The sequence below is a fragment of the Parasteatoda tepidariorum genome, chromosome 12, assembly GCF_982258835.1.
Source record: "Parasteatoda tepidariorum strain Cologne lab strain chromosome 12, Ptep-v5.0, whole genome shotgun sequence".
Taxonomy (NCBI): domain Eukaryota; kingdom Metazoa; phylum Arthropoda; class Arachnida; order Araneae; family Theridiidae; genus Parasteatoda; species Parasteatoda tepidariorum.
The window spans coordinates 9,463,859-9,535,947 of record NC_141766.1 but is presented as its reverse complement, the minus strand read 5'-3'; the positions used below and the strand labels follow the sequence as shown (position 1 = coordinate 9,535,947).

At 30.5% G+C, this 72,089-nt stretch overlaps 3 protein-coding genes across 3 annotated transcripts; all 3 read left to right on the top strand.

Annotated features, from left to right (window-relative positions):
* The first annotated feature begins 683 nt into the window (after positions 1–683).
* Gnmt (Glycine N-methyltransferase) lies at positions 684–22,228 on the top strand. The gene is made up of 5 exons (XM_016069289.4): positions 684–973; positions 9,505–9,632; positions 12,693–12,946; positions 18,125–18,288; positions 21,661–22,228. Exons 1-5 carry the CDS (start codon positions 759–761, stop codon positions 21,827–21,829), a joined length of 930 nt encoding a protein of 309 aa, XP_015924775.1. The 5' UTR covers positions 684–758; the 3' UTR covers positions 21,830–22,228.
* Positions 22,229–39,885: 17,657 nt separating this feature from the next.
* Positions 39,886–46,906, top strand: LOC107452727 (uncharacterized). The gene is made up of 3 exons (XM_071188103.2): positions 39,886–40,271; positions 41,276–41,424; positions 44,963–46,906. Exons 1-3 carry the CDS (start codon positions 40,233–40,235, stop codon positions 46,503–46,505), a joined length of 1,731 nt encoding a protein of 576 aa, XP_071044204.2. The 5' UTR covers positions 39,886–40,232; the 3' UTR covers positions 46,506–46,906.
* Positions 46,907–54,003: 7,097 nt separating this feature from the next.
* On the top strand, positions 54,004–59,871 carry LOC107452735 (uncharacterized). The gene is made up of 3 exons (XM_016069310.4): positions 54,004–54,279; positions 56,020–56,168; positions 58,513–59,871. The coding sequence occupies exons 1-3, from the start codon at positions 54,202–54,204 to the stop codon at positions 59,813–59,815; spliced, it is 1,530 nt and encodes a 509-aa protein (XP_015924796.3). The 5' UTR covers positions 54,004–54,201; the 3' UTR covers positions 59,816–59,871.
* Positions 59,872–72,089: the final 12,218 nt, after the last annotated feature.

The window sequence follows — 72,089 nt, the reverse complement described above, 5'->3', positions numbered from 1 at the left end:
GAAGGTAGAAATATATTTTCTAAAAATTTATTTTATTGAACTTCGTTTGAAACTCGTAATTGCACTATAAGGGTGATAATGATCTATCGGTCAAACAATCTGCTATAAAATTATATTTTATAGTAAGTTCTTGTCAGTATCTAATCATTGGTGATACCAATAATATACTGAGTTAAAAGCAACTAATAACATTTATTTACGTAAAATACTTTATGATATCTATTTCGAGAATATCTATGGTTAGATAAAAATTTAAAAAAATGTAAAATTGGTCATTTAAATGTATAATAAATATCGATGATACGAATGTTATTATTTTTGAACTTTGGTGTATATCTGTTGCTAAGCACGAATTTTAGAAACGGAATTTAACATCTTCAAAATAAATGTCAAATGTGACCCCTAACGTAAACTGAGATTATCTTAGCCTGATAACATTATATCTAAAATATTTTGCAATAATTCAAACAAATACTAAGACGAAAAATTCAGCAAAAATGTTTTCCCCCCCGATCTGTGACCCATCCATACTTACTGATGATTGCACAATTTCGGGAAAAGCTACTTCATTTAGTGCTTTGTCCTGGTTATCAATGTACTGATAATCAACACCCCTCAATCTTGTAAACACTATATGACGTAAATTAACCTTATAAATATGAAAACGAAAGACAAAAATCTTTAAACGTTGGAAAATAAATTTTCTCCCTTAAAAAAAAGTTATTTATCGAATTTAAAATTTTAGATTTTGGAAGTTAATGCCCAAAATGGCAGACACAGTTCTTCGTCCTCGCTCTTTAGGAGTTGGTACAGAAGGTTTACCGGATCAATATGCTGATGGAAAAGCTGCGAAGGTTTGGGAAGTTTATATAGGCGAAAAAAATGATCGTACAAAGCATTATCGAGAATTTTTAGTTCAACTTTTACGAAAGCATAACTGTCATCAGATTTTAGATGTTGCTTGTGGCACTGGGTAAGAATTATTAATATTTATCAGTTGGTTTCATCAGTATTTTAATTAGTATCATCAATTCAAAAAATATGCATTTTCTATGAAATCAGTTAATTTGTCCAGCATGCAAAAAATTAAAACGTCGAATATGCAGTAGCCTAAGTTTATCGTACTTTTCTTTTTTGCTAGTTCATTGCAATTATTTATCTTTATTTATTTACAATTTAAATGACAAATTGCTTAGTAATTCTCCATAGAAATGAAAATAGATATTTTTAAATTAAAATAATTGTTTACTAAAATTTTTTAAAATTAAAACATGAATGCAAAGCACTGCTCTAAAAATATATTTTTTTTATATGTTTATTTCATGTTAATGTTAACTATAGCTATTATTAATTTGATATATCGATAATTTATATTAGAATTGCATTGGTATTATACATTCAGTAAACTGAAGCACAGAATACTTAATATACAAGGCTATTAGTCAATTCAATAAGCATATTTGGTTATTTCTTATTCTTCACTTCGATGTTTTTTTACTGTTAAAAATAATTTAGAGAATTATTTCTACTTAATTAGTCCAAACAAAATTAATTTTAAAGCTGACAACTTTTAACTGCTTTAAAAGTCTTGAAAATAATGGTATATTTTTAATCCATTACAGATTTTTAAATTTTTAAATAAGTGATACAAAAAAGAAATTGCTCAATGCTATATAGGTTTTCCCGTCTTTTGTCTTTCATTTAATGTCCATTATTGCTGACTATTTAACTTTCTTAAGCTCGGTTTATTTCTGACCAACGAAAAAGCACGACCAGCAGGCCTTTTTACAGTGACGTGAATTGTTTATTATTAAACTTTTTAAAAATAATCTGGGATAAAAAGGAGTGTAACTTACGTAGTCTACTATAGAAACCATAATTTTTAAAATCTTCAAATATTATATTTCATTAAACTGGGGAAATTTGCAGTCATGTACATGGAAAAATTGCAAAAAATGAATGATTTAAGTACCCTACATTTTAGTTTTATTAACCAGAATGATGGGTCTTTTTTCCAGAAATATCATTATCATGCAATAAGGTAATTTTATCTGAATTTTTTTCTCTGTGCAGTGTGAAATCTGGCGCTGCCTTGCTTTTTAAATTAAAATTACAATAAATAAAAAAAGCAAGAATTGAAAAGATTACATTCATACTTTTTACTGTCGAAATTGTAAATGAAATTTTCAGTCAAAATTTTGTTAAGTAGCATTTGTGCATTTAAAATATGTTGATAAATAATTTAAATTTTTTAAAAGCTAACGTAAACTTAGAAAAAAATATATTTTCTTCTTGTTTTACACGTATTCAATTCCTAATGTTTTAGGATTGCATACGTGTTATATATCCTTTCCTAAAATTTTAGATATCCTAGATATTGCTATTATTATTAATATCTAGATCAATTCTCTGTTGCATTAAATTTTCAAATAAATCTCATCCAAGCAATGTTTTACTAGACTTAACTAGGTATAGCAGTATGCCCTAAATACTTAATTATCATTTCAGATTAAATCTGCTAATTGAAAAAAAATCCTTTTTAATACATATTTATCCGTAAGATAATTTTGTATTCAACTGCATTTCCTTAAGAAAAGTATTTATTACATTTCAATACATTGAAATTCATTATATTTCATATGTTATTCTGCTTCAGATTTCACTATAGTTAAAAACAATAATATTTAAATAATTCAGTTTTTCATACAAAAATACTTTTCTTTAAAAATTGACTACATATAGAGACGTATAAAGCGATGCTGAACTAGATCAATTGACATTCATTAATCAAGCAATTACTTATCATTTGCCTTTTAAAGTTTGCAAAGAGATATTACAGAGATATAAGAGTTTTAGGAAAAATATTAACTATTAGTCATGATAACTTATTTTGATTATATAGCTGAGGTTAGAATGCAATGTTTTTATAGGTTATATTGGTACAGACGAAAATTAACAATACTAATTTAAGGCTAATTCAGTGATAATTCTAAGCCCCGCCGAAACACTCTGTTTAGGGATAGCGAACTCATTGCACGAGTGCCACTAAATGGCACATAACATGATTTTGGTGGCACGGAAAAAGTTTAGATTAACTTACTTTTATTTAATTACATTTACTGAGTAGAACATTTCAAAATAAAAAAAATATTCCAATGCTAGTGGTTTTCTAGGTTTTGAAACAATTACGATTTTGAGAGCCATTATGACATTTTCTGAAACGCAAGGTTTACTATTGTATCAGTTATGTCTCCTCAACTATGCAAGTCTATGTCAACAATGTAAAAAATTCAAATCAAATTACGGTAAAAAGTATCGGCACTCAGTATGCCAGTATTTTTAACCGTAAAATTCACTTTTAAAAAAACATGCCACGGAGCAAAAGATCTGATAAACCGTAATTTCACAGTAATAATTACCGTAATATCACTAAATTACTCTAATTATTTAAATATTTCTGTAAAATTAATGGTATAATATCTTACTGTAAAAATAGATTTTACGAAGTGCCGATACTTTATACCTTAATTTGATCCGGAATTTTCTACAATGCATTATAAATATTTACAGTTTTTTTAATCGTGCAAAATATTCATTTTTGAGAGAGTGGCCACATGTTTCAAAAAGTGACTGCCATTAAAAGCATTACAACTGGCCTCTGGCCAGTAACAAACTTTCCTAATTTTGCCCTATATTTACCAGGTAACCGATTTACCTGTTTTTCCGTAAAAATGGATTTTAAGGTAAAAATTGATTTTACGGTAAAATGGATTTCACGGATGATTCATTCAAATTGCCGGTACTTTGAACCGTAATTTGATCCAGGGTTTTTTACAGTGTTGAGAAGACAGGCTTTTTTTTGGGGGGGGGGGGAATACGTGCTTGCGGTGTGTTGTGAAAAGGGAACCCAAATTAAATTATAAATTACGGAGGAAAAAAAAACTTGCAATGAGAACAGGAGCAATGAAAACTTGCAAAACAGCCTGAGGAAAAATAGCACATTTGTAAGAAGTTGAGAGAATAAATTCTATACAATCGATTGTAAGAAAAAAACCTTGTTCCAGAATTAAAGTTATTTAATAAATAACTGAAATGGAGTTACACAACGTAATTCAATGGTCCGAAATCAAAGCAGTATCTTACAGATTAAATTTTTTATATGTATAACTAGGGAAGGAATCGATGCCTAAAAATAATAAACCTTAATGTAACTAACACTCTAATCGGAAAAGGCTCACCATCTTTGGCCAATAATATAAGTATTAATCCATTTCCCTTAATAACTGTTTTCTAAAAATTAATATCACTTTTCCTTAAATTATCGAAAAATAACCATTTTATGTAATCATTTCTCTAAATAAAGATATCGTTTCCAATTAGGATTTTATTTTTCGAAACGGAATCTTAAGAGGTATGTGACCTTATTTAGACAAATCATCTTGTCCAATTTCGGATTTTCAATAACATAAATTCAACTACGATAAACAAGCAATTAAATAATAGAGAAGCATCTCCTCTTTCTATTATTATGTCATAAGTGTTAGGACAGACCGACGCAAGATAAGAGGTTATCAATCTCGGATCATGACATTTATTCTCAAGAGATTTGTTATCAATTCGATTTACGCATTTATTTACCATCCTATTTTTTTTGTCAATATAGACAATAATCGTGAGCTCACTTACGATTTTTTTAATGATTTTTTATCTATTGAAGCTAAGGACTCGTGAACGCAATGTATAACGTGCATCCACGAGTTCTTAACTCATCATCACTTATGATAATTCCTAAATCATGAAAAAAAATGTGCGTATCGTATCTCTTCTCTCGTGACTTTAAGTACACGAGAACTTTTTTTAGATTGATTAGATAGATTTTTCTAACTGTCAATGCACTTATGCATATTTTGCAAGATTTAATTACAATAAAGTACTTAGTTAACAACAATATTTACTCCTATCAACAACGAGATGATCAAGAAATTTATTTCTTTATTATCCTGTTCGTATAAAGTTTAAATATTCATATAAACTTTTCAGTATATAATGAAATAATAGTATACCTGATATTAAGCTTTATACAGTTTAAATGATGTACATCATCTTATTTATAATTTTTTTTTTAAATAAAAAGTTAAACTTAATAATTTTATCGATATTATGAAAGAAACTTTCACACAGTTTGGAAAATATGTGCGTTATGCCATTATAGGCATTACATATTTACTCGCAAATTCTTGAAAATACTTGCGTTATGCCATTACAGGCATTACATATTTACTCGCAAATTCTTGAAAATACTTGCGTTATGCCATTACAGGCATTACATATTTACTCGCAAATTCTTGAAAATACTTGCGTTATGCCATTACAGGCATTACATATTTACTCGCAAATTTTTGAAAATACGTACTTTATGTCATTATGGGCATTACATATTTCCTATTAAACTCATAAAAGTCTATTTAATTCTCTGATAACATTCTTAATGTAGGGTAAACCTAGGAAAAATGACCATATTTTATTTAAATCGAAACAGAAATACTATACGAATAGAGAGATACAAGAAATGTTTCATCACATTTTAAATTCTCCTGCACGCACTCAACACATTTTGAACAAAATTGAAAACAAAGAAATATTGAGAACAAAGTATGAAAGAAAAAATGTTTGAAAAAAAAAACTTACAGTTGGTTATCTCTCCTTAACGTTGAAGTGAATTGGCCGCTCAATAGAGTAAAGGAAAAGTAAACATGAAAAGTAGTACATTTCATTCAGTTAACCATAAATATCTTTCAATAAGTTGTTAAGAATGGATTTTGTCATGGAAAACAAGTAAAAAGAAATTAATAAGAAAAATCGAATATATAGATTTGATGTATAGATTTAATAACATTTTTGACAAAGGGTTTCAAAGTTTGTACATGTTTCATGGAGCCACTGCATGCTTCTTACACATCTTTTCCAGTCGTCATTTTTACTTACAGTATTGTATTCCTCCCCACAGCTAACACAACTGATATTCACCAAATTCTGAGTCTGTAGAATTAGATAATATGTAAGTTCTATCGAGGATAGGATTAGGGACAATATGTTATGTCTGTAGAATCGGAGTGAGATATATAAGGCTTGCCCGGACCTTAAAAAATTCTAAAAAGCTATTTTAAAACTGTAATGAGAAAGCTAAGGATTTATTTTTATTTGCTCATCATGAAATTACGAAATCAAATGAAATGAAACCATACAAAAACCATTAAGGAAACCAAAGATTCCGAGATTTATTTATTTGAGAAAATTAATCGTGGTGATGAATACGAATTTATTAAAATACATCATAATTTTTTTCACCTCTTTTTAAATTTTTAAAATTTCTACGATCCTTGACATGTCTATACGCATTAATGAGAAGTGGCCATCACTTCTCTCTTGTACTAGGCCATCTCACCTAAAATTGAATATTCCTTTACATTTTTCTCAGAAACAAAGATTGGAATATATAAGAGCCTTTAATGTCCAGCTAGTTTGAAAAAATATAACCAACATATTGAAAAACAACAAATACTTAATTCAGAAAAATATTTCAATACCTAAATAAAAAAAAATCAAATATTGTTTTAGTTCAAATTAATAAGCAAGTTAAAATGCTTTCTGAAGAACTGCATCTGCCGCAACATGAGAAATATTGAAGATATTTAAATTGGCAAACTCTCCTCTAAGGACATTTATCCTAGATTTACCCTAAATATAACGACTAACTAATGTTTAAATATAGGCACGAACATCAAGCATATTCTACTTTTAGACTTGTTTTCTAGTACTGATTAGACATAATCATAAAAATTAATTCCGTTACATGTTTGCTTTAATTTTCTTACATCTTTTCGGGGTTATTCTTCTTTAAGCCAAATTATTTTAAATAAGCGATTTGTGTCATTAGGTTAGCTAGATTAACCTGATTTTTAGCAAAACACCCTTTGATAAATCATTAACCCTATTGCATCAGACAGTAAAGAAGAGATTTGCTCTTCCCTTAGCCTGTCTGTTAAAATTTTAAATATTTATATTTAATGTTTAATCTCTTGTAAAAAAGAGTAATATCACAACATTGCTAAAGAAGCTGTCAAGATGCATGATTTAGTAAATTACCTTACTTTTTTGGTACTTCCTTAACAGTTAATAAAGATCAGTGAAATAAGAAATGCTACAATTCTCTTATTTCTTTTGTACGAATATTATAAATAGTTAATATATATTTCAAGACGAATACAAAACAACTTCATAACAAGAAATAAATGAGAACGAATTTAACACCAAATCGGAAGCATTTATCAAACATTAATATTTTCGAAAAATCTACTTCCATCAAAACCTAACAGTTAAAATAGTCCATTTTCAAAATAATTCCCTTCCACGTGCATCTAAGATATTCCGAACACACTGTTAGAATTTTAATTCTAAAATTACAGTAAAATAACCGGTTGCAGTCTAACCATCCAATTAACAGTAAAGCTTAAGGTAAAGGATATTTTTTACCTTTGCGGTTTTGAAATCGTTTATAATGAATATGGTCAAAAAAATATGAATACAAAACCATATGGTTTTCGAACCATTTACAACTAGCATGGTTAGAAACCCATAAAAAATAAATTTGACTGGTCAGTGGAGCTAGGCGCTTCGTTAGGTTATGGGCATTAAAGTCAGGTAGTGGTTGAGTCGTTTTATATCAAATGAAACATGGAATGTGGTTTGATTAGTTTATCTGGTCGTTTATCCTTTCGTAAGAGACGAAAAATACTAGACTTATTTGTGTTAAGCAGCTTTATGATGCTGCCATCGATGTGTGAATGAAATAATCATATTCAAATAGTTCAGAGTTACAAATTGAGGATAGCAGTTGGAACTCGAACCCGGTTCTGTCGGTCATGAGATTGACAGATCAGCCCTCTCGGCTATAAAATTCACCCAGCTGCAAGGAACTAAGTGGCTTCGTTAGATGGGCTTAATTAGTGCGATAAAATTCTGGTTATTTATCCTTATTAAGTGAAAGCAGTTAATAAATTGTTTTTCTTCTCACAGTTAATAGTATAAATACCATCTTATTTATGGTTATTTGCCTGTTTTGTTTGAATATGTCAAAATTGCAATTAAGCAAATTGATATTCAACTTTTTTTCTGAGGAATTTTTTACAGTGCATAATAATAATGAAAAAATCCATCTCAGAGTTGTTTGAGTTTTTTTTTTCAATTTAGACAAAATAGATAGTCAAATTCAAATTAGGAAAGAAATTTTTGATAAATGCGAAAACACATAGAATAAATGTGATAAAAAAAACATATAAACTTAAAAGTTATTTTGGGCAAATTGCGAGACAACCTTGAAACCCTGCTCCCATTACTAATGAATAGTATTATCGACTTGATCTGAGTAATGCCACACAACGCCCGTTTTTCTTATCTTATCAAATGACTATTCTCTTCGATAAATTGACGGAGTAATCGCGTTATTTTACACCAGATAATTTCTTGAACTCTATAATTTGCGAAATATTTGAATTTTTTTTTTTTAAGTGAATTTTTTTATTCCTACAAGCATAATATTTTTCAGCACATTACTACCCAGGAAAAAGTTGTGATGCTACTATTATCTAATTTAAAACTTCCTTCACTTTAGAAATAAACAAATATGAAATAACAGTCGACATGTTTCAAGTGCTTCAAAAATAGGCATCAATTTTCAAGATTTGCCAGACGTGAATGAAAACACTGATTTAAAATAAAAAACGTAAAGTTGCCAAAGGAAAATGTAAAAATGAAGGTGGAACTGGAAAAACCACAGAAGCCGAGAGAAAAGAAAGATGAAAAACAGAACAAGAGAAATCACAGTGGCCGAGATGCAAATCAGGGTAAAATGCGTTATGGCGAGAAGAGGAGGAACTAATGTCGTTAACAAAGAAATCAGCATTCAAATGAATAAAACAAGATTCCAGGACATCAAGATGAGCTGATGTAACTGGGGTGGAAATTATTTTTAGCATTGTCGAAATTTAATTTATACCCAAGATTCCAACATGGAATGTGGTAAATGCCCCAGCGATTATCAAAGCTAATAGGATCTTTAAGATACTTAAATTTGATTTTGTTAAGGTCTGAAAATGACTTTAAAACCAAAAAGGAGAGGATATTAGCAATTTTATCACAAACGGAAGAATAAAAAAAGAAGCGTTCGAAACATGTCGACCGTTATTTCATATTTGTTTATTTCTGAATCGAATGAAGTTTTCAAGCAAGTAATATCTTACAGCTTCAGTTTCTTGGGATTATTTATTTAATATGACGTTACTAGCTTAAAAACAATAAAATTATATGTTTAATATGACGTTACTAGTTTAAAAACAATGAAACAAGTTCTAAATCTTTTTAAGTCTTTTAAATCTCTTTTTTACAGCATTTGTATTTTGTTTGTTATTCAAATTTTATATTTTATTATGTAATTTACATTTACAGTATTGACTCTATAATGCTTGTAGAAGAAGGCTTTAAAATGATGAGTGTAGATGCTAGTGATAAAATGCTTAAGTATGCTATTAGAGAACGTTGGAATCGACGTAATGAAACAGGATTTGACAAATGGGGTGAGACAATAGAGCATTAATTATTATTTTAAAATATTTCAGATGAAATATACGCCCGAATAGTAACATTCGGATATGTTTAAAATTCGGGTACGTTTTTTGTTCTGAAGCAAATTTATGTTTTGCATTAAGAGATAATTTGCATTAAGAACTAAATTTGCTAATACTCATATCTTTCTTCACTTTTCACTTCAAAGTTTACGTAAAAGACTACACTTTAAATAATTAATTATTAACAATTAGTTATTTTTTCAATTTTTCAGTTTAAATATACTCTCAAGTAGTATTCGGGTATGTTTAAAAAACACCCCGAATGAACTGCCTGAGTTTTTGTTCTGAAGCAAATTGATCTTTTGAAGTAAATATATCTTTGCATAAAGATATAAATTTGCTAATACTCATAATATCTTTCTTCACTTTTCACTTCAAAGTTTACGTAAAGGACTACACTTTAAATAATTAATTATTAAGAATTAGTTATTGTTTCGATTTTTCAGCTTAAATTTAAATTTACTTTCGAGTAGTATTCGGGTGTGTTTAAAAAACCCACCCCGAATGAAATGCCTGAGTTTTTGTTCCGAAGCAAATTTATCCTTTGAAGTACAGATATATTTGCATTAACAGATATATTTGCTAATACTGAGAATATCTTTCTTCATTTTTCACTTCAAAGTTTTCGTAAAAGACTACACTTCTAATGATTAATTATTAACAACACTTCTGAAAATCAATTGTTGACAATTATTTTTTCAAGTATACAGATTTAATTTACTCCCGAGTAGTAACATTCGGGAATGTTTAAAAAAATACACCCCGAATGAAATGCCTGAATTTTTATTCCGAAGCAAATTTTTCTTTTGAAGTACAGATATATTTGCATTAAGAGATAAATTTGCTAGCACTAAGAATATCTTTCTTCATTTTAAAGTGTAAGTAAAAGATAATACTTCTAATAATAGATATTATTTTAAATGTCATTACTCTATCCATTACCGTATCTGAATGATTTTATCACTCACCAAATGTCTAAGTAGACAATAGCAATTACGGAAAAAAAAGTTGCATTCAAGAGTAATTTCGATTGAATACTTATTTTCAAGCTTTCTATCATAAACTTTGTCCTTGCATTTCAAAAGTCAATAAAGTTTTTGTTTGTAAGTTCTGATATTTATGTAAAAATAATTTTGGTCTACATAAGCATTTTTAAAAAGTAAACATTAAATTAATTTTTGAAAATATTCCTTTTACTGGTCAGGTTTAACCCATAACAAATCGCTAGGCAACTTCAAGGTTTTTTTCAGAAAATATAACATACAACACAAAAATAATATTACACGTGAAATAAGACATGATGGTTTAGGGGATAGACAGCTCGCCTCCTAATGAGGTGATCCGGGTTCGAATCACAGCAATGGCTGGTTGTTATGAATTCACACGGCTCTCATCGACTACAGTGCTGACGTAAAATAGCCTCAGTAGTCCCCTTGCCATCAAGCTAATCGTGGGCTGTTTTTGTGGTTTTGCTCTCCATGTAGCGTAAGTGCGGGTTAGTTTCCTCAACGAAATCTTCCACGAAGGCAAATTTCTCTCAATACTTGATCCAGGAGTTGCCTTGCCTTCTAAATTGATTCAAAATTACAAGGTTACGGTGTTGAAAATTGGCAGTCGTAAGCTGAAAATTGGGTAGATTGTTCAACGACGGTTATAAAATATGATTTACGTCAAATACTTATCAAAAATGTGAATTAAAGAAATTCATATACTGAAAAAAATTCAGTAATAAAATTCCTACTTTTTCTTAGAATGACCGATACATTTTTGCAAGCTCCAAATAACTATTTTTTTATGTTTGAAATTCAGAATAAAAATTTATAAATAAAAGTAATACTTACGCATTTTATGGATATCAGACATAAAAGATCAATTATCTGGAAAATCAAAAAGTGAAAAAGAACAACTCTTTAAGTTTGAAGCACTCAGTTCTGTAAAAAGTGATGATTTACTGAAGAAATTGACAAGAGTGTGATTTTTTACAACGAGACCATTTTTGATTGGTAGTTAGGTTTAAACTAATTGTAAATATAAACAGACGTAAAATCTAAGTAGAGGAATTTCTAGGAATTATTTAAAAATGTGAAACAACCTCTATTGTTTCGGTATTCAAATGTTTATTTGACCTTCTTTTTAATATTATTTGGGAAAGTCAAAGTTCTCTTTTATTCCATTTTTAAAATTTTTTAAATATTCATTCGCAAGGATAGCACTAAATTCACCTCCTTCTATCATATAGACTTGTTTTAAATCTATAGCGAACCCTTTCCTTTACCGAGTATTCTGTTTCGTAACAATACCGAATCTTCGGCGGAAAATGTGAAAAACATAGCTATTATCCCTCCCTTGTTTGTTTCAAAAATATATAAACTTCTAATAATATTCAAGATACAATTGAAACATCATCACGTACTTTAAATCCAGTTTTTCCAAAATTTTTGGTTCATAGATTAAAAGTGGGCTACATAAAAAATACCTTCACCAGACATACTAGGTGTTTTGTAAACACTAACCTTAATATACATATTTTTTTGGAATCATTGTCAAAAATAAAGCTAAGAAACAAGGCATGACAATAGAGATAAAAATTTAATATTTAAGGAAGTAAGAAGCAAAATCTTCATCGAAATATGTGTCAATATTTTGGGGGAAAGCAATATCAATTACACACGTAACAATTGAGAACAATAGCATTGAAAATGTTTAAGATTTATTTGGAAATTCTTAATATTTTTTAGAATTCTACAAGATTATCTTTATTTTCAACCTTATTATTTGCTTATCTTTTAATTTCTTCTTTTTTTTCACAAGGCGACACATTTACCATGTTTTAGAAAAAATAGAAAAAAATAGATAAACTGAAATATCGAATCCAGTATGATTACCGAAGAATATCTTGAAAGAAAATGGTTCTAATAAAGGCTTTTTAACTGTTATGAGCTTCTTCTTATAATCAATCAGGTTTTGATATTTTTAACGATAATAATTGATTGCATTTTCTCTTTCCAGTAATTGAAGAGGCTAATTGGTTAACTCTACCAGAAGACATCCATAAACCAAATGGAGGTTTTGATGCCGTTATTTGTTTGGGAAACTCATTTGCCCATTTGTTTGATTTGAAAGGGGATATGTCTGATATTAAGCTAGCGATAGAAAACTTCCACGAGATGATAAAGCCCAATGGATATCTTCTAATTGATCACAGAAACTACGATTATACACTCAACCACGGCAGAACTCCAGCACATAGCATTTACTACAATGTAAGTATTTAAACATAAAAAAGTTTATCGTAGTTTTAAAGCATTTAGAGACAAATTTTTTCATACTGAGTGCTTGCTCTATATAGATAAATTCTTCTTTAATATACGTAGAGGGATCAAATATATATGAGACATTTTTAATAGTACCAGACGAATTTTATTCTCATTGTCATGGCAACAGTAGAACTTTATCTATAGTGTAAAAATAGTTTGGCGATGTTTAGTTCGTTGTAAGTCCTTTTTTTAATAACATAAGTGAGCCTAGTGTTCCTAATGCAGTTGCACAACTCATAGTAATAAAATTTTTACCAAGAGAAGACATCAAACCTGTTAAAATTCACACACACTTCGGCAATGATATCCAGCCAAAGACTCAAGAATACAAATGGCACAATCTCAGTAGTAAAGTAACTTGGGCCCTTATTAGACAAATAGCTTAATAAGGGTTCAAAAGGTCATTGTTTTCCTGACATTTTCTCTATATAGAATTGTCAGATTTAACTTATATTTTAGATTCATTATTCAGTTATTATAGGTTCTATGTAGGCCATTCGAGGGCCAATATTGACAAAAATATAGACATTCTAATGTCGGTCGCTCGGTGCATATTCTCATAGGACCTATATTGAACCAATTTTGAGCCCAAACTGGGGCCAAGATAAAAATTTTTGCTGGACAAGTTATTTAAACAAAGCCGAGAAGAAGTTGAAAACTTTTCTCATGATCCTTAACTAATAACGAGTCTTAAGGCAGAGAAAATTGGCCAAGTTCGTGACCTTATTCATAATGACCAGCGAAGGAAAGTTCGAGAAATTAGAGCTATAACAGAGTTGAGTTATGAAAGTATGCAAAACATAATTCGTAATGATTAGGAATATCGAAAAATCTCATCAAGCTGGATGCCCAGAATTTTTTAAGCAAATCAAAAACCTGAATAAAAAACTTTTGTCAAAATTGCAATGGAAAACAGTTGAACATCGTCCATATAGCCTGGACTTAGCCCCTTCGGACTATCATTTATTTGAACCCTTTAAAGAACTCTTGGGAGGGGGGCGAGAAATTTTTATCCAATGATGAGGTAGAAGATTTTGTGTGCAATTGGTTCACTGCACAACCTACTTCTCTCAATACCACTGGGTTTAAAAAACTTTCAAAACATTGGAAAAAGTGTGTTAGAGTTCACGGAAAGTGAGTAGAAAAATAAAGTTTTTGTATTTTTTTAAAGTAAAATTTCAATAATTAGCAATTAAAAAAGTTAAACTTATATTTGATCTACTCTCGTATATATAATAAAAAATGAAGTAAAAAAGTGTACTTTATTGGGTCACAAATTAACATTCAAGCACAGAAAAGACAATAGCGCAACAACCGAAATCGGTCGAAACACTATTGAATAGGACAAGATGAAAAACATTAAAATCAGCTTGATTTAGAGGTGTTTCGAATAATCGGAACAATCTGTCTATAAACAAAACCATGATACAAGGGACCATTTGTCCCTATCACAATATTAAAAATTGTTTATTTCTTTATTCAATTTCAATGCAAATTACTTTTAAACTTTTCTTTTAAATTCATAAAAATATTTTAATACAGTGCATTTATATATTCGCCAACTATTCAGGTTGTTGTTGCAAACAATTGCTATAGAACAACTAATTACCGAACACTTGCCATCATATGTCTTATTTTGCTAAAAAAGTAAATAAATAAATAAATTTTTAAATAGAAAATAATTGTAAAAGTTCTTTTTTTATTTGTATTTTTAAAGTGTATGCTTTAAAAGTATTTTGGAAAAGTATTTTATAAAAGTAGATGCAAAGTAATTTTTTCGAATAAAATAAAGTCTCCCATGACACCTTTAGTGTTAAAATATATTCTGCAACAATTTGTTGCCAGTTTCAAAAAATTTGAAAACTAGTCTTCAAATATTTACAAAAAAAAAATTAGAATTTTTTTTTTAAAGTATAAACATTAGTACACAACATTCTAGAGGTAAAAAATAAAAAATAGATTAAATATTTTTACGGATTTTGTCTTTTTGCTGTAAACATTCGAAAAAAAGACAGTTTGTATGAAAAAAAAGATTATTCAAATAAACAAAAATATTAAACCAAACATCCTAACAAGATAATTAATGTTTTGTAAAGAACAAGACTTATTTACTAACAAATTACGTAATAGACACGTATTTGTGTTTTGTGTGGCGACTACGTATTTGTGTGGCGATAAGACGAATTTAGTCAACTTAGAGGCGCATTGAAAAAAATTGTAATTTAAAATATGCTGAATTAACGAATTTATCAATCTAAATATGAAGGAATTCTTGTAATACTTCTTTTATATTGCAATTCTTAAAATGCTTATTTTCATCTCACTTCCTAAACGTTAAATTTATTTTTTTAACATTGTAATTCATAAAAAGTTTATTTTGATCGTATTTCATAAAAATCAAATTTACTTCTTCACTATTGCAATTCATAAAACGTTTATATTGATCTTATTTTATAAAAGTAGAATGTTACTTCAAATGTATAAGTATTTGTTTTTAAGGACATCTTAAAATATTATGCGTATCAGAATTTCTTTCGGTATGCTCATGCAAATTTCTACTGGATCAAAAATTTTGAAATTTTGCATTCTGGTATATACGCTTTATATGCTTTTATTAAACTAGTAGCAAACTACTTTTTATTTTAATTTTATTTTAATTTTATTTTGAATAGAAAGTGTGAGCAAAAAAAAATTTTTCTTTAAAATTTTTCAGATATGTCCAATTCATTTAACTTATATGTAAGGTAATATTCCCATATCATGAAGCAAACTGGTTATTTATATATATTCAAATAAATTTGAGTTAACTTTTTGTGATTTTTCATAAATAATAAAATTCACAAAAAAGTTTTCAAATAATAAAAAAATAAACATAATGACATTTGTAATAAAAGCTGGCTTTCAATGAATAATTCAACTCGTGCTTTTCACAAATGCAACATTTAAAATATTTGAATATTTTTTTAATGAGAGAAACAAAATTTTTTCATGAAAATTTTATTATTTGCTCGTGCTACTGAAGAAGGAAGAACTGGGGAAAAATGATTCAGTTAAACATTATCACAAATAAAGCGAAAAAGGTGGGATATAGGAAACAGAATAAAATTCATCGTCTCTAAAAATTATAATTATTTTAAGTTTAATTTAAAATGCATTAAAATTTAAAAAAATCTCGATTATGCTTGAACAGTTACGAAAATAAGATTATTTTCAATATTTTTTATATAAGTTTTGAAATTTATTATAAGAAGAAATGAAAAAACGATGAAAGAATGAAAAATTGCTTTCTACGTATGAAATATTTTATTATGCTATTGATAAGAACCCGAAGACATGCATATGAAAGAAAAGAAATCCAAAATTAAATATTACTCATAATACAATAAAGAATACCTCTGCTGTAAAATATACATTTATTAGTCAATAAAATATTTCTGGATTCAATATAATTTTTTTATTCTTTACTCGTAAAGCTTCAATCTAAACTCGCATAAATTTTACTTGTAAGAACAATATCAATTACACACGTAACAATTGAGAACAATAGCATTAAAAATGTTTAAGATTTATTTGGAAATTTTTAATATTTTTTAGAATTCTGCAAGATTATCTTTATTTTCAACCTTATTATTTGTTTATCTTCTTTTTCTTCTTTTTTTTTTACAAGGAGACACATTTACTATGTTTCAGAAAAAATAGATAAAAATAATTTACAGAAATATATGCCGTTTTTGCTGTTTTTCTAGATTTTTATTGCACATTTATAAAGTAAAAACAAATATGTAATAACCAGCTTAGTTTTTAAAGCCCTTTTTAAAAGTAAGCAAAACTGTACTTTTTAAAAGTAAACTGTATTTATTATAAATAATAACTTACACTATAAAACTAAATATTTGCAGTATGAGAAAAAACTGTGTTTAATAATAGATATTCGAATATAAAAGTAAAATGGTTGGTTCTATCTTGTTCAGTTTGTTTATAAGTAACTTAAATACCCATACTTAGGAATAAAAAACGAAACATGCAAAAGGTAAAAATTACAGTGGAGATCAAATTGTTTGTTGCATTTATTTAAAAACTTGATCTTGCCTGATTCCAGTGTGGGGATTTCAAATTAGCTTTGTTCCTAAAGCTACAAATTTTTTTGTTTTATTTTTTAAATGACATTTTAACCTCCTTTTTGTCGAAATACATAAGTTTAAAAATGCTATTTATAACAGGAGGTCACCTTGATGTTACGACAAAATACTGTGGGAGTTATTACACATCATTAAGATTAAAATTGCACAGGAACCCAAGCTCATAAATGTCGTCGTACTCAGTTAGGGGTGCCTCCCAATTATGACCTGTTCAGATGCATATGAAGAAATAGTTCATAATAGGGAAACGCCCCTAGTAGCGTATGATGGCAATTCCGAGCATGGGTCTGCATACAAATTTAATCCTGATTGTTTGCCTACTCACAAGAAGCTTGTCGCAACATTTACTCGATCCCCTGTTACAGACATTGTTTTTAAACTTTTACATTTCCCCACCAAAAAAGACTAAAAATGTCATTTAAAAAAAGAAACCTGTAACTTGGAGAGAGAAAGCGATTGCAGATTTGAAATCATTGATACGATCAAAATATATGGGGGACTGGTAAGTAAGGTCGCTTCGGCGCATTAATTACTCGTTAGTCTTAAAAACCAATTCATTTTTTTTTCTCGATCCATTTCGATTCATTTTCGATCCGGCATTGAAATGTTGTTGCTAACGAGTGTAAATACATTATTGATGAAAAACAAAATTTTGATAACAAATATCAAACACACCAAAACAACATTACTTTCCGGTCCCCCTAGTATTTAAGATCAGTTAAAAAAATTCCATGCAACAGGAAAAAAATAATTGTTCCCCATTGTTATTTAGCTTTCTGCATATTAAAATCAAAGAATGAAAAAAAAAATTAAATTGAAGTTATCGAAAAATTTAAGTATTTAATTAAACGTATTTGGTTATAAGGTCTGCGAATAAAAAGTAAATATTCGGCATAAAGATAAGTTTTATCGTCAAGAACTTTTGCCTACATTTTAAAAAAATAATTTCTGCTGCTGTTTTAAAACATTTATTACTCTTTTTTAGAGTAAGCATATTAAAGACATCCAGACATCCATTCTGTATTCTGGGGAAAATCCAAAAATGGTTATGCTGGACTATACCATGGACATTTCGGACATCCTTGGTAGTTTCGATCGAACTGATAGCGAATACACGAAAAAAGGAAGATATCATGGCAATCCAATTGAGTAAGTATTAAAAATAGCCTTGCTTGTAATTTTTTTGTGGAAATTTTTCTAAAAAATTTTATTTTAAACATTTGGCATCTTTGCAATATCTAACCATTTTTTTCCTTAATGTAAATTTATTGCAGAAGTTATTGCTGTTCGAATGTATAGGTTATTATGTATTTCTCATCGATATTTGAATTAGATTTATTAGATAATAGAATTAATTGTAAATTAGAATAGAACAGTAATTTGATTTTGAAATTATTTTAAATGTTTATGTTATTTGAAGTAGGTCTTGAATATTTTCATTTAATGAAATTATGGAATAAAAATTTCACTACAATAAAAATATCCGAACCAGGATTCTTCCCAAAGGGATATTTTCAGTTTTTAGAAAGAATGAGGCCAATCTTATTGTTAATTTTTTTTAAAGATCTGAATTACAGCATTCAAACGAATTTAAAAAAACAAACAAAAAAACATCGGAGAAAAAGTACCCACCAAAAAAAAATGAAACGGAAATAAAAGTAATTAATAGAAAAAAAATTATTACAAATTTAATCTTTTCCAATCACTATTTAAAACCAGATTTTCAAATATAATTTTTTTTCATAAGCTTATATCAATTATTTTAAAATAAATATTCAATTAAAGAGGTGCTTTTTTCATTACCATTTTTGTACTCCTAAACACTCTTTTTTTTGCTTAAGGTGCTTATAATCTAATTAAAATAAAACTTGGTTTTCGTTTGTATTCTACTTTTAATTTGCAAAATGATTTATATTATTCTGGTTTATTTCAAGTTTTGCATTTCTCTTTTAGTTACAGTTTTTTTTTTCAAGTTAGTTTAAGATAGATTTTTTCATATACTATAATCTATCGTTGATTCATCTAGCTCTTTCTAGCGAACAATTATAATTTTCATGATTTTTTTCTTTCTTCATATTGCTGTTGTCACAATTTTGAATATTCTGATTTATATTATTCTGGTTCATTTTAAGTTCTGCATTTCTTTCTTAATTACATTTTTTTCAAGTCAGTTTAATAACGATTTATTCATATACTGTCGTCCAACGTTGGCTCGTCTAGTTCTAGACTGCGGATTCAAGTGAAAAAAAAACTAGCGATTAATTTTTAAGGTGCAATAGTACATTTGAAAAGAAATAAAACAACGCAAGGAATTTGGCTACGTAATATTTCCAGAAATTCCAGACAGGAAATTTTAGAAATTCCAGACAAATAAAATAGGAAAATTAAAAAAATTCAAAGACTAATAATTTTTTACGGTAATAATATAAAGTAAGAAATATCTACGTAATAGATTGCAAAATAATATGCATCTGTCTGGTAAATATATAATAATAAATATTTACGTCACAAGCGTCATTTTATTTCTATGTCACACTTATCAAATAAGTTATCGTTTCCTGACACAGCAAATCCGCCAAGTGTTTGTATCATGATAACTTAGCTATGATTCAGCTTTATTATTCAGAATAAGTCATTAGAGATATTAAAATGAGAAATATGACAAGGCAATATTCTAAAATAAACATTCATGTAGGTCAAATAAATCAGCGCGAGATGTTTTTTCTTTCTTTGAACCAATGCTTAAAAATCACTGAAGTTGATACTAAAATGTCAGAAAAAAATCGATGATACAAGGGAAAAACATAGGTTTTCTTGAAATTAAATAATAAGCTTTGCAAGCAGCTATTTCAAGATAATTTTTAAAATTTTGATTTTTTATATAATTACTTAGAAAATTTGAGATTTCGAATGAGAATAAAAACTTAGAGTTTAAATCCGTTAGCAGTAAAATAAATCAATACCTTTCGTTATATGAAAAGTAAAAAAAAAAAATTGCTTTATTAGTTTTAAGGTTATAATTAATGGTTCAAGTTTTTTTTAAAATTTTTTTTTTTACTTTATCAAGTTCTTCACGTTGTTTTTGCATTAAAGCGATAGTTTAGTTATTTAAATGGCTTAAACTACCCCGTTTCTTCAATTTTTTAGTATTTTAAAGTTTTGAAATGTAAATAAAATACTTGTAACATTTTTGGAATAAATTATTTTGTGGAAAAATGTTGAAATATGGTTGAACTGAAGTTTTCATATAAAATCTTTGAAAACCAGTTTCCATCATCAAATACTTTGAATTCTTATTAAGATCACCCTTAATGTATATTTTTAAGATCCCTGTCAAAAATATAGTAAAAAATTACTTCATGGGTAGAAAATTAATATTGAAGCAAGGAAAGAACAAAAATACCATCAAAATTTAACAAATCACTACTGAAGAAAGTGGATCTAAAAATATCGAAAATTTTTTGATTGTCAGAAGAATCAGAAAGGGGATAAAAGGTGATTATTAGAGACACTTTTAGTTTACATCAGGCAATCAAACTGGTTCAGATGTTTTTCGTCTAGTCTTCCTGATTCGATGGGCTTCGATAATAGTTTTGTTTCTTACTTGCTTTTATATTGTTTGGCGATCCCTAATGGGAATAATTATTTTACTTTTTTCTTGAAAAGGATTCAAAATATATATTTAAGGGTAGTGACAAACTGTTCCTCTCTACATTTTTCCAAAGGAAAAAATTGGAAATACTAGAATTTCCTGCATTGCAACTGGACACTGAATGGAGATATGTTGCTTTATTCGATGAACCACGTTTTATGCTCCATCAGACAGATGGATGTTGGCGCATACTGCGTAAATCGTTTGAAAGCGTACACCCAGCAATATGTGCCCGAAGGGTCTAAGATAGAGAACAGAGAATTATGGTCTTTGGAATGTTTTCGTGTCGTCACAAATGAACTTATCATTGTGAAAGGTACGATAGAACAATGCAAGTACGCATCTGTCCTTGCAGACCATGTCCATCCTTACATGATGTTTGTTTTTCTTCCGGAAGATGGAATCTACCAGGCGGGCAATGCGACGTGTCATACAGTTAGTAGCAAACGTGCGTGGTTCAAAAAGTACCAGGATGGGTTTACTATACTCTTCTAGTCACAAAACCCATCGAATTTAAACTCAATAGAGGATTTGTGTGGCCACACCTGTTCGTGCCATAGATCATCAAAAGCGTAACCTAGTGCAGCTGGCCTTTGCACTGCAGTCGGCATGGCACAACTACTAGTGAACACTTTCAGATGCGCGTCTGCGTTTCTCAACTAATTCTCTTCCTGCGTATCTCGCAGCGTTTACACAGCGAGATGTGGATATTCTGGCTTTTGAAAGGTGGTCATATTAGGGAGACAGGACTGTGCAGTTTTACTAGCGGTGCCTTTCCTTTTCTTTAAAAAAATATTATTTTTTTCTATTGTTTATTAAATATTAAAATTGTTGTTTATGAATTCTTAAATTTTATTTTATTTTTACAGCCATTTTAGATTGTCATATTATCCACACAAATTGAAAGAGTTTTCAAAATTGTTGAAAGAAGTTTTTGGTGGCAATGCAGAACATACAATTTATGGAGATTTCAAGTCTCTAGATTCAGTGCAAGATCCAGCTTTTTACATTCATTTAATCAAAAAAGCAGATTATTAAAGCATAAGTGTCAAGCTTTGTTTCAGTTATATTAACTACTATATATTTAAGTTTATTTACATAAGTTGTTTATATAGTGTTATATTAACACTATTGCGTGTTTACTGTAGTTTGTTTAGCATAACAATGCTTGAAATATAAAAACTTCTAAAATACAAATTTAGTTGTATGTTAAAATGCTTTAAATAAAAAAAAATAGGAGTAAGTAAAAAAAGTATTAATTTTTTATACTGTTTGTATGAGCATATTTTTTTGTATCAAAAACTCTGTTCATGCATCATTTATATACTTTTCGTATTTGTTGTATTTTTGTATTTGTTGTATTTTTGCCTTTCTTTATACAAATGGTTTATACATTTTTTTCTTTTGAAATTTTAATAAATGGTCTTAATTGTAAAATGTGTGTCATCATTAATGCCTCTTTGCTAAAAATATGACTCGTGCACCTCACTTTTCATTTGAATGCACATTATAGTTTACTTTATACTGGGATTGAGAATATAATTCATATAGCAGAAGTGTGGTTCTCAATGTTCAACTCCATAGTTTTGTAAATTTGAATTGAATTTAGAAGACAAGGAATGTCCTGAGCTGCCAATTAAAACAACCTCAGTCTTAACTTCCCCAGACCCTGCGTTTAATATATTGGATAACATTTTATTTTATTTTATCACTCAAAAATAAATAAATAAATGAAAAATAATGTTTTAAGAATTCTTTTCGCTTTTTATGCCTTTACAAAGCGATTATCTGTGCAAAATTATAATTGTCCAACCTCGTCTTAAGTTTCTAAGATCCAGGGTAAAATATATTGTACAACATTTGGTACTGTTCTATCATTCAAATAAATGCATACATAAATAAATAAACAAGAACTTCCTAAAAAACTTCCTTAATTTTGTAAGACTCAGCGTTCAATGCATTGGATAACATTTGGTACTATTTTATGGCTAAAATAAATAAAAGCAAGAAAATAAATAAAAAATAATGTTTTAAGACTAGTATCGCTTTGTATGCTTTCGCAAAGCGATTGTCTGGGTAAATTTATAATTGTCTTACTTTTTCCTAACTTCCTAAGACCCAGCGTTTAATATATTGGATAACATTTGGTATGGTTTAACACTCAAAAGAAATAAAAAAAATTTTAGTATTTTTTTTTTTTTGCTTTGTATGCCTTCACAAAGCGATTGTCTGGGTAATTTTATAATTGTCTTACTTCTTCTTAACTTCCAAAGACCCAGCGTTTAATATATTGGATAACATTTGGTATGTTTTAACACTCAAAATAAATAAATAATTTTCTAGGATTTTTTTGCTTTGTATGCCTTCACAAAGCGATTGTATGTGTAAAGTTATTATTGGTTTTACACTCGTTGGATTGAAATGCATACAAAATAATAAATTCTACGGTAAGAAATTTTATTGAAGTACCCTTTTCTTACTATTTGATTCTAAAGGGTTTTATTTTATGATCAACATTTAAAGAAATATATTATTTAAAATATCGTACGATGCAGAAATTTTTTTTAAGAATTGAAATGCATAATTTTTCCTGTATTACACTGCAAAAAATTCAAGAACAAATTACGTACTTGCATTCAAGGTGCCAGTACTTTTATTCCGCTAAATTCATTTTACCTCAAAATTTTACGGAACAAAAAAACTGAAATACCTTAATTTTTATACAGTAAAATATTATACAAAACAACTCACTTTAAAGTCTGTGCATTTTCGAATGGAAATTTATTTTAATATCAAGACTTTTTTTTGACAATGAAAATACATAAATAGAAAAAAAAAGAGCATTTAATATTTTCAAAAGACTTCTACACCTTCATTTACAACAGATTTGCGCATCTTTCATGTTTATATTATGAAGAAAAAAATCAATGACAACATTTAAAAAACGGAACGTTTACAAACGCTATTTTTTTCAGCGAAAAATTATGAAGAAAACATGTACAGTTAACCTTCCATTCTCGCGCGCAAGGCATAAATCTTTAATGTCCACTTTCAATGCCGTTTGAAACAGACCGTTACGGAAATGATAGCGATAGATAACAAAAGGTGATAATGATACGACGTAACGTCGAAGTCACGTCATCTGAAAGACTAAAAATGGCCTATTACTGGCACCGTAAGATTCATGGAATATAAATTAAAAGCTTTTTCTGTATGGTGGCAACAGTATCGTTACTCAAGCAGAAATCACTGTTTCTGCTTTAGAGGTTACAAGCGGTACTGAAAGAAATATGGTGGCAGTAAACCTTTATTAAATTAGATGATAGATAACAGCAATGTCATTATTCAAATGTGTTTGGAATAAAAATTGTTGGAAATAACTGACATTAAGTAATTGTTTCTGATAAATGATTATGTTTTAATTTATAAAATAATTAGTAGTCTCTTTATTGTAATTATTTCTTTAATAAATATTATGTTGGTTTGTGTTCAGTATTGTTTCTTTTTTCGTTTGTATTTTTTTCACTACACAGTTTTAATGCTTTCTTCCTTTTTTATTTATTTATTTTCTTAATTGAACGATTTTTTTTAACCATGAGCGCTGAAAATATGACTCATATGTTTGCAGATACTGCAATTTCTTTCTTTTTTATTTAGTTATTTTTTGAGTTAAGCGATTTTATAAATTTGAACTTGATTTATACACGAAGTAGTTTATATGGAAGACTTCATAATACTAATTCATGGAGTGAATATCTTTTGTACTTTGCCCAAAAATAAAGGGCTCAAATTAAAACTGATATCAACTATCTGTCGTGGCATTATAATCGAAATTTATAGTAAAATTTGTTTCCTGTTTGCTAGTTTCGGGAAATTAAAACTTATAATAAAAAGTCTTTTTATTCATAGATTTCTGAGAAAAAACGTTTATAATTAAAATTTAGTATTAATCAATGCAATGAGTGCTTTAAATAAAGCAAGTTTTCAAATAAAGAATAAAAATAATATATTTCTTAAATTATGAAAAAAAAAAATTCAAATCTTTTCATTTCTTATCAGGGTACACGAAATATTCAATCATGACATTTTTGCTCTCTAGTGATTTCTGCATCGCATAGTTAATATTAGAAACTAAACCACATAATTAACAAATAAAATTCGCATGATCTCACTTCTGAAAACCGACATTAAGTGATTATTTCTGATAAATGATCATGTTTTCATTTTTTAAAAAATAATAGCCTCTTTATTATAATAGTTTATTAATAAATATTATGATATTTCTGTGTTCAGTGACATTATTTTTTTCGTTTGAATTTTCTTCTTTATACAGTTTTTATGCTTTATTTTTTTTATTATTTATTTTTTACTTTTTTATGTAAAATAATTTCTTTTTTCAACCAGGAGAGCTGAACATATGATTCATATATCTGCAATGCTACAACTCGTTTAACTTGTAGTTTTGAACATGATTTATACAGTCATTTCCATGGAAGACTTCAGTAACACTAATTCATGGAGTGAAGAACTCCAAAAACCTTTTGCGGTTAGCCCAAATAAGAAGGGCTTAAATTAAAACTGATATAAACTATTTGGCCTAGCGTTATAACCGAAATTAGAATTAAATTTGCTTGTTTTTTTCCCCTAATAAATTTTATTTGACAAAATGAATTTTTTTAACAAAATCTGTTAGAAAATATATTTTTATAAATTTTTTTAATAAAATATGTCAGTTTTTCTTAAAAATTTAAGTTGATAGTAAAAAATATTTTTATTAGTTGATTTCTGGAAAAAAATAATGCACTCTAAACTCATATAGTTTTTTGAAATAAAGCAAAGACTAAAAAGTATGAAAATAATATTGTTCTTACACTAATTAAAAAAATGTAAAGCTTTTTATTTTTGATGTGGGTTCTAGAATTAATCAATGATTATATCGCTCATCCGGTGAAACAATGACGTAAGTACAAAATCAAGTTATGTCACTGTCGATGAGCGATTTTTTTTTAAAAATTTAAGTCGATAGTAAAATATATTTTTATAAGTCGATTTCTAGTAAAAAATAATACACTCTTGACTCCTATAGTTATATGAAATAAAGCAAAGGCTAAAAAGTATTAAAATAATATTGTTCTTACACTAATAAAAAAATGAAAAGCTTTTTACTTTTGATGTGGGTACTAGAATTAATCAATGATTATATCGCTCATCCGGTGAAACAACGACGTAAGTACAAAATCAAGTTACGTCAGTGTCGATGAGCGATTTTTTTTTAAAAATTTAAGTCGATAGTAAAATATATTTTTATTGTCGATTTCTGGAAAAAAATAATACACTCTTAACTCCCATAGTTTTTTGAAATAAAGCAGAAACTAAAAAGTATGAAAATAATATTGTTCTTACACTAATAAAAAAAATGTAAAGCTTTTTACTTTTGATGTGGGTACTAGAATTAATCAATCATTATATCGCTCATCCGGTGAAACAACGACGAAACGGGAAAATCAAGTTATGTCACTGTTTCTCCAAATGAGCGATATAAAAAATATTATTTCTCCTTTGAAAAACAGCGACCAATGGCAAAAAAAAGGATAAATTTGGATAAATTATTTATTTATTTATTTATTTTATTTGTTATTATTTTTTTAGCATCTCTTTCGATATTTTAACGAGAATAGAGTGTTCTATATATCGCTCATTTGGTGAAACGGTGACGCAACTTGATGTTACAGTTACGTCGTTGTTTCACCGGATGAGCGATATGTTTACTTTGGAAAGAAAATTAACGTAAAACTTTTACATCACATAGTTAATATTAGAAACTAAAAAACAAAATTAACATCTAAAAATTCATATATAATTTGAACTCTTACCTTGAACTATAAGGCACTTAACAAACACAAATAAACTTTCTGCTGATAACCTTTTCATTCTTTTCAAATAGACATCAAAGCAACGACTACCAGAGAAAAAAGACTTTCTTTAGTTTAAACATTAAAAAAAGTTTTATTTGTCCAAAATGAATGATGAGGTTCATCCTCAGAACTATCACAGTTCCAATTGATCGCCTATCGTGTGAAATTCAATTATTCCTTAAGAATGATTCATTTCAACGTTAAAAAAAATATTCAAGAAGAAATTAAAAACTACAAGATTTCGTTTATTTTTTTATTTTCCTTTTTTCTTCTTCTTTTTTCAGCTTAAAATTAAAATCAAAGATTAACTCTCGGTGAGTAGTTAAAACCGAATAAAGTTGAGAAATAGTAATTCTATTTTTTTGGAAAAAAAACTAAATGTTTAATAATAATATTGTTTTTGCCTAAAAATAAAGATAAACATTGGGGTGAATGCCCGGTGAGAGATGGAATTAATAATAGTTAATTTCATACAATAGATGGAATAGTTAATTTCAGAATTGTAAATAGATTATGACATCAGTTTCGTAACATAAGGAATTTACTAAACACAAGTATAATGTTATACATAAATCTACAAGTCTTACCGTAAAATAAATAAATAAAATGCTAGCTGCATTTGAAATGTTTTTACGTTCTTTAAAAAATTACAAAATAAAATCTTATTTTTTAGTTCTTAGGAGAAATAACCTCGAAATATTAATTGAATTTATAAAATATATACATTTGGGTAAAAATTTTTTAAACTTAAACTTTACTTTAAATACAAACAGAAACTGATATGCATATTTGTTACTGAATGCATATTTATGCTTTTCAATATTTGTTTTCATTGGTTAAGATTGCTCCTCAAGAAATAATAATGATGGTTTCAAAATTTTAAATTTAAAATGATAACCACAAAGAGAAACTGATATGCACAATTACTACTGAATGAATCATTATGATTTTCAATATTTGTTTTAATTGGCTAAAATAAGTCCCAAATGAAGTACTATTTGTTAAATATGAATAATAAGAATGCCTCAAACGTTTTTAGATTTAAAATGGTATCGACAAAAAGAAACTGATAGGCGCAATCGCTACTGAATGTATCGTTATGTTTTTTCAAAATTAATTTTTGTAGATTGTTTCAAAATCAAGAACTATTTGTTAAATACGAATATTAAAGATTGTTTCAATTTAAAAAAAAATTTAAATGGTAGTTTTAAAGCGAAACCAATATACACATTCACTGCTGAGGGTATCATTTTTTTTTCTATGTTTGTCTCATTGGCTTTATTTTCTTTTTCTAAACACAGTACTATTTGTTAAATAAAATTAACAAAGATTGTTGTAAAATTTTGCAAAAGCACAATAGCATTTCATATAATTACATACGCGAAAGAGTGTTTCTCGTAACTAATTTTTTTCAGTTTGAAAGACAACAATTTAAGGCAAATAAGTTTCTTGCGTTGGTGGCAACATCATCTATTTTTCGTAGAAGTTCGAATTACTTTAAAAACTGTAAATTTTAACTTTCATAACTCCTTATTCATGTGAACAAACTTACTATTATAATACTTTTATTGTCCATAAATTTAGGCTAAATAATTGGACCTACATCTCTCTGAGCCTTAGTACGCTTTGCTTTTTTTTTCATAACTTTTTTTGTGTGGTTAAGACGCAAGATTGAAGTTTGGATCATTTCCATAATTTTATGTAATTTTGAAATTGAAAAAAAAAAAAAACTTTTTTGTGAGAAGATAAAATTTTTAAAATACTTAAGCGCACACACTTGTTCAATATTATTTCAACGTTTTTCCTTCCAATTTCTCTCTCTTACTTTTCGGAAAAAAATATTTTTAGTGTGAATGTTAGAAAAACCATCATGTCTAATGCTATACTATTATTTAATATAATTTTTATGTATTCTAGGCAGAATTATTTTGAGCATAACTTTAATATTATTAATAGTATATATAATTTCAAAAATTTAAAAGGAACCCATCTGCATAATGCATCTCTTACCAATCTCTTCATGCCTGTTACTAGATAGGATAATTGTCACCACATTTTAATGCATAAAATATTATAAGGCCAAATTATTCGAAAAAAATTGAGAATGTTATTTGATTTAGGCTAAAAATCTAAATTATCCAGTTGAATACATCAACAAATATTCTTTATGCAACTGATTATGGTAACAAACCTGACAGAGTAAAAAAAAAAGCACTTACCCTTACACAATAAAAAAAAAAATACACTGGTGGACAAAATTAAGAGATGGAAAGCATTTTCGCTTATTTCTATGACGCTATATTCTTCTATGCCGCGCATTTATATGACACCATTTCTGGACCTTAATATTATATGGTTATTGATATGGACGGATACCATCCCAACAACATTATCGAAAGGGACCTTTATGCTGGTGGAGGACTCATGGTTTGGACACAGATCACGCAAGATACCCGCACACCGCTCCATGTGCTTGACAATGGTTCCTTGAATTCCCAGAGGTACAGGCAGGAGGTCCTAGAGCCCTATGTGAGTCTTTTCAGGGACATTGTTGGCCCTGAGTTCATTTTTACGGACGACAATGCGCGACCACATAGGGCTCTCATGGTTGATGAGTATCTGGAAAGCGAGGATATTCAACGAATGGATTGGCTAGCCAAATCCCCTGAGCTGAATCCTATTGAACATGCTTGGGATGCTCTTGGAAGAGCTATTGCCAACCTCCCCTTAGAACCATTCTGGAGTTAAAAATTGCTCTGGTGGAAGAATGGGAGGGTCTTCCACAAGTCCTCCTTAACTCCCTAATTAACAGCATGCATACTCGTTGTGAATGCTGTCTGTCTGTCGTGGGGTGACCGTACATCATACTAGAGGCAACACACACTGTACAAGCCTCACTTTTATTGTCATCTTGTATCCTTAAGTTCAGACTGCATTGGATTTATTGGCGATTGGTCTGTCCAGTGAATGGCACTTTCGTTTTTGTTTTGCATACTTCATTATCATGGAATAAGCTATATCCATACCAAATTTCATTTATTTATATTCAGTATTTTTTGAGATATTTGGGAAAATGTCTTCCATCTCTTAATTTTGTCGACCAGTGTAGTATTGTTCAGCACTAAAAATAGTGGCAACTGCTTAGTAGTGTTCCACTAAATATTTTACTGTTTCACTACTCAAAGAACCAAGAATAGTTCCTGGTGTAGTGAAACATCAATAATGTTCTTTTACAGTACATGTTAAAGTAGTGTAAATGAAACTTTTGCGTAAAATACCCGCCACTATTTTCATTATTCAATAATACTGAAATTTATAATTACAGTAATATATGACATACAGTGAAACCTCTCGGGAGTGACCACTCAGTGTTTCACAGTAAAATGATCGTTAACCCCTTAACTTGTGCCCTCGAGTTAATTCGTGCGCGCTAAACAGGCCAAACTGTGCACACTCGAGATAATTCGAGCGGCGTTGTATCTTATGCCGCTATAATTTTTCACACTCGATTATAATCGAGAATAGAAAATAACAATGTGAAAGCTGAGGAAAAGAAAATGGTTTTATTGATATTTATCATTTACATAGGATTGTAAGTTATAACACTTATTTATTCAAGAATAAAATATACAGAGATGCCAACTTGCTCCGGACAGCAAATATATATTTTAAAGTGGTAATTTATCTTTTTTAATTCGTCGTTTGATAAATTCAATTTAGTAGATTTTTATCCACCATTATTTCTAAATAATTCGTAGGCTTACATTATTCACCATTTTATAGTACTTGTGTCATGCTGTACCTTTTAAAAAGCGAGCAAACATAGTCAAATATTTGCAAACTTTTCTTTGTAGTTATTTACCGTTTTTTTAAAAATTATTTTGGCGTGTCCGGAGCAGTTGGCATCTCTGAATATAGCCCTTTTCCATAGAACAAAAGCGCAGTATATCAATATTGTCCACCAAAAGAAAAGACAATGTTCTAAAGTGTGTTTTTTTACATAAAAAAATTTGACTTTTTTAGTGCAGTTTTTTACAAAATATCTGTGTGTTAAGGGGTTAATGGAGGTTGGTCGTTTTTAGAGGTTACCTCCATTGACATCAAAATGTTATCGAAGGTAGATGATTTTTCACAAATAATTTTGATTTTTGTTAGTATCATTTTCTTGGTGTGGAAATGCAACTTGTGCTGGCATCATGAAAACCGGATTGATGAATTAAATTTAACGTCAATAAAGAGGATTCTTACTGATATAATTATGTGTAAAGACAAATTTACCAATTTTGAATGATAGAACTATCTTAAATAAAAAAAAAATTATGTTTTTTACATTTAATTTTATAACATAAAAATTAGTCAGCCTTAAAAGAAAAAGGCTTGTTTGTTTTAGATGCTTAGCTTTCACTAAAATAACTTTTTTTCTAATTTAACTTTCAACTCTAAAAATAAATCATTGATAGCATCGTCTTTAGTGCTCTTTGACTGCAACGTGAGGTTGTAGAAAACAAAATGAGGCCGGAAAAAAAACATCAAGAAGATCTTTATCTCTCTCTCAAAATAAATAAATAAATAAAATATATAAAGGAACTCTCTATGTCGAAAAAAGCTCTCGAAATAAGAATCTCATACAACTATTTTGAATACATCTTAATCTACGTATTTTTTTTTTTGTTAATATTTTTTGTTTTGATATTTTTTTAAGTTTCCTTATTTGACCGTTTCCACTTTTCATGCAGGGAATAGTCCGGTTACTGGGAAAGGTTTTGATGCTCTTTCTTAAAGGTTTTCTTCAACACAAAGTCTATGGAAAAAATTCCTAAAAGTGGTCATAAATAGAGGTGGTCACTACATAAAGGAGGACTTTCCTGGAATTTTCACTGTACTTAAAGGTCCGTAAAGTTATTTTTGGAATATAAAGTAGAGAATAGCAAATTTCGAATGGATGTAATTAATATGTCTTAAAATAAATAAGTTTGTTAATCAAACATACGCATAGTACAGAGATAATATTAATATAAATTAGATCTAGGTTTAGCAAAACCGTAAAAAAAATTAGATATTAAATATCTTAAAATTATTTTCTAAAGTTGACAAATTTATGTAATTCTTCTAATGAAAACATTAGAAGATTTAGATGATCAATTAAATGATTAATTTGTCAAATCAATCTCATCAGAAGATTTAAATTGCTTGGAAAATAATTGATCACTACCAATATTTTTGCTCAATCAATGTCCCGCAGTGTACTGATCTCTACGACACGGTTCCCAGCTGATCACACAAGTCAAGCATCACTGGTTGCGGTCAGTGTGTGGGTGGGTGACCACTTTGATCAGCCAGTGATGGGATCGAGGACGTACGGCATTGGTCTTGTTAGACTGTTCTACCGTAATGTTCTCGATTTCGCGCAGGTCGTCAGGCTACAGAATCGAGGGAGTCATCCCTGCAGAGGATCAAAATTTAATGGCATGTCTTCGGATCATCCGCAAGGATGCTTCCCAGACCATCGCCAATAGCCCATTGTGCAGCTCCACTGCAACATAAATAAATTACAACAACTACAATCAGTAAGGAAGATTAAAACTTACTTGGTATTAATTATACTATGATTAGTTTGTTAACTAAATCCGACTTGAAAATTGAAATTATTTGGCAAATAATCGACTGCGATTTTGGAACTTGTAGCTCCGCAGGTACTGTAATCTATAGCTAAGCTTAGTTATCGACTGCGATCTTGGAACTTGTACCTCCGCAGGTACTGGAATCTATAGCTAAGCTTAGTTATCGACTGCGATCTTGGAACTTGTAGCTCCGCAGGTACTGTAATCTATAGCTAAGCTTAGTTATCGACTGCGATCTTGGAACTTGTACCTCCGCAGGTACTGGAATCTATAGCTAAGCTTAGTTGGGATTCGGAATCCGTTGTAGTGGATCGAAAATAAAAAAGTTCATATCTTCATAAATAATCTTGATAATTAAGTAAAGTCACTCATTGTGTGCAGCTGGAGTCTTCTGTCATCGATTATATCATATCTCAGACAAACAAAATCACAATTTGCAGCTATTTTCTAAAATTTAAGGAGCATTAAAAAAGGATAACAATGCATCCCCTTCGGCCTGTTGCCAGCGATGAATGGAGTAAATGCATCTGACTTGGTGTAAGCTTTATCAACTATTGGTGTATAGACTTGACTACATCATTTAAAGTGTGTATGAGCGTTTGATTCGATATTAACTTGAAATAACACACAAATTGGGATAGGTATTACACAACAGTTTTTTCAGTGTAAAAAACTTCTGGTTCATCAGTCAAACATAGAATATTCGAAATGGCTGCATATAATTCTTTACTAAACAGTCTTCAATAGTAAACCAGCGTTAAACATACATAAATTCGAATTGTGCAGATAAAATATCGTAAATAAGGGTATGGTAACAGATATGACACCAACTTGCTGACAGGGTATTTAGTTAAACTGAAACCAATATTTTTAGTCATTACTTTAAAATAATCTTTTTAGAATGCAATTTGGAGTATTTAGCAGGTATAAAATATGATTAAGTAGAATTTTCAATTTCTGGAAAGAAATTTTGAGAAAAACATTTTAGGTTATGTGTTACATTACCTATTTTTCAATTCCTTTTCAATATTGTTTTCTCTTTATAAAGTTTCGCAGTTTTATTTTTGTGCTTGTTTTGCATCTATTTTGTTTACTAAAAGTGCTTTATTTCATGTAAGGAAAGTTCACCAGTGCTCTGGAGAAAAAAACTACTGGTAAAAAAATTTCTAAACGAACATTTGTAAACTCACCACTCTATTTATCTAAATGTTTAAAAATATTTCCGTTTGGGAATTTCTGCCAAGGATATCTGTTCTCAGCTATTAAATTGGAAAGATTAACGCGATGAGTTTTCAAACATCTTTCAAAAACTTTATTGCCAATTCTACCGACACTGTTCAGCTTTGAAAAGTGTCTAACACCATCAAGAAGAAATCTTTTTTGGGTGAACATCAAATGACAACGAATGACTGAATTCTAAAAAAGACTCAACTAAGTAAAAATCAGATCTGCCTCTTTAAGAAGCAGAGAGACAAGACAATGGTCCTAAAAATAACTTCAAGTTGAATTAAAGCACAGCAAACTCAAAAAACAACTTATTTACAGATTTAATCCTTTATTCTCCAGACATAGGTTCCCAAAGTGGGAGTTTAACGCCCCTCAGTGGGTGGTGAGGACTTTTAAGGAGCGACAGACAGTTATTGGTATTTGAGGGGTGTTAGAGTTTTCAGATGACTGTTAAATTCATAAAATTTTGGTTTCATAATTTTTTAATTCATAAAGTTTTCATTATTTACATATCTCACTCGACATAAAATCTTTGTCATCAAAACAGTCATGTTATTAAAATTATTTGTTTAAAAAAATATTTTTTAATGGTGACAAAAGAAAAATACTGTAATTCCCAAGTTATATTTTTATCATTAATGGCACCATTATCTTCGCAAGAGCTTTGTTTTATTTTTATTTTATAACCAGAGCTAAACAACCAACCCATATCTGAGTTTACAACTACTTTGGTTCAACGCCGAAGCCATGTAATTTTGAATCCAACCCAAAAGACAAGCGTACGCCTGGATCAAGCATTAGAACAAACTAGAAGTAATTTTTGATGAAACTAACCCACATTTGGTTAACATGGAGAAAAAAAAGCACTAAAACCTTCCATGGTTAGCCCGACGTCAAGGGAATTCTAATCCATGACTCGTCTACCTGTAAGGATATTTTACGTCAGCACTGTGATCGTTGCGAGCCGTATCAGCCAACCACCGATGGGATCCGAACCTGGGACACTTCATTAGGGGGCGAGTCAAGAGAGAAAGGCGAAAGAAATTATATCCACCTGAGTAACTTGTGTTCTAATGGTCGGATTTTCATGACCTGAAGGCCAATAATAATGGTTTAAAATATGGAGTTCAAGAATGCTTATTAATTAGTACTAATGAATTAGTTTGCTAAATCAGACACAAAAACGCATTTTCTCCTAATTAACATATAATTTTTTTATGGAGTTGGATTCCTGACTATCATAAGGGAAAAATCTCGAAAATATGGTCTCATCAGTTTAATAAAAAGTTTGGTTGACCTTTTAATGTTATTTTTATTTTTCATATGTTTTACATAAATTTGAAACTTCTTAAATAAACTGAAAATTAATTGGATCACTTAATAAGACTCATTTATCCAAATATAATTTGTAGACAGCAATGATTTTTAATAATTATTTAGAAATATTTACAATTTAATTTGACAATAACCGAAAAAATATGAATAGTAAAATATACAAGTTTTTACATTAGTTTAAACTTAACATAATTTTTAATGACAACATGTATGATTTGAGTGAAATTGGTTGAATAATTCACATATAAAACTTTAAAAAAAGTTGTACTTTGAAATGTTCAATCTATGATAAACTATTTAACTGATTTCGTTAAATTTTGAATTTTATTACTTGAAATAAAAACTACAGTTGTAACAATTTGCATATCTTACAATTCAGATTTTTTTCACCCACTGTTGAATTAAATAATGAAATATTATTAAAATTATTTTTTACATAGTTTAACTGCCGATTCAATTTTGAGTTTACGACTATCAATGTTCAACCCCATAGCCTCGTAATTTTGAACCCAATCCAGATGACAAGACAACTCCTGGAATAAGTATTGGAAAAAATAAGCCTTCTTGGAGGACTAACTTTAAACAAAATTGTACTGTAAAATGGTAAAATGATAAATCCATGATAAACTATTTAACTGATTTCGTTAAAATTTTGTATTCTATTGCTTAAAATAAAAACTACAATTGTAACAATTTGCATACCTTAAAATTCAGATTTTCTTCAGCCATTGTTAAATTAAATAATGAAATATTATTGAAATTATTCTTTACATAGAAATACCCTATGATTTTTTTTTATAATCATCTTTTAACAGCCAGTTCAATTTTTGAGTTTACGATTATCAATGCTTAACTTCATAGCCTTGTACTTTTGAACCCAATCCAAATGACAAGAGAACTCCTGGAATAAGTATTAGAAAAAATAAGCCTTCTTGGAGTCCTATTTGATGGAACTATCCGGCATTTGCGTTACATGTATAGGAAAACCATGAAAATTTTCCACGGTCAGCCTGACGGTAAAGGCTTCTAACCCATGATCTAACCAGGATACTTCAAGTCAGCATTGTCGTTTGAGCGAAATTCGTATTGACCAGCCATTGCTCTGATTCCAACACTGGTTAAATCATTGGCGGAAGTTCCATCCACTGAGTCACCAAGGCTCAGTACCCTATGATTTACAAGTTTTATAATTAAGAGCAAAAAAATTTAATTCGTTTATATATATTAAAAAAAACTTCATAGTCTATAAAGACTATATTCGCTCAATTTCGGACAACCTTCATATCTTGAAGGTAATAAATTCAAATCTGTCTTTTACAAAAAGTGTTTATTCAAAGAAATATTAGTATCTGATTTTATAACTAAATTAATGTTAGCACTAATTTAAACGCATATTTGAGATCACTTTTTCAAACTATCAAGATTAGTACTAAGCTTGAGAAAATCTGATTATGGGAAAGAAAGTTATTCGGAGTGACTGCTTTTTGCTCATTGTTTGTGCAGTGTAAGATTAATTTACTAACAATAATTTTTTTTGGACAGGGGCAAATCTGTTTTTTTTTATATTTTAAATCCATTTAAGAATAGCACTAAATTTACTAAAGCACTTTTTTAAAAATATATTACATAAAAATTGTAATAAAAATAATTTTTTGATTTATATTTAAGATCTTTTAAAGTTCTTGTTAAATTACTCTGAATTGATAAAATACATGCTTAAATGAAATAAATTAAATATTTTTAAAATCATCATAATGAAGTGTTATGGGAAAAATATTGAAGAAAAACACAGTAAAATATCAAATAAAATTCAAATGGCTAACCTCTTTGTTGCAGAGCTCTTCAGCTTTTACTTTACTTTAACATTCCAGAGCAATCCAATAACCATGCTGATGAATAAAGAAAGCTCATCTTTATCCTCGTATGCTTTTTGGGGCATAATAATTAATCTTAATATTAGTTGATATTTAGTTAACTTTTAAAAGCTTTCCTTAGAAATGCAAAACAATTTGAAGTAAAATGGAATATTTCATTATAATGGTTTATTTTTCGCCTGCGCCTGAATTTTTTCGTCCAATTTCATTGTTCGTCTGATTTTATTATTAGTCTTTATTTATGTTTTGAGTTACTTTTGTTTTCGTTTGCGTTTTACTTTCTACAATACCACAATTAGTAGATTTATGTAAAAGTGGAATAACACAAATATATAAATTACAAGAAAAAATTTGCCAATAAGAAATATTTATGTAAAAATTAATCATTGTAAAATTTATAAAGATATAGATTCGCACAAAAGGAAGAGATTTGGCGCGCTTAGTAAAATAGGTTAGGAATTCATTTTTAAAATCTTTGTATTTAACCCTTTATAAAGGCGAGGGAAGTATACTTCCCACCAAATTTATTCATTTTTAAATGTCGATGGAAAAATAATTTCCTGCCGTGTAGATATGAAGAGTAACCGACAACATCTAAAAAAGACATCATCTGAAAAATTCAAGCATTAATATTCTAATTTTAACGCAGAAAAGCTTGTTCTAATGATATCTGCACTACATAGCAACATAATAACAAGTACAAGTAAATTTAATTGTTGTTCAATATAATTAATGTTAAAACTAGGCAATTTACGGAATATTTAATTATAATGATATATTTTTCGTCTGCGTTTAATCTCTTTCGTCTGATTTTAATATTCGTCTTTATTGCATTGCTAGTTATGTTTTTGAGTTAATTTTATTTTCGTTTGCGTTTTACTTTTTACAATACAATTATGGAAAAATTGAAATAACACAAATGTATAACTTACACGAAAAAAACATTAAATAAAAAATATTTATGTAAAAATCGATCAATTGTAAAAATAGATACATTTTCGCAAAAAAAGGAAAGAAGAAAATAGAAAGATATTAGGAGCGGAAAGTAAAATAAGCCAGGAATTTATTTCTAAAATGTCTGTATTTAACCTTTTTAAAGGGTGTGGGAAGTATACTTCCCCCTGAATTTATTCATTTTCAAATGTCGATTTAAAGCCAATTTAAAGTTGATAATACTAACGATTGACAATATTCGAAAAAACACGCTACGTCGCACTAGAGCTGCACAATGGGCTATTGACGACGGACTGGGAAACATCCCTGAGGATGATCCGAAGACATGCCATCACAATTTTGATCCTCTGCAGAGGGGATGGCACTCCCGCTTCGGTAACCCGACAACCTGCCCACGAAGTCGAGCACTTTACCGTAGAACAGTTTAACGAGGACCCATACCGCACACCCTCGGTCCTACGCTGACTGATCCAAGTGGTCACCCTTCCGCGCACTGACCGCAGCCAGTGATGCTTGACTTCGGTGATCTGCTGGGAACCATGTCTTAATGATCAGTCCACTGCGGGACCACAATATAGAGAAGGACAGAATGAAAATACATCCAAGGTAATAACGGACAACGGGATTCGAACCCGCTACCTCTTTGATAACAAAGCCAAACACAGCTTTGCTCAAAGGTATGTGGTGTTGTTGGCTGCTGATGAGTTACAAAACTTTTTATTACTATATTTAATTTATATATATATGTATAAAATATAAAAATAGGTTAACAATATACTGGAAAGCAACACAAGAGATAGAGAATGGCAGGTGAATGAAAAAATCCAGCTTGAGGAGTGGATTGGTAGGGAGTAAGAAGTAAGTACACAATTATTAAACTAAGACTCTATATTTGAACTTATAATCTCCTAAACTTTGGTCTAGTAATCGGAACAACATATTGCTCGCTAAAATATTAAATACGATAGAAATAAACTTCATTAGAGCACCAATAATTTATACTTTTTTTATAGTCAAAATCTTGGTCTTGGTTCAGTTCGTATTCTTCAGCTTTAACGAAGTTGTTGTTGTTGTTGTTCATTTACGTCGCACTAGAGCTGCACAATGGGCTATTAGCGACGGTCTGGGAAGCATCCCTGAGGATAATCCGAAGACATGCCATCACAATTTTGATCCTCTGCGGAGGGGATGGCACCCCCGCTTCGGTAGCCCGACGACCTGCACGCGAAGTCGAGCACTTTACGGTAGAACAGTTTAACGAGGACCAATACCGCATACCCTCGGTCCCTACGCAGACTGATCCAAGTGGTCACCCACCCGCACACTGACCGTAACCAGTGATGCTTGACTTCGGTGATCTGCTGGGAACCGTGTCTTAACGATCAGTCCACTGCGGGACTTAACGAAGTTATTAAATTAAAAATGCTATTTGCTGGTGAATCTGCGAGCTTCTTTGTGTGATAAGATTTTTCGGTGACTTAGGGGATCGAAATTGCATCTCTCACTGTCGCATTATCACACTTTAGTCTCCTGGCTATCTCATCCACTTATATCTTGATTTATTTATCAATTTAATCATTTCACGGTCCCGCAGTGGACTGATCATTAAGACACGGCTCCCAGCAGATCACCGAAGTCAAGCATCACTGGCTGCGGTCAGTGTGCGGGTGGGTGACCCATTTGGATCAGTCTGCGTGGGGACCGAAGGTGTGCGGTATTGGTCCTCGTTAAACTGTGCTACCGTAAAATGCTCGACTTCGCGAGCAAGTCGTCGGGCTACTGAAGCGGGGGTGCCATCCCCTCTGCAGAGGATCAAAATTGTGATGGCATGTCCTCGGATCATCCTTAGGGATGTTTCACAGACAGTCGCCAATAGCCCATTGTGCAGCTCTAGTGCGACGTAAATTAACAACAACAGCATATACATAATAAAAAAATTTTTGTTCATTACAAAATACGGTCTATAAGCTACTTTTCAAGTAAAAGAATAGATGTCACATGTTAGAGAAGAACATCTCAGAGATACATCCAACGTTGCAAAGGGATTCGAACCCGCTACCTTCATGCTACTACTCATTAATTTATTTTTATACATACATGCAGGTGCTGTGGACTCAAATACATATGAATAAGTTTCAAATAAAAGGTGAGGTAGTACAATTCAGAGAAGGACAGTACGGAGATATATCCAAAGTTACGATGAGATTCGAACTAGGTACCTCCACACTACAGGACATTTGGTGGGTGATACCCTTAATCTGCCAGAAATAAGCTGATGGAAGTGATGCAAATAATTCAATTCCATTCTATTGTTTTTCGTAGTCGTCAAAACTTGCATCTCTGAAATGTTTTAGTACTAACTCTATTTTATGAATAACATATAATTTTGCCAACAGTTTTTTTCTTAGATATATAATAGAAAACATATTAATTTTTAATTATTTATTGAAATTTTAATTCCTTGTTTCAGAGAAATTTAACAAAATTGTCTTTCTTATCAGCATTATCTTCGAAGATGCGAGCATCCAAGATAATTATTTTCTTCTTAGTTCTGGTAAGTTTTTATTCATAAAAATGAAGCTTTTTTTCTCTGTAAAATTATTTGTGAAGTTTTGTTTCCTTCTATTTAATGAATCTATTTAACGGCTATAAATGTACTAGGGCATTTTTGAAGAACAGCATTAAAAAGTATAAAACAGGAGTAAAATTTTGGTTTTTATTTTTGTATTTCCGTTCGCAGAATGGATAAATAAAACTTTATGTAAAGAAATCGAGATTCAATGCTATTAAATTTTTGAAGTAAAATATAAATGCAACATTTTAGAAAATTCTTAAATTTGATTTTTAGTAATTTGAGATGTTTTTGTATGTTATTTCAATGTGACAGTTTAGATTTGATCTTAAATAAGGCTTAGCAGAAAGAATTTGGATTTAATTCTTCTAAACATTTTAAACTGGCTGTATTCCTTTAGTTTTGTTTTTGAAGCTGTTTGATTGGGGCAGCATGCTCCTTTTCGGAATTTACTCAGTCAATTAACTCTTGAACTAGTAATAAAAAAATGCATTCTTCTTGTATCAATATGTAATTTAAAATAAAAAATTTAAACTTTTTTGTACCCCATCCTTTACCTTTAATTTTTATTTGTCTTTAAAAGAAACATATTAATCAAGATAATTCAAAACGTATTAAAATTTCAACTTCAGGTTTGTAAACTTAAAAGCCAATCCATATGATTTAAATAGTTTTACTGAAAAATTTAATTTCTTTAGGCCAATAAAATAAACTTTAGAAATTTAAACTCTCTGACAATAACCACAAACTCAACCTTCTCAATTATTCTTTCATAGAAAATTATATCAAAATCACAAGTAATAAAGATCTTAATTTATTTAACCATAAATGTTTGATTTTAGCCCTTTTATCTTATTTTTAACAGCTTTTAAATTATTTTTAGGAACGAAAATTACTAAAATCAGGAATATTTTTTATAGAAATTGCACCAGTAGATTGAAGTGCTATTAAACATAAATTGCTAATTTAAACTGATTTTATTTCAGATACTCGCTTTGACTGTTTGCTATTGCTGTGATATTCTGCATTACAGTGCTGTTTGTGAGGAGGAGCAAATTGCTGTTACTGTATCGTTCGAGAGATCATTTGAGGGAACCATTTTTGCAAATGGTTACAATGGAGACCCTAACTGTAGGTAAGTTACTGTATTAATTTTGATGAATATTTCATGCATTAGAAAAATAAGTGTACTACAATTCACTTTTCAGTCTTAATTTTTATTAATAAATTGATGTTAGATATACACACTATATATTCAGTATCCTTTGAAACATTTAAAATGCAAGCAGTCATCCAATCAGAATTTGAGAAACACAGCTCATGATAGCACGGTTTTTTTAGTGCTTTCTATTTCTTTTTTGTTGACAAAACTATACTAATAAAATCCTGCAATCAGCATATTTTGAGATGGTTTAGCATTATATATTTGTCTGTTTTCATATTTTTCATAACTGTTTTTGTGTAATTTATGTTAAAATTTTTCAGCATCATGCAATTCTGTCTTCGTAAATTTAAACAATAAAAGCAAATTAAAGAAAAAAATAATGCAGTTTAAACGGTTATTAAAAATTACTAAATGCATAATTTCATTGCTTTCAATTTTTGAGGTAAAAAATCCATGGAAGTTCTAAAAGTTATCAAACGTGTTACGTTATTGAATTGGTTAGGAGAAAAATGTCCTAACCAATTAAAATAAAGCATTCATTTTTGTCAGAGTTTTCAAAGGTTTAGCACTATCTAATGTTAGTCTGTTATCAAAAGATACTACGAAAAAAATTTTATAAAATAAATATCCGAAATTTAACTCAAAACCTAAAATGGTGTGGGAAGAGGCTTCTTAAGAAAAACACAGTTCACAAGTGGTATTTTAACGTTATTAGTAAACGTTATTACCAACAGAAACATGGTCATGGTCCTAGCCCTGCCTACCTTAAATCAGACACGCTCCGCAATTATAATCACGGACAGCTGAGGTAAACAGCACCAGAACTGGTGACCCCTCTTAACTTTCACATCATGTAACAGTAACTTCATAAACGATGAGATCGTTTCCGTGGAAGTTAATTTATTTCCTCCCATATACATTTAACCATAGTAAAACGTAAAACATACAATTCTAGCATTTTTTTTCATCAGCAAAGAAAAGAAATTTTTTCTCCCGCTGCAAACTTAATTTGCAGCATCAGAAATTTGAAGCATCAAACTTAATTTTTCCTTTGAATTGTTTTGAAAACGTACCATATCGCAGCATAATTGACCAGACACCGACCATTGAATTCTATTGTTTATTCGACGACTTTCCGTCCGACTGCGGGTCCAAAATACAAAAATGAAAAGTTCGATACTTAAATTACTTTAAAATGCAAAAAGCTGTAGTCTGTCCAAGAAGCAGTTAATAGATTTTTTAATGAATGATTATCTTCAATGTGCTTTTAGTCTTAAGATTTTGGTTTTAAATCTTTTAAGGTTTAACCCTCAATGCACCATGGTCAACAATCGTTTTTAGTTTAGTATTTTATATTATGCATTTATTAACTAATGTCTTACATTTTATTGTAATATATAATTATACCAAATTATTTATATTTTTGTTGGCGTGTGAAATACTAGGCGCGAGAAGCGTTTATGAAAGTGTAGTCTAATATTTCATATTTAGTGACATTTTATCCTTATATGAAAATAAAATAGAAAACTTAAAGCATCGTCTCTGAAAAAGAAAAATACGCAATTCACTGTTTATAATAAGTACATATTAAATTGCAATTTCCTCCGTAAGTGAAAATTGATCTGATGTTGATAGTCAGCAAAAACTTTATCACGCCGGCATTAAAGAATAAAACATCACACGCTATTTTAGATCTAAGAAAAAGTTAATTTTTTTAACCTCAAAAATAATTCTGATGGGAAAGATTTCAACTTTCCATGACTGTTAGAGTTCCGGTTAAAAGATTTCACCTCACTTCCATTCAAAAAACGAATGAACTCTGAAATAATTTTCTTTTAAAAGCGATTTAATTAAAACTATTTGCAAATTAACCTTGTCAGTTCGAACTAAAACGAACCAGTTTCGAAACTAAAAATAGTAAGCTGATCAGCGCCCAACCAAAACAGAAAACTGGTTATAAAATTAATAAACGGATGTTTGGAAACTGTTTTACCTTCTCAATTTAATACTCTGAGAACAGAAATGCTTACTGAGATTCTCTAGAATTTTTTTTTTTAAATAATTGGAAAAGTAAGGAGGAGAGTTTTTGATTGTTCCTTTAGAAATTTTGCTACAAGTTTCAACCTTAATAAGTCTGAAAATAGTTCTTAAAGTTCCAAAAGAATTATACTCGCTTAAAATCCGACTAAATACCTCAAATCTTAAGTTTCCAAGATACATCTAAAATTTAAAAATAAAAAGTTTTGTGAATATATTTACTTAATAAATTACGCCAAAAATAGCTAATTTGATAGAATATCCTTTCCTCTTCTAAATTTCATGAATCTTATTAGATATGGAATAACATAGTATCACCCTGTGTCTGAACAATATTATTTTATACCATTATGTGTTTTATTTTTAGATGTTAAATACCACAAAAGTTTTATGTAAGATGCTCCGTAATCAACGTTTTTTAGCCCTTTGTGGGGCCAAAACTTTTAATCCAAATACTTGGTCATGAAAAGCGATTGTTGTAGTGCTTGTTTATAAAGTTCCTAACTGAAGCGATTCGTTTTATCTTTAAAATCATAGAAAAATTGGTTTATATTATTGTAAAAAATTAATACAGCTATTTTATCCCCCGCTTCTGAAAGTGTTAATGTGTAATTTTAGAGACTTTTGTTAAAAATTAAAAAATTACATAAATGAGGTCACAAATTAATAACGAGAAGAAATAGAAAATTGCTCTCAAAATCTGATGCATTTTTAGCGTGAAGATGGGATTAAATACAAAAAAAGAAGTTTTATCAACCGATGAAACATTAAGGTGTTTTAAATAATCACCTTTTACATCCTCAGTTTCCCCCATACTTTAAAAGCAGGTTTTGATGTTTTTAATTTCTCTTTTCTCTTTAATGATTTACCCGATTTTTATATATATTCCGTCGCTTAAAATAAATTTGTGACACATAGGTTTATTTTTTTATTAAATTTTTTTACAAGGATTCCAAAATTACATATTAAAGGTGGTAATTATAAAACATGCAGATATAGTGGCCTGCTAAGATGTTTAATTGTATGGAGAACCTGGCTAGTAAATGAATAACCGACTATGGAAATTTTCTATTTCTGAAATTTATTGCACGAAGTCGAATCAATGGTATATGAAATATATTCTACATTTTTATTAAATTGAAATCGCTTTTCGGAAACACAACATAGTTTTTTAAACTTTGTTAAGAACATTTAATCAAATTGTTTGGAACAAACTTAATTCGATTAAATTGTTTACGAAAAATTCCTGCCTTTTATTTTGGTGACTATTTTTGTGAAAATTCTTAAATATTTTTTTTAATTTTATCTATTGATCATATATGGATATTTAAATTTTAAAAGTTTGGCAATTTATTCAGACGATTTCTATCACGAACTATCTAATCCATATCATTTAACGTAACAATGATGATTTTGCTGTTGTAATAAATCTTATTTTCAATTATTTTCATTATTAAAATCTTACTTTCAGTACAACGAATATGGAAACTTCTGGATCCACTTTAGTTGCTTTGAGTCTACCTTTCTTGAATTGTAATACAACAATTAGAAGATTTGTAGGCGAAGACAATCTCCAAGCTATGAACGAAATTACTATTCAGTTTCATCCTCTTATAAAAAGTGTACTAGATTGTGAAATAATTACTACTTGTGATATAGATTACCCTTTACCTCAAGAATTTTTCAAATCCTATTTAAACAGGGATTTGGAACTACCAACACCAGTTGACTCAAAACTGGATATAATGTCTGCAGAAAAATTATTTGGCGACGAGTTATCTAATATACTTGAAGTTAATGGGAAACAATTTCTAGTTCTCAACGTAACGGATGGTGGCAAATATGTTCAACTACGTATACGAAAGTGTTATGCTCATGCTAAGTACGTGATTGATCAGGTAACTGATCCAGATCTGTTACTTGAAGATAATCAATGCGCTAGAGTAGGCCTATTAAACTGGTTGAGTTTAAAAGCTGACAAATCGTATTCTGATCTCAGAGATTTTTCAGAAGTTCAAAATTTTGATCTTTCTTTTTCGCAAAAAACTTTTTACATTACATGCGCTTTTGACAGATGTTTACATTCTTGCCCATACTCTTGTTTTGGAGAGACAGAAATAAATAACAATCGTTGGAGTACTGTTCGTACTCATAAAGTAGGGCACTTTGATAAATCATTTAAAGGTTTTAGAAATAGCAATATGGATTTAAGAACATCCGTCAGGATCTTATCTGATAGGCTTTTAAAGTTGAAGGAGCTCCAAATTGCTCGCAAAAACACTCTAAACTCGAAACAAAGATCACCGAGATTAGATGCAGCCGTAGATGCGGCTAATGTTAATCCTTCCACAGTTATTCAAAAAGAAACTTTTACTGTGCATGATGATAGTAATAAATTAATTATACTTGATGAGGAAGTGTCTACTATTTATATACCTGATATTTCAGAAGATGAGTCTGTTGTAAGTGTAAACCAGGCCTCTTTTCAAAGTTTTATTGGTGGTAATTTAAACTCATCAGAAAAGAAAGTCTCAGAACGGATTGGAAGACTTAGCATTGTCGAAGACGAAACTGAATTCTCTATTAGCGAAGACACTACCATTGTTGAATCTTCACAGCCAACAGTTATCGATTTATCATACGAATTAAAAAATCATAGTGGTATTGATTGCGTTAAATCTTCTTGCATGCCAAACGAAGTTACTAGAAGCATTCTAGCTTTAGAAAATTCAATTACCAATAGCATGCCTTCAAACTATAGCTCTTTGGAATTTGATGAGGCTATTGGTAGTACATCAGATTACAATTTAAGTGCAGCGAGTGGTGGAAATTCAACGGCTGACAATTCAATTGAAAAAGACTGCGTTCCATATTTGAAATTTTCTTCTGTTACAGCATCGCTGAGTGTACTAAGTGTCTGTCTTTTCTTCATATGTTTTGCTGTTATTCTGTACTCTAGAAAAGAAAGGAAGAGATATGCTTCCCACAGTAAATATTTATACAATGATTTTTGACTCTAAGATTTAATATCTGAAATTTGATATGTACAGTGGTGCAAGAGTTGCGCTTAAAATCATCGAGAGTGGTAATAAAACTACTCAATTTTATTTCTTTTCGAGTTAAATAACACAATCTTAACGACCAAAGCTTATTTATAATAGTTATGAATGTATTTCTAGCTCTATATCTTGACGTCTGTATTTTTAAAATTAAACTATTTAAAATTTTAGTTTCCACAAGCAAAATAGTCACCACATTTTGTATTTTTTGGCGCTGCTTGCACTACTGTATATATTATTTTATTTTTCAAACATGTGCGTACAATTATCGCATAAATTGATGGATTTTAATAAATTTGTTTGCATTGAATGTAAATTGAGACATTTTGATATTTCAATAAAATTTATTCTGCTTTCATGTTTTTGTCTTAATTGTATTGCTGGGAAGTAATAATTTTAATGGAGATTATTTTTTCAAACAATTAGAAGTGCAAGTAAATTTTAAAATTCATATAAAAAAGTAAGTCTTTGCTTTTAACTTATTTTATGTCACTATATAATAAAGCATTGGCTCAAAAACTATACAAAAATTGATTTTAGCTTTTTTCACCTTGGCTATAAAAATATTAAGAATAATAAAAACGTTAACCCCTTAACGATCGGTTTATTTTCAAGAAAACGGTCAAAAAAGTGTCTATTTTGCCAAATACACGTATTTGATTAGTGCTAGTATCTAGTTTAAAATAAACTATTTACAATTACCTTAAAAATATCCTGGTACTGCTATATGGTGTGTAAAATGAGAAATAAAATGTTTTCCGGGCAAAAGAAATGAATTAGTTTTATACTTATTTGCGCATTACTACTGAACACTCCAGCCCGTCAATATCACGGGAGCGAGAAATATTGAGCGAGAACTCACCCCGTCATTTTCACGGGAGAGAGAAAGAAGAGGTTAACTAAAGTAATAACTTTATCAAAAACTTACGAATAATTTACTCAGTTGATATGAGACTTGAAGAGATTAAAACCATCAAAAACAATATTTTTCGAAAAGAAAAATGGTTGCTGAAGAAAAGCGAAAAACTTTCAATCTCATCCTGTTAATATTTTTAATTATGAAGGCTTATTATGGATTATGAAGGCTTGCTTCCTTTCTTTGTTGCAATTGACACAGATAATGAATTTTTGTCATTGATATTGCTTATCTTCCTCCCAATTTTAGCCTTAAATGTGTGAAATTTTAAAACCTCATTTTTGACAAGAAATATATATCGGGGGCCTTGATTATGAAACACTCAGTATAATAAAACGATTCTTATAAAATCCCTGTATAACATATCCCCAACTAGAGGACCACGCTTGGAAAATTCAATTGGTGTTAGTGCCTTCAAATGAGACTAATCCCTACTTACAATATTCAGTCATGCTTTATATATTTAGAAAGTTTTTACTCAAATCAGATTTATTTGTAACAACGTATAAATTACATCATTCTGATTTAAAATAAATAAAAAAAAACTTGTAAAGGATTAGTCCGTAAAATGTAACATTTACAGAAGTAAAATTTCTAAATTTGTGGCTAGAATCTCATTCGAAATGTTTTGATCAGAAAATTGACTTAATTGTCTTTGGAAATTGTCTTAAAATAAACAAAAATGGTCAACATTTCAGAAAAAAAAAAACTTATAGTTGATGTTCTGATGACTACTATCAATGAAATCAAAGTTCATATATGGACAATTATTAAGGATTTAAACATTAAAAATTGAAATGTTTTCTTAAACTTTCTACATTTACGATGAGATAAATACTTGCGTATTCTGTGTAATAGTGATAAATATTTTTGTACCCAACTTCAATAAACGAAAGTTTTAATAGACATTTTCAGAAGTCTATACTCTCCCAGGAAAATCGATTCAACGGTGAATCATATTGACCATTGATTGAATCACATTCTTGAACCGTAATATCATACAAATGCTCTTCACTCTCAATGTGCTAAATTTAGCTATATATCCGTTCAAGTTGCACCATAGTATTGTGTGATCAAGTTTAAAAACCATGATAATATGATTCCCCCTAGCTTCATATTAAGGTTGAAGCAAATTGGAACAATGGTATGATTCCTCATGCTCTAACATTCCTAACAGTGTAGAAATATTTAACATTCAAGTTTTCAATCTGTACGAATTAGTTTAAAAAATATATATTTTAGCATCAGTCTATGCTTAATATGTCATTAACTTATGATTGTTAAAGGTTGAAGCTTTGTTTTAAAATATAACAAAGAGCATTAAACCTGTTCAGGACCGGCATAAGGAAAAAGAAGCACTTCCCTAGACACACTTCCCGAGAATATACGTACTATAGAGTACTCGTTACGATTATGCGAGATTATTAATACGTGAGTATTTAATTGAGATAAAATCTGAGTGATCTTGGGCAACTAGAGTCAGAAAAACTCACTTCATATATGATGCCGTGGGAAGTGTAAAGAGAATGGCGTGATCATGGATCATGGTCTGAATGGATTAATCCGAGTTTCAGTGGATATAAATATGGGTAAATTATTTCAGCTCTATTTTATGGAATTAAAAACTAAAAGACCCGCAGTGGACTGATTGTTTAGACACGGTTCCCAGCAGATCACCGAAGTCAAGCATCACTGGCTGCGGTCAGTGTGCGGGTGGGTGACCACTTTGATCAGCCTACGATGGTACGGACGGTGTGCGGTATTGGTCCTCGTTAGACTGTTCTACCGTAAAGGGCTCAGTTTCACTCTCTTAGGTCGTCGGGCTACCGAAGCGGGGGTGCCATCCCCTCTGCAGAGGATCAAAATTGTGATGGCATGTCTTCGGATCGCATCGTCAGGGATGTTTCCCAGACCGTCGCCAATAGCCCATTGTGCGGCTCTAGTGCGACGTAAATGAGCTACAACTATAACAACATGAAAACTAAAAAATTTGTCAAAAATTTGACTGCATTCGTAGCTCTGTAAAGTAACGTTTTGTCGCCTTAAAAAAAATAGGGAAGCGAGTTTGATTTCCTTTATTACCCGCTAGTATCTATCACAATCTTTTTTTTTTACATTGATTTTTTTATAATTTTTATTTCTGTATAACAGTTATGTGACGGAGCCTCCCTTGCCGAGTATTTTTGCCAATCTATTAAGCTTTCTGCAGCGTGAAGGTAGCGGGTTCGTATATTCTTTTTTCATTTATTTAATTATTGGTACACGTACTCATACGTGCAGGCTTGTGCACGCAGTTACATAAGTGAGGCTTATAAGTCTGACTTGTCATGTAGACAAATAGTATAGTTCAGAAAAGGACAGCTCGAAGATGCATCTAGGGTTGCGGTGGGATTTAGGATTACAGAGATACCTCTAAAGAACATGGAAGATTCTTTGATACCTCCAAGCTACAGAGCATTTGGTGAGCAAAGCAGCTCGGCCAGAAAGGCCCTTCAGATTCTACCATAATCCTGGATGTATCTTTGTAATGGTCTTCTCTAATTTGTTCCATCTGTAATTTAACATAACAAGGGCTTATAAACCATCTCTTATAATAAGAATATTAGCCTGTATAAATACAGGGCTAAAGAGAGTTATAGTTAATTTACGTCGCACTAGAGCTGCACGATGGGCTTGTTGTTGTTGTTGTTACTTTACGTCGCACTAGAGCTGCACAATGGGCTATTGGCGACGGTCTGGGAAACATCCCGGAGGATGATCCGAAGACATGCCATCACAATTTTGATCCTCTGCGGAAGGGATGGCACCCCCGCTTCGGTAGCCCGACGACCTGCGCGCGAAGTCGAGCACTTTACGGTAGCACAGTTTAACGAGGACCAATACCGCACACCCTCGGTCCCTACGCAGACTGATCCAAGTGGTCACCCACCCGCACACTGACCGTAGCCAGTGATGCTTGACTTCGGTGATCTGCTGGGAACCGTGTCTTAACGATCAGTTCACTGCAGGACGTGCTCGATGGGCTATTGGCGACGGTCTGGGAAACACCCCTGAGGATGATCCGAAGACATGCCATCACAATTTTGATCCTTTGCAGAGGGGATGGCACCCCCACTTCGGTAGCCCGACGACCTGCACGTGAAGTAGAGCACTTTACGGTAGAACAGTGTAACGAGGACCAATACCGCACACCCTCGGTCCCTACGCAGACTGATCCAAGTGGTCACCCACCCGCACACTGACCGTAACCAGTGATGCTTGACTTCGGTGATCTGCTGGGAACCGTGTCTTAACGATCAGTCCACTGCGGGACCAGGGATAAAGAGAATAGAAGGGCTAGTTCACTCCTCTCTTAGAGCTGAAGCTACGATTTCCCTCCTCATGACGTCACTGTGTCCACAGATCTCGAAAGATCGTACGCAAAGATATTATAACTTTGCGTGTTTCTCTTTGTAAAAATAAGTTAGACTTTTTCTGGCTATTAGCTTTCAAACTTTACGTAATTAACACATTATTTCCATTCATAAACATAGTTTAAAAAAACTTTCTTGGCCAGTATATTAAAAAAATACCATTTTAAAGTAATAAAAATATTTTACTAGTTAGCGAAAATGACACTATAAATACTTTATTTTAAAAAGTTCAGTTTTAACTTTAATTATTAAGACAAATGAAAGCATATATGGACACTTTTTTATCTACATATTTTTTTATAACAATAAGTTGAGTTAAATTTTGAATCCCCCATTTTAAAATATGCCGTTAATAGCAATTTGTGCATACATAATCATTAGGAAACATCAACCTTAAACGCCAATTACTGAAACAAAATAATAATTTAGGTTCATAATGACATTAGAAATTTTACAATTGTTTATAGATATTTAAATTTAAGATTATATAATTTATAGATATTTAAATTCAAGAGAATATAATTTTTAAAATAATCATAAATATTTAGAATAACTACATTAAAAAAATAAGTTATGAAATTAGGAGAATTTCAACTGTACACTATATATTTAATTTATACTTTTTACTTACGTTTTAATTTTCTTTGACTTTATCCATTTTTTAATTTTTTTCGCATGCCTTTCTTTTTGAAGTAACGAGGCGGTTTCTATTTAGATAACGAATTTTTATAAAAGTTCTTAACGATAGAAAAAACGTATTGCTGTTTTATGTTAACTGTGTCATTTTGGAATCCATTTTTTTCATAGTTGTTCATTTACTTTAGGGAACATGCGGAAAATTATATTTTTTCCTTTTGTTTTTCTATCAGAATTTTTGCAAGTTGCAATCGCGCAAACTGGCATTTCGTTAATAGTTTTAAAATTTTGTAAATTCACTGCAAAAACTGAGGAAAGTCATTATAGAAAATAACAAATGTCTTAGAATATATCACAAAAAGAAATGCTCCAATATTAGTTAGAGCTAGTAAGGTCGAACGCTCTGTTCTTGAAGTAAAAGTGCGAGCTTTACGCCAAAGTGACGTCACTAGAGAAAATCGGAGGATTGGCGCGGCGAGAGTTTCTTCAAAGGAGTGAACCAGCTCTTCTATTTCTCTTTAGCCCTGGTATAAATAACCAATCAGGTGACCGAGTGGTAAGTGTGTCTGACTGCGGAGCCATTGGTCGCGGGTTCGAATCCTGCTCGGGGCATGGATGTTTTTTTCTCTCTCTGTGTTCTATGTCCTTTCTCCTTTGTGTGAATGCGTGAATGTGACCCGCCCTATAAACCATTCCTGTGGCAAATGGGACAATCCCCAAGTGCCCGCCATTAAAAAAATATATATCTGTAAATAAATAAGAACAGTCATACGATAGTCCCACAGTGGACTAATTGTAAGACACAGTTCCCTGTAGATCACAGAAGTCAAGCATCACTGTTTGAAGTCAGTGTGCTAGTGGGTTATTACTTTGCTCAGCCTGCGAAGGTACCAAGCGCGAGTGGTATCGGTCCTCGTTAAACTATTTTACCGTAATGTGATCGACTTTGTGCTCAGTTCATTTGGCTACCAGGGAGAGGAACTATCGCTTCTGCGGAAGATCAAAATTGTGGTGTTTAATTGCGATCAAAATCGGTTTTTATCCGATAGTTGGCAATAGCCTATTTAACAGATCTAGTGAGATGTAAATGAAGTACTACTACTACTACATGCATAAACAACTAGTCCCTCAGTGAACTGATCATTAAGACACGGTTTCTAGCAGATCACCGAAGTCAAGCATCGCTAACTGCTGTCAGTGTGCGGGTGGGTGACCATTTGGATCAGTCTGCGTAAGGACCCAGGGTGTGCGGTATTTGTCCTCGTTGAACTGTTCTACCGTAAAGGGCTCACCTTCACTCTCAGGTCGTCGAGATACCGAAGCGGGGGTGCCATCCCCACTGCAGAGGATCAAAATTGGTTGGCATGTCTCTGGATCCTCCTGAAGAATGTTTCCCAGACCGTCGCCAATAGCCCATTGGGCAGCTCTTGTGTGACGTAAATGAACTACAGCAACAACAAAAATAAATAACTAAATAAGGAACGAAGGTTTTCGAGGGAATAAGATCCTGATAAGAGAAAGTTTCAGTTCGTGCCTTGATTGTTGTTGCAGTTGTTGTAGTTCATTTACGTCGCACTAGAGCAGCACAATGGGCTATTGGCGACGGTCTGGGAAACATCTCCGAGGATGATCCGAAGACATGCCATCACAATTTTGATCCTCTGCAGAGGGGATGGCACCTCCACTTCGGTAGCCCGACGACCTGCACGCGAAGTCGAGCACTTTACGGTAAAATAGTTTAACGAGGACCAATACCGCACACCCTCGGTCCCTACGCAGACTGATCGAAGTGGACACCCACCCGCACACTGACCGCAGCCAGTGATGCTTGACTTCGGTGATCTGCTGGGAATCGTGTCTTAACGATCAGTCCACTGCGGGTCAACATTCCTCAGGATGATACGATTTTCATCGCAAATAAACATCACAATTTTGATCCTTCGCAGAAAAGGAGATGACTTCCCCGCTTTGGTGCTCCTACGATTGGCAAGCGAAATCTGTAAAACAGTTTAATGAGGGATGATACCGCCCATCCTCGGTTCCTTAGCAGACCAATCAAAGTGGTCACCCACCCGATCTCTTACCTATGCAAGTGATGCTTAACTTCAGCAGTGCGTTAAAACAAGAAACCTTATCAATAATTGCCAGCACATTTACTTGTCAAGCTTTCAGTGCTTGATAGTTAATTTATCTTACTTCAGATAGTTGCTAAACTCGCTTGTAAAGACTAAAGATCTTCAGTGACTTCGGGAAATGAACCCGAGACCTTTTCTATCGAGATCTTAGCATTTTCAACCTCCCAAGTTCGCGCGCAGGTCGTCGGGCTACCGAAGCGGGGGTGCCATCCCTTCCGCAGAGGATCAAAATTGTGATGGCATGTCTTCGGATCATCCTCCGGGATGTTTCCCAGACCGTCGCCAATAGCCCATTGTGCAGCTCTAGTGCGACGTAAAGTAACAACAACAACAACAACCTCCCAAGTCATATTTTGTAATCAATCTAGTAGCGTCATCTAAGTTTTCATTCTTGATAAAAAATAAGCTGACGATTAGCCAGTTACGCACTATATGCTTTCACATTACCTTGCAGGTCAAATGACCAGTATTGTTCTGGTGTTACAAATATTGTGATTATTTCATACTTTTAACGTTCATTTATTGGTTTTTATTTTTATACGAAGACGACCATGAATAAAAATAGTCTCAAAAGTTCTAGCAATGTGATTTTTTCGATGTTGTACAAAACACTGATTGTCTCTATGTTGGTAAGTAATTTTTTATGGTGTTGAGAAGTTTCACAAATAGATTCGCCGAAAATCGCTTATTAAGTTTTTTTTAAAGTTAGGAAATTTTTTAACTTTCGTATCTGATAACTCAGTTTTTAACTCTCTATAGTTAACGCTAAAAAAAAAATTAAAGATACATTTTAAAGGAATTTAGTTTTGGGAACGAATCATCGAAATTATTCAGTGTAAGATTTACGAAGAATTCGCAGAATAAATGTAAACCTTTAAAAAAACTCAATTTTTTAAAAAAAATTTTAAGTTTGTTTAAAATCGGTTTATAGATTTTAATTTTTAGAAAACTTTTTCCTAATAATCTTAAAATCAATCTAATGTCCATGTTATGATTGGTAAATTGAATGTTAGGTAGAAATTGCGTTTAATTGACTCAAGTGTGAATGAATTTGTTCAATTTTATCACCCCCAAGACATAATTTAAACAAATTTGTAACATTTAAAAATTAGTGGAATGTTTTTTTTTTCAATACCTCTGGAAAATCTTTTATAATAATAATAATAATCAATACCTTTGGGCAACTATGTAAATATTAATAATTTTAGAAGCATTTGTACAATATATAAAGTAATTTATTTCCGTATTGGTCTTTACTTCGTTTCAGGGAAGCATTTTGCTATATATACTATAATAAAGATTAATTAAAATACCAAATTTTATCATTTTGTCTTAAAATGATATTCAAGTTTTTATTGTTGACTTCAATTTATGTTTATACTAGAATTATATTATTGTGCTGACCTGTTTTTACCTTTTACATTTTCACACGATCTTTTGAGACACGATCTTTTATATCGTGACTTAGAATTAAGTACTATTTAAGTCAATATTCAATCTTATGTAAACAAAGTAAAATAATTACTGCTAAAAAGACATCTTCAGCAGTCACACAAATGAAATGAAAAACTGAATCTTTTTCATTATATCATTTTTAAAGTAAATTGAGGCAACAAATTTTAAAATTTCTTCTAAAAGTTTATCCTGGTTTGTATGGTCCTCGAAAGATTTTTATAGACCAATCGACATACATGTCCATTTTTCTGTCAGAGGAAATTATAAGTATTGTATACTGTATAAGTATTGTATACTCTAAAATTGTACCGTAAATGAATTTTGTTATCTCGTCTTAAAAAGCTGATTAATTTATTGTTCCTCATTTCAAAATTAAGGCTCTCAATATTTAATTAAACACAATATAAAAACGAAACTTTTCTGGATCATAATTTAAACTTTATTTCATGTTATATCTCACAATTTCTGCTTAAGAAACGCGCAGTTATCAATAAATTTCTTATTCTGACGCTGTTTTATTTTTCCATTAACACAGATTTGTTCAGAAATTTGGATATTTTCTCAAAAATAATTTTAGTAGAACCCTTTGGAAGTTTTTTTTTCAACGAAGAATGTCAATGTTGGTAACAACCAAGAAAAATTTAATATTGTGGCAAATATTTCATGAGGTTGTTGGAAATTGAAAGGATTTAAATTTAGGAATTATTCTGAGCAGTTTAAGTTATTTATAGTTCCCTTATTTACAAATACGTTTTTGGTGTTAGGAATAAAAAAAAAAAAGCAATTAGAATAGATAAAAAGTTCAAATTCTATTTTTTGAATTTTTCCTGTTCATGAACACCCTGCTATTTAATCACTTTGTAGCAAATTTAAACATAAAAAGTTATTTATTTTTGCACTTTTTTATTTCTTAGGTTAATGCCGTGGGTGCAAGATTACGACAAAACAATGCTGAGCTTATGGTTAGTTGTGACAATTCTGTAATGAAAGTGCAGATGACTTTTAAATACCCTTTTAGTGGGATAGTTTTTGTCCCTGAGCATTATTACGATCCTACTTGCAGGTGAGCTTTTAAAGTTGCTAAAGGTTATTGCCAAGTTATTGTTTAATTTTTACTTACTTTGTGTAAGTATTATCGCAGTTCGCTACTTTTAGCTTGTTGCAGCCAAGTCGCATTCATTTCTTGCGCTGTATCTTATAAACTAGTATATATTCTGTTACTAGCATACACCGAAGAGCCATTGCATTATGACCACCCTCTATCTATAACAATGGACTCTCCTAGGTTTTCATGGTTTCTCGCCCAGGAACAATGTTTTCATGGGGCACATTAGGACCCATAATCCTCATAGAACAATCCCAGACGTCTGTAAGCTACTTGAACATAGTTGCAGACCAGGTTCACCCATTCATGGCAACAGTTTTTCCTGCGGGGGATGGTGTTTACCAACAGGATAATGCACCATGTCATATGGGTTGAATCGTCGAGGAGCATTCCAGTGACTTTCAAGTCATGACTTGGCTCCCAAATTCACCTGACCTTAATCCAATAGAGCATTTGTGGTCCTACTTGGAAAACCAAATTCGTGCTGCCACGCTACTACCCCCTCGCAATGTGAGGGAATTGCAGGACCAGTTGGTGAGCGCTTGGTACCAGATACCTCAGACTACCTATCAGCACCTTGTGGAATCAATGCCACGGCGGGTGCTAGCAGTTTTGAGGGCTAAAGGTGGTCGTACACGGTATTAGCAGAGTGGTCATAATGAAATGGCTCTTCGGTGTATATTCAGTTTTGCAACTTAGCAGATATACAAAATAAATTTTCTGCAACGACGAATTTGTTTTTGGACTAGATTTAAAAAGAAAATGTGTATTTAGATTTTATCTTCTTTATATTTATTAACTTATATTTTAATACAAAGAATTTTAAGATAAGTTTAAGAGTCTATTAAAATGTAAGAGCCAATCTAATGAGTTAAATTTTTTTCGGTTTCTATCAGTTTGTCCTTAACCCCCTTAGGACCAGCATAATGAGAAATAAGTGCTTACCTAGTCCAGCATACTTCGAGAGTGTACGTACTAGAAAGTACTTATTGTACTAATACGAGATGTAAAATAAGAGTTCCGTATTGAAATCACGCCAGAGTGATCTTGAACAGCTAGATTCAGATACTCGTTTTATATGTAATACCGTGGACTGTGGAGGACAAATCGCGTGATCGCTATGTGATCACGGTCTTGAAGCCCTTGAAACACAAAGGAGGCAAGTCTTTACTACTACTTTAACGTGTTTAATAGATAACATCTAAAATAAGTTTCGTTTATAAATATCGCGTAAAGTATACCGATAATCTAATTTTACCTAGGAAAGCTTTAAAGTACTTGAAGGAATGCTCTCAAGTTCAACTATGATTAGTCTTTACAGAATTGTGACAAAAAAGGTTTAAGTTTGTGTTCCAAAATTTCTGAAGAACCTTTAAATCCTTGCAAATAAGTTTAATAAGATAAGTAATAAGTTTTTAAAACTTATTACTCCGCTGAAAAATTTACAAGTTACTGAAGCACAATCAAACAGAACATTCATTATCCCTATTCCAATTTCATTACGCATCATAGTTGAAAAAGTACTTCTGAGTCCTTCAGTACATTTATTTAAATAAATTATTTAAAAACTGCTCAAAGTTACGCTACTTCGAAGCTTCTGAAGGCATTATAAAATAAAACAATATAGCGTTAACAACTGGTTATAAAACTTCTTACTGCTGCAGAACAAAAAATACGTTTAGTCACAGGTTTATAAATTTGTATCTCTTCATCTTATATATATAAAATTATACACAAATGGCTAGGAGAAATCAGAATTTTTGCGTTTAAAGTTGGATGCTTATTGAGACGACTTTAAACTTCTAATTATAAGTTCGCAATAAAATTTAAAATATAATATACGATAGATATATAATTAAGTAGGTATTTTATATTCAATATAAGCATTCTTTGCAAACTTGCAGTATTTTAATTGTGTAATTAGTGATTATTTGAGTATAAGTGTCCGTGCATCTGTAACCATTGATGAGCTAGCAGGTTTAGCATCAGCACAAGATTTTAATTTATGGTTCAAATATATTCACTCATTAAATCGAAGAGTGTCATCTAGTAAAGATTGTATTGTATAACTGTACTGAATTACCCTTTCGTTACATGTTGTACGAAAATTTTTTTTTTAATTGTCTACAACCAAAGAACTGATCTCGAGTTCTGTCACTTCTAAAACAATCTTAGATTCTTTTTTTAAAAATTTGCTTTCTGAATGTTTGATAAGTTGAATCATTGAAAATTATAGTTATTATTGATAAGTTGAATCATTGAAAGTTAATATAATGAACTAAAAAGTACTGTTATTTTTTAGTTATGGGCTTCATCCAAACTCAACTGCTTTGGAAATAACTCTTACTCTACTTCATGACTCATGTAAAATGCAGATATTAAATGTTTCCAATAAGCTCATTGGCTTTAATACTATAGCAGTTTTTCATCATCGTATGCTGGAGACGGTTTACGATTATATTCAAAATGTTACTTGTGAGCTTAAATGTCCCATCACGGATTTGAATAAGAATATCTGGAGTGAACCAGTATTAAATACGTGGATATCATTTGAAAATCCTCTCTCAGTTTTACCAGAAGACATTGTTGACACAATGGGCCTTGAAGATGCTCTTCTGCTGGTCTATCATGTAAAAGATCGAGGTCTGTATCGGGACATGGTGGTAATGAACTGTATTGGACACGATGATCGCACAGTTAATCAAAAGACAAATTTTTATCAAATATCTAGTCCTTTCGGATGTTCTTCAGAATCTGATTTAGTATCGAATTTTACTGCTTTTAGAAATCCACTTAGTAGTTCGAAGATGATTGCGTATGCTGTTGTAAAGAATTTTTCAATGGTTGCTAGAAGACGTCTTTATATTACTTGTGGAGCAGAAATTTGCAAAGACAAATGTGAAAGGAAATGTGGTGGAATCGATCACAAAAAAGGTTTTTATTTCAGTGATATAGTAACTAAAGGTTTGGTAAAGAGACCAGAAGGGTCTAAAAGACCAGCGTCTCTTACTGCGTTTGAGAGATTCGATAGGCAGAGGCGATCACACGAAGACGTAGATTTGTTTTTCAAGTATGCTGCAGATGAACAGAATGAATTCCTCTTGGAGAAAATAAGCGTGGTTTCACCGTATTCTGTAATTCAATCTGATGCTGCAACAATTCAAACGAACCAAAATGGCACGACGCAAGACTCTGAACAAAATGGTCGTTCAAAACGTGCAATTAGGCAATTTGAGACTGAACTAATATCTCCAGGAATGAATGTCATCGTGATCAAATCGGAACAAACTGTTGATTTGGAGCAGTCTACAGTTATGGTAGAGTCTGCATTGCCAAGAAACAATGAAAGTTATCAATCTGTATCCTCAGACTTGTATGAACTTGATTCAATTGTGAAGATAAAAGTGCCATTTGAACCGAAGCGTTCAAGTAGAATTGATGGGGAGCATGTGTCTGACCGATTTAGCTTCAGTTCCCTTTTAAGAGCATTGGTAGCAATTTTTGCTTTGATTTGTATCAGTGGTGTTTGCTATTTCCTGTTTTCCTTTAGAAGACATCCGGTTGTAGAAACTGTTTCAGACTATACGTCGCAAGCTTATTTTTAAAGAAATGTCAAAAATTTTAAGTTATTTTACATTTTTAATAAAGTTTTACAAGTTGCTTTTTTTTTCTTTTTCAAGTTTTCTGAATAACTGTCTTAATAAGAATCTACGGGGGTTAACAAAAAATGCCCCAAAATTTATATAGTTAGAATTTTCGGAAATTATTTCGATAAAATTGTGCCAATGAAATGAAAGATAGCAGGTAGATAAAAATTTAGTTATTAAAAAAGTAGCGCTATAAGGAATAGCTAGTTTTTATTGTTGAGAAATATTTTAAGCTAAGGATCAAAACTGGCACACAAATCATATGATTTAACACTTCAGAAACTTTAATTTTAAAGAAAAAATAACGTTTATACCAAACACTCCTTAAAGGTGGAAATTTAGTATTAAATAAATAAACCAGCATTTATGCAAAATGGAAATAGAGCAATGCACGGAGGTATTTTAAAAGATATTTGATAGCTATTTTATAAATCATACTAAATATATTAGTATACATGTATATGTAAACTGATATTGTACTGTGTGTTTTATGAATTGGAAATTGAAAATTCTTTAAGCTGGCTTTATAAGCCGTAAATTTCAGGCCACTTTGCAGAAGAAACAATAAAAGTTGTAGTTTAGTTACTAATTTAAAAACCATATAGAATTTAGAAACATTTAGTTCCCTGACTAAAATCTTTATTTTGTTTTGGAAACGCCGACACATGTTTAGTTCAGAAAAACCTACTAGAATATCAATAGAATTATTTCGATTAAGAGAATAAGACGAAACTTTAGCAAATATTGATTGGTCATATTGCTTGATTATTGTAGTCATAAACATGACATAGAGGTAAAAATGCGGCTTAATGAGCTATTAAACCTAGGTCAAAATATTGTATTTCCTGTTTTTATCCTTTTATGGATTAAGAATTTATTTTATGGATTAAGAATTTATCTATTTTAAAATTACAAATATTAAGATTGTGTGTAATTAAATTTTTAAGTACGAAGAATTGAACTTTTTACTTTTAATTTTTTAGCAAAATTAATTTCCCTTATTAGCTTTGGGTTTTTACTTTTAGGTGCTATATTTTTATTTCATTTTACGTCGGAGCCATTCTGTCGTAAGACTGATTAAAAAAAAAATTAAAATAGCATAACAATGCATTGTTTAAAAAGCTCTAAAAAATTGATGGCCACATTTAGTATAGGACCTTACAAACCTTAAAAAATCTAATTGAAACTGAAATTCCTTAAATTGTAATTAAAAAGATGCTGTCGTAACAAATGAATAATAACTTTATAACTAAGGGTATTTCTAATAAAATCATATATTTTTTTAAAAAATAATGTGCTTTACTTTTTAGGAATTTAGAAATAATTTTTTCATGAAATTTAGCTGCTGCCACATTTAAAAAATTCGTACCTTCAACAGATTAACATCTGAAAAAATTAAATTCTCAGTACTTGTTTTAGACAGATATATCTGATGTAGTGTCATTTCATATATTGGTTACTCACCTAATAAAATCTCTAATTCGAGGTAAATTATCTTGTGGGGGTTTTGACGCCTATCTGACGAATTTTGAAAGCGTTAGAATTTATTTTACAACCGTCGTTGAACAGTCAACCCAATTTTTGGGGTTACGACTAATGTTCAACTCCATAGCCTTCTAATTTTAAACCCAATACAGAACTCCTGGATCAAGTATTAGGAGTAATTAACCTTCGTGGAAGAATTTTTAATGGAGTTTACCCGCATTTGCGTTCATGGAGAGAACCACCGGAATCTCCCACGGTTAACCTGACGGCAAGGAGATTCCAACCCATGATCCGTCTACCACTGAGGATATTTCACGTCAGCACTGTGGTCGGTGCAAGCCGGATGCGGAATTCGTATAGACCAGTCTTCGCTGGAATTCGAACCCGGTTCACGTCAATGGAGGGCGAACGCTCTGCCATCACGGCTCCTAGCTTTTGATAGATACTTTTAAAGCTATAATAAAAAAAATTAAACATTGGCTTGGAATCTTCCTCCAATTTTTGGGAATGTTTCAAAAATTCGCCAGAATACTCGTAAAAACTCATCCTAACAAGCGCATTACTTAGTTAAATGATATTCGGAGTTAAATTTTGGTAATTGTTAAATCAAAATTGGGTCAGCTGTTCAACGACGGTCGTCAACTAAAATTAGATGATATTAGAGTCATGGTGGCTCTGGGAAAAGAGCGCTCTCCCCCGAATGAGGGGACTTAGGTTCGTATCTCTGCAACTGCTTGTCGATATGAATTCTGCACCACTCTCACAACGATCACTAGAGCTGACGTAAAATATCCCCAGTGGTAGCCTTTCTGTCTGATTAATCGTGGGAGGTTTTCGTGGTTTTCCTCTCCATTTAAGTAAAATGCGGGTTAGTTGCAACAAAAAGCTTTCCACGAAAGCTAATTTCTTCCATTGCTTGATCCAGAAGTTCCCTAGACTTCTGGGTGGGGGCCAAAATTACAAGTCTACGGAGTTGAGCATTGTGAATTCAGAATAGGATTGGCTGTTCAACGCCGGTTATGAAATAAAATAAAATTATATTGTAGTTAAAAAATACTATAATTCCTTCCCACACTTAAAACTTTAGCTTGTTGTGAGACAGCGATAAGCCATCGTCAACAAAAAAGTAATGGTGGCAAAATAATTAAGTTAAAATGCGTATACTTTTGACACAACTCTTTATAATCAGTGTAAGCTAAAACCGGGAACTATCTCAAATTTGAAACAAAATTTTGTAAGTCTTTTTTACTTAATTTTTGTGTCTCGCAGTAACATCTTTATATTCAATTATTTTTATAAGGTATGAAAAATAAATAGAAATTGTACTACACTTTCTTAAAAAATGACAAATCAAGAACCGCAAAATTTAAAAAAAAAAAAAAAACACCTTTTTTCTTCTTCATTGGAGTGAAATATAATTTTAATGGAAGGTTTCACTTTTCTTTAAGACGTTGAATGCCATGGGGGTCACCGGTGACCAGCACTGAATTTGTTCGTAGCGCCACGGGGGTCACCGATGACCGGCGAAGCCAAGATTATTCGAAACGCATAATTCGAGTAAATTTTTAATGTTTTTAATTTCTTTAATATTATTATCGTTACTAAAATGGTTTGAAGAAATTAATGCAATATGGAACATGCAAAAATAGTTTTATTTATATACACAAAGATTTCAACTTGCTCCGGATAGCGAATGAAAATTTTCAAATGGTAGTTTATTAATTGTGATTCTTGGTTTAATAAATTCAATTTAGTAAATTTTTATCCACCACTATTTCTAAACAATTCGTAGGCTTATATAATTCACCACTTTTTTCAGATATATCATGCTGAACCTTTTTAAAAAAAACAGCAAAATCTGTTTAATATTTGCAAATTAAGTTGCCAGACGGGCAAGCCATATAAAATTAGCGTGGCATTCAACGCGTTAACTAATTATTGGCCGACGGCAAAAAGTCATTTGAATGTGAGATACATCTGAGAAAGAGTGATAGTAAATGGATATTTAATCTTTTTACTTACCACTTAAGTTTTATGTAAAACACTGGGTATCCACTACAGATTCAATTATAAATATTTATATTAATATAACATAATAGATCTGTCTTGTTCCTAAAAATTAGTACTTGAATAATAAAATTAGTACTGAAATTAGTACTTGAATAATAAAAATTAGTACATATTTACTTGTAAATCTTTTTTCCTTCATAGTTTTGAAAAAAAAACAACAAACCCCGTTCTTTTCGAAGAACGCTAGATACTGATATTTTAATTGTAGAATTGGAGCTAACATAATATTAAGATCTCTAAATAGTTGATATTTTTGATATTTTTAGCGAAGTATTTGTTTATAAAAATAGAACAAGAGTAATTGGCGTTTTGTAGTAGCTTCAAACACTGTTTAATTGATTCCACGCTTTGATTGTCATTTGACTAAAATATATTCAAAGTTTGAATTTCTGAGCCTTTTAAGAATATATCTTAATTATTATATCTAAGTGTTCACATTCATGTCAAAAAATGTGAATAAGTTTTAAAAAAATTATCTTCTCGCAAAAAAGAAAAAGTAAAGATAATTCAATGCGTAAATTTTTTTTTTAAATATTTTCGTTTGACATTTTGAGTATGAAATACCCATTCAGGGAATATTTTTTTAATAACTCTTCGCAATAAATAGCATATTATAACTAGAAAAATTCATTATAGGTTAACAGTCCTGATGTTTTTTACGATTTAACAGTACATTTCCTCTCTTTTGAAGTAATTTTAGAATAGATACCTATTAAGTTTTAAATTTTGCCGATGCTGATTAAATGTATAGTGCTGTCATCTAGTAGGTGAAATGAGAAGTGAAACAAAATGAAAACTAATTGATAAATTAGATAACATTGATTTTTGAAGGAGATTTGATAGTTAATAATTATTATTTTTAAATGAAAAGTTAAAGCTATAAATCCTTAAAAATATAATTATGTAAGTCTAACTGAACAAAATTACATATTTATACTCGCAAATAACTCATTAAAATAGTGCTGCCATCTAAACTTTAAAAATGAAGTTATTTTCTTCTTATCTAAAATAATATCAATAAACCAAATTTTTAAAAATTTTTTAAATTCATATGTTTTTAAATCAAAATGCAAGGGATTACATGCCTTTGGATCCAAGATGAATAAAGGATCCACAAGATTATAAAGAGAAAAAACATTTCCCACTTAATAAGCCATTTTTGTAAAAGAATTCTAAAAACGTCACTTTTTTGTTTTTCCCATTCCATTTGCTTCATTCTCAAATTGTATGGCCCATTTATATTATGACAATTTTCCATTTAACATTTGTAACTTTATACTTGGGTCAGCATCGAATATGAAGGTACAATGTTTAAAATATTCAGGTGCAGGAAGTTTATATTTTTGTTATTTCACAATATAGAGGAAAAAAGTTTTAAATGCTATAATTAAATAAGATATATTTAGACGGAAATAAAATTCACATTTAATAAATAATTATAATTCATATATTTTTTAAAAAAATATTTCTTCCTAATTCAGAAATTACGTAAATTTTTTTAAAAAAAAAATAACCTTTTGAATTCGAATTAAATTATTTGTAGATGAAAAAATGATTCATTTCATATATGTCTACAAATTAAACATGTGATTAAAAATTCAAGTAGGTATTACAAACTCTCTAAAAAATAGTTATTTCTTAAAAAATCTATCAAAATCATATGTTTAATATTATTTATCAATTCTTTTAGGGAAAAAAAAAAGATGCCTTTTTAGAATGAGATGAAACACAGAATAAAGGATTTCTTGTTATGCCACTAGCGTAAATTTAAAATGTATGGCATAGGGATTAATTAGGTTTAATGAATAACTCTTTTGAAAATACTGCGTTTACTTCACCAATAATATTCAGGACCAAAAAAATTTTTCGCAGTACAATTTCATTAAAATAAAGTTCAGTGTTGTATATTTTCGTTTAGAAAAAAAATTCGCTTAGTGAGAAAGGGTGTCTTTTCAGAATGAGAAAAAATCCAGAATAAAGGATTTCTTGTTATGCCACTAGTGCAAATTCAAAATGTATGGCACCATTTTATTAAATAACTCTCTTGAAAATACTGCGTTTAATACACTGATAATGTCTATGTCCAAAAAATTGTTTCGCTATGCAATTTCATTAAAATAAAGTTCAGTGTTGCATATTTTTAACTATTTTCTTATGTGTCAGGGTATCATTCCATTTTCAATCACTTTTCAAAATTTTTATTTCTAACATTTACTCCTTTACTCCTTTTTTTTTTAACAGTTACTGCTTTAATTAAAAGTTCACTGTCAGCCATATTTGGAAAAACTTATATGTTAAATGCAGAAGGTGAGGCACCATTTTAACACCTGTAGTACTTATTTATGTCATAAAAATAAAATTTCCATGAGCAAATTGTGTTTCCAAAATTCAATAAGCCTTTCGAGCAATAAAAAAAAGAAGAAAAAAAAACATACAAATAGTCAAACTACACGAGAAAAATAATATGTCATTTATATGTATTTTTTTGTCTTCATATTTTCGCCTTATTTGATTAGAAAAATGAATTTTACCACTCAGTCTATATTGGCTCCAAATTTTAACCTATAGTTACCCAACACGGTCAAGTGTACGTATAATCGGTCGGCATCGATATTCTAAATAAATAAATGAATAAATAAATGCTTGGCAAATGAGTAAATTGTCTTACATTTAACTCATTAATTAGCATAAACTAACCATGCAGCATAAGCAACTTCAGGCTTGATATATTTTTTTAATTAAGAATAGCCAGAATAATTTTCAGCACAGTAACTACATTTTGTTGAATGTGCATTTCCTCAAAAAAAATAATAAATAAATAAATAAATGAAATAAATAAATAAATAAACTGACCGACCTAAATAACTTTTGATCTAATGATCGGATCTTCACATTCTAGAACTCAATGTTTCGAAGCGGCGACCTTAAATATGCTAATTATTTACTGCAGACGATATTTTAAGTTGCAAAAAAAGACACAAAACATACTTTTTCTGATTAAACATAAATTTTTTTGGACGGATTCGGATTTCTGACCCCCAAATTATAGGGGGTAGCAGCAATCTGGGAAATATGGTCCTAGTAGTTTGGTCAAGAGAGCGGTCCAAAATTTGGACCCCTTAAATGTTAATTGTGCTATTTGCAGCACAACTTCGCAACAACTTGCAGTTCCAAACTTCGAGAACTTTCTACGCGAATTGAAAACTTTTTCCACACAATTATAAAATTCGTTTATTCAAAGGTAATTCCATGCGGAATATAATTTTTAGTAAATATCTATTTTTTAAAATTTTATTTAATAAAAAAATTTGAATCGCAACGTAAGTACATTTTTACATAGTTTTAAAGAATAAAGTTTTAAATAACAAAATACAGACCTAGGCAAACCTGGAGTAATCCATAAAGTTTCAATTGCTGAAAGTAGAAATTGAAAATATCAAAATGCAAATAAATTATTGTAAGAGAACTACTGCGTAATCCTAAATATTATTTCATAATTTATTTTCATTTTGATATTTTGAAAATATATTTTCAGTATTTGAAACTTCCTGACTTACTCTAGGTTTGTCTGAACTCACTTTTACTATACTTGACATTTTTAATAACTTATGTAGGTGAAAGAGAATTTTCGAGGAAAAGTTTCTCACTTGATATAGCGTCCTCTTAACTGATTAATTGAATTTATTAAGACATTTAACGAAGAATTGTGGATGAGTAGAACATTAATAAGTTCAACCTTTGACATTCTGTTGAATATTTAAGTTGTGGTCAGAGCTAAAAGACGGAAAAGAGTAAAATTTGGTAGCAAAATAATTTTCTTATACAGCTTGTTTTCGGGAAAACTATCATGCATGAGTGCTAAGATTTATTTAAAAGTAATAGCAGATATGTACAACTGTTTTATTTTCTCCCCTAGAAAAAGTAAACAGTGATGAATATTTAATATTTATTAATTCAAAATATGAAAATAAAGCATAAATTTACTTTGATACCACTTTAAGTACGAAAATAAAATTGAATGAAATGTTCATAAGACATGACAGCTATGTTATTTTACTTTCATTTTAACTCTAATATCTGTTAGTTCTATGTATGTTAGTACAATTTTTATTTTGAAATAAATATCCTTTAACTTATACGGTCGTTGCCACGTATTTTACATAGTAGTAGTAAAGTAGTTTCTGTAACATGAGATTTTCATGAAATAAATTATTTTACTAAGCATTACTTTCTAATTCATGGTTCCCACGAACCTTAACCCCTTGGGGACGGGTGATTCAGAAAAGCATTCGTACAAAATCAGAATCAAGTTGTAATTAAATAAAAAACGGTAACTTAAATGTAGTCGTTGCTATTTTGACAGACTTACTTTGTTTTTACTTTAATTATTGTTAACTTAATCATATATATAATCAATGTTAATTCAAAGTATAACTAAATAGTTTTATTTTGAACAAAGTAATGGTGAATTAAATAAATCAAACAATTATAACTCTGCCCACAAATAAATTGCAAAAGAATTACTTTGATTACCAGTTTTATCTTTTTACCCTGATTGATACGGTTTTATGCTGGCACGTATTTGTGACAGTCGGCGCGAAAGGGTTAAAGAAGAATTTCCTATGCGAATAAGAATAATAAGAATTTCTATTTTTAAGATACCACTTTAATATTTAGAGATCTTGTGCGGCAAAGGTTTTATGCAGATAAATTTTAATTGAAAAATAGCATATAGTGGTAGTCACAAATGTATTAAGTGATCGAGATTCGTCTTCTTATTGTTACCACTTTTTAAGGTTTTTAAGACCAATAAAAACCTTGCAATAATGCCCTTTACATGTGAGGTTTTCGGAAAACTTTTTTCCCGGAAGTAGTGAGGCTAAAAAAGGTATTTATACACCAAACACAAATTTTATCACAACTTAGGAGCAAGACTTTTTTCTCTTCTGATTTTAGCTTTAAGCCTAAGGCCTCCAAGCGGCCTTTTTCTCATTTATCTTGAAATATTTTTTTTCCCCAATGCCCACCTGTGTTAACATCCGTCAATTCAGGCATTTACAGGGCGATTCTGTTGACCTCTCTTTCAGGGTCACCATATTAGGTGGGCCAACATCTCTCCCACAGTGAGGACATATAGTACAGAGAAAGAAAGAACATCCATGCCTTGCCCGGGATTCGAACCCAGAACCTTTCTGATGCAAGGACAGTTCCTTGCCCCCTACACAGGTCGGTCGGCATCTTGAAACACATTCGATGAGGTATGACAATGTGGCGTGGAATGCGAACGGAATTACAAGTAAGTGGTGATGGTGGCTAGCGGAACTTTAATATGATTTTAAGAAGCTCTTTCGCCAATTTAAAATGAAAAGCCACAATTTAAGTGCCTTACACTTGAAGCAAATCTATAATTCTTTACTGTATATGCTATCCTGCCGTAAAGAATTATCTGGGCTCTAGAACTGACAAATAACCTAAATATTTTAAAAGTTATCATACTTTTTTAAAAACCAATTTGGAGATATTTTCCACTTAGATGAAAATTATCAAAATCAATGCCTAATTCCTATTTTTTTTTTTTTTTGCAAATTTTTGTGAGCCCAGATAATGCAGCGTTGGAGTTAGTTTTTAAACATTAAAAAATTAGACCCAAAAACTTTTTCATTTTCTCAAAAATGTTTCTTTTCTCCATATTGACGTTTTGCGCCATTTTCAGAATAAACATGGAGGGAGCTGGTTGAAGATAGGCTAAACTTGATCTAACAGTTATGAGTAACTCCTGCAAACTCAGATCAGTTATGAAAATAGCATATTATTTGCAAGAAAAAAAACATTATTTCATGCTACTACAGAACCTTCGAAAAGCAGCCTTATACACTGGTGATATTGCATGATATTTGCAGATGTGCAAAATACATGACAGATGTGTATAATGCGCAGTTGTATGTACAGATGATGATACTTGAGCTTCATATAATAAGTTACAAAGTGCATAATGACCATACAAAAAAATTAATCAATTTCATGGAGGGCAATTCCATATGTGACGGAATGACATTTTGACTTGCATGATGACAATTAATTGAAGTTTCTATGCATCTAATTTAAAATAAACATGATTTTTTCTCATGCATATCATTATTATTGGTATAATGTGATTCATAAACTAAAAAAAAAGAATTTTGTATTTTTTTTATTTTTAATTTTATGAACTTTTTACTTGTGTGACGGAATGACATTTTGGCAACCAAGCTTTCGGCATGCCGCTTAGAACTGGTAGTTTCTGTGAATTTTGCAACTATTATTTTCCTGAACTATTTTTTACTTTTAGTATAATGTGTAAGCAATGTAAATTGTGAATTTGGAAAATTAACCTCAGGTTGGTTAGCAGTTATTAACATCTATTTGCTGTGACGGAATGACCGTGACGGAATGACAAAAAGTTTAGTGGAAGAAAGTCTTCATTTAAAAAATGTTTTATTAATATGTAAATGATAAACAGAATGTAACAGATAAACAGAATTAATATTTACGTAAGAATCAGTTAAAATTTCAACAATTTGAAAATTAGGCTGTCTCAGAAGAGGTTTTATATCTAACTTGCCAATGTCACATCTTATCTTCGTTCTCAGGAAATTTATGCATAAATCAATTTTTGTCCCATGTTCTTTAAATACTTTAACATCTAAATCGTCTTTGTTTATCAAAGTAATTTACACTGCATATAAATGTGCCTTCTTTTTTTCCGCAGTATGGGACAATGATTAAAGAGCCGACCGCATACTCCTCAATCACATTTTCCATTTCCTCATCAAAACAGTGGCTTTTCAAATCATACACTTGGTTTTGGTTAAAATTAGAAAGCATTCCAATTTTGATGATTCGCTTCTCAACTACATGAGCATCTAGTGCAGGTCTCTTGTTCCTGGCAATGCTAATGTAGCAAGTGTCTTTTGCCCTCTCTTAAATAGAATAGCTGGACAAAAACAAAACTTCAACGATTTGTTGCTTTGACTTTATGAAATCATAAAATTCTTTTACATATTATGTGCCGTTTTAGAGCAGCCAACATCTTGTTTGGCCTTTTAGAACAACATCACAATTACATGGTATTTATAGGTGCATGTGCTGTGAGGTATTAATGAAATACACTTAACAAAAATAAGAATAAGAACAAAAATGAGATAAGACACACTTTACATCAATATATGCTTCTTTATGAAAAGCCTCTTTTAAGGCCATAAGTATATATATATTGCGTCTGCACTCTTCGTTACTCTGTCAGAGTTTGTATTATGACTGAATCCTTCATACTTGGGGGCTTGTAACTAACATCATCTTGACAGTAAAATTTTTTAACCAAATTAAACAGCTCATCAACATTACTTTTCTCACTTAGTTTCTTTTGAGTTCGATGTTAAATACTTCTCAAATAAAGACTGAATTAATTTTTTTACCTCTATTGGTGATTTTGGAAGTGAGTGTACAATTTTTTTTATGGTGAGTGTACAATTTTTTTTATTGGCTTTACTCTGCAGGAATTTGTATAGGGAATTTAAATTATTTGTATGTGAAGAGATTGGTAGAATTTGATTTTTTCTTTGTTTACACAATCTCTGCACAACAGCGTTTGCACTTCTGAGTTTTTTAAGTCCAACTTTTGTCGCGGAAGCTTTCTTCTCTGCCTTTCTTTCTCTGTTTTTTTTCTTCATCATATCATGGGGATCTTGGTCTTTTTCAACATTTTATCTGTCTTTCAACAGCTGTTTTAGCCATTAGGTTAATTGAAAAAAAAAATAATTCCCTAGTTTTTGACTAAGCTTCTCAAGGACTCGTTTTGTCATTCCATCGCCGAAGATGTGTCATTCCGTCACGCTAATTATTGGAAGTTAATAATCAAATGCATAGAATTTTACAATTTCTCATTGATTCTTATGCCACATCAGCTTTATATTCCAAAATATACACATTTTCATTCAAAAACGCAGTTGCTATTTAAAAAAATATACTAAAACATGTGACGGAATGACACAAAAAAAAGTTACTTTTATTTAATATATTAAACTTAAAATGACTTAAAGGCTATGTTTTAAATGTTTAAATTTTGTACTATATGCATATTTTTATCAAAATATTGCAAAAGAAAGATACATTTCTTTTATTTTATAAGTATTTTTCAAGAAAACAATTTGAGCACAAATGTGAAGAATTCACTTGTCAGCCATGTGATTACTTTAGAATGCTGCCAGATTCAAAAAACTTAAAATTATCAAAAATTTAACAGTAATATGTAGACTTTGGCTATTTTTGAACATATTTTTAAAATTAAAATATGCAATTCATAAAAAAAAAATTTCACTTAAAAGTTGACAATTTCGTGGAATTGCCCTGGAATAAGTTAGATTTTGTATAGATATAAAAAAAATTTCTGATATTTTATTTTGAAAAAATATTAATAAGCACTACATTTTTTGTAAAGAATTTTGCTCGAGACATCCGCCATCCGGGTATCTGGATAATTGTTCTTCTCTTTCTCCCCCCAACCTTTAAGTACAGTCTTGACTGCTCATGTAAATCACATGCATAATATTCTTAAATTGTCATATAAAATCGAAATTTCTGCTGCCTTTTTACTGAAGTTCTAGAATTTCTAAATTTCCCATTTATCATGCGTACCCTG

Excerpts from the sequence above, each read along its gene's own strand:
- LOC107452735 (XM_016069310.4), top strand. The coding sequence starts at position 54,202 with ATGAATAAAAATAGTCTCAAAAGTTCTAGCAATGTGATTTTTTCGATG. Across the intron at positions 54,280-56,019 it reads CACTGATTGTCTCTATGTTG|GTTAATGCCGTGGGTGCAAG; the intron begins GTAAGTAATTTT and ends TTTATTTCTTAG. Across the intron at positions 56,169-58,512 it reads TATTACGATCCTACTTGCAG|TTATGGGCTTCATCCAAACT; the intron begins GTGAGCTTTTAA and ends GTTATTTTTTAG.
- LOC107452727 (XM_071188103.2), top strand. The coding sequence starts at position 40,233 with ATGCGAGCATCCAAGATAATTATTTTCTTCTTAGTTCTG. Across the intron at positions 40,272-41,275 it reads TTATTTTCTTCTTAGTTCTG|ATACTCGCTTTGACTGTTTG; the intron begins GTAAGTTTTTAT and ends ATTTTATTTCAG. Across the intron at positions 41,425-44,962 it reads AATGGAGACCCTAACTGTAG|TACAACGAATATGGAAACTT; the intron begins GTAAGTTACTGT and ends TCTTACTTTCAG.
- Gnmt (XM_016069289.4), top strand. The coding sequence starts at position 759 with ATGCCCAAAATGGCAGACACAGTTCTTCGTCCTCGCTCTTTAGGAGTT. Across the intron at positions 974-9,504 it reads GATGTTGCTTGTGGCACTGG|TATTGACTCTATAATGCTTG; the intron begins GTAAGAATTATT and ends TTACATTTACAG. Across the intron at positions 18,289-21,660 it reads TATCATGGCAATCCAATTGA|CCATTTTAGATTGTCATATT; the intron begins GTAAGTATTAAA and ends TTATTTTTACAG.